Raw genomic sequence first — 72,089 nt, 5'->3', positions numbered from 1 at the left:
TAAATCTACACACTTGTTGAGATTGTTAATTAATTAGAAATTAATTTAACACTTTGCGAATTAATTTAATATTAAAAAAGAATTGGTGAGATACACTTGTTTGAACACTATAACCAAATAATGAAAAATTAAGTGAATTACCTTTGGAATCATTGATCAAACACTAAACTTATCAACTATGATTACCTTTAATTAAGCTTTTAAATTAATTGTTTATTTTATCATTCCACCACACTTATTGTAACGACCCGAAAATCGGACCGCTACCGGAGCTAGGATCCAGGTCGGCTTAAGGCCGCCGGGACCCGTAGCAAGCCTAATATACATCCTGTGAACCTGCTTAATCCCATACATGATCGACAACATACATAAAAATTTAAAACTTTTACTTTCATTCATACACCAAACTCAACATGTGCATGCACTGTACATAGTCATAATCATAACCATGACCTCTCTGTGGGATCTCATCAATGCCCCAATGGGCGATACAATATATGATGAGTTGGTTTACATAAACATCACAAACATCTAAGATCATGTATAAAAAGGGATACCTTACACATTGGGTCAAGCACAATCTCTAATCCTCAATATCATTACATGCATTACTATTCATAACTTTACATCATTTTACAATTTATCATGTCCACACTCTATCTATTACAAACACATGACTTCATTACTTTTGCGGACCTCCTGGTCTACCCTGTACCTACAAACCTGGGGAATTAGGGAGAGGGGTGAGCTACTAGAGCCCAGTGAGCAGAATAATAGAACATTCAAAACATATGATAACATGCAATGCATCACATCACAGCTAATCACATCAAGGATGAAGTCGTCACCATTAGTCCTCTACATAGTCCAACTGTGCCAGAACGTAGAATGGGTCCTGGTCTTTCTCTTACATGGCATAACATAACATTCCAATGTGCCAGAACGTAGAATGGGTCCTGGTCTTTCTCTTACATAGTGCCAGCGAACGTAGAATGGGTCCCACTGGTCTTACATTCCGTACCGTACATATCACATCGTCACATCATAGATCGAGGGCTATGGATCATCCAACATTCATCCACAACAACAACAATAGAGTATGCAATGCAACATATTCGTAAATTCTAATGCAACAACCTAGTATATCTCATGGCATTAATGATGCGTGAATCATGCTAAAATGTCCATTTATTTGCTTTCAAAACGTAATGAGTTATTCCACTCACCTCTGGATAGCTCTGACCAGACACTGGAGTAGCTGACTCACTGCTGGGGTCCTCGGTTCCTCGGGTCCGAACCTACACAGGTGGACTCAAATGAGGGACCAAACATACATGAACATAACTCTAAACTACTCCCTAAAAACCCCCTAAAACATCGAGAAACAATCATAGAAAAACATGCAAAGGAAGGCTGGACAGGGCACTTTCGGCGGCAGGTTCGGCGGCCGAAAGTCCCTCCAGAGCCGAAAGTCAGGCAGGTTTGGCGGCACCTTCGGCGGTCGAAACTCCCAGACAGAGATGAAACTCGTGCATGTTCGGCGGCACTTTCGGCGGCCGAAACTGCCCTCCAAAGACGAAAGTCCTCTTTCGGGGGCAGGCTTCGGCAGCCGAAAGGCTTGCCTCCCAGGCAAGTTCGGCGGCCGAAAGTCCTTCGGCTGCCGAACCTGGTTTCTGCCAAAGGGCAGAAACTTGGTTCCTCATGCACATTTGCCTCCCAAAACCAACCAAACATGCATTTTCCTAATCTACAACATACATACTCAAGCATACCAGTTCCTAGGGGCATCAAACTATCTTAAACCCCATCTACAACACATCAAGCATCCACATAGTCCAAAAACATAACATAAACCCATAAACCTAACCATGAGCTAAACATGCATTCTACCCCATAGATCTACTTAAAACTTACTTAAAATATGCCATAAGCTCAAGATCGGCTCTTACCTCTTGAAGATCGAGAGGTGGACGACCCTAGCTCTGAAAATGGGAGAGAGAGAGTTCCTTGAACCTCCAAGCTCCAAAACTTGCTCAAAAGCTCAAAATCTTCAAAACAAGGGTAAAACTAATAAAAATCGAGAAAGATTTGAAGGAAGGAACCCAAAACCGATGAGGGATGGCGGAGAGCTCACCTTGGCTGAAAATGGGGAGAAAAACTCGCCCGTTTTCGGCTAAGGGACCCCTTTATAGGTGGCTGGCCAGGCCACGTTCGGGAGCCGAAAGTGCCTTCGCATGCATGCCATGTTTAGCGGCCGAACTTGAGGTTCGGCGGCCGAACCTGGACTTCCCTCATTTATGCTTTCGGGGGCCTAAAGCACTCCCGAAGTGCATGCATGTTCGGCGGCCGAACTTGAGGTTCGGCGGCCGAACCTGAGTTTTCCTCCAAGGTTGTTTTCATGCAAAAACTCATTTTCTTTTACTTAAAATCATGAAATACATTAAAACATTTTATGAAAACATGTTTCTACCCTACCAGAGGCTTCCGACATCCGAGATTCCACCGGACGGTAGGAATTCCGATACCGGAGTCTAGCCGGGTATTACATTCTCCCCCCCTTAAGAACATTCGTCCCCGAATGTTCACCAACTAACACATAGCATGGCATAAACAAAACATACATACAAGCACAAGAACTCACAAGGAACTAACCTTAGAAAAGATAAGGGTATTGCTGGAGCATGGACTCCCGTGTCTCCCAAGTGCATTCTTCCAAATTGTGGTGGTTCCACAGGACTTTCACCATTGGGATTTCCTTATTTCTCAGCTTCGTGATCTGGGTGTATATGATCCGTACTGGCTGCTCAACATAAGTGAGATCCTCTTGGATCTCCACATCAGGCTCACTAAGAACCTTGCCTGGATCTGACACAAACTTCCTCAACATGAAAACATGGAAAACCGGATGGATTCTTTCCATAGAAGCAGGTAAATCCAGCTTGTACGACACATTCCCAATCTTTTGCAAGATTTCAAAGGGTCCGATGTATCGTGGAGCTAGTTTACCTTTCTTCCCAAAGCGAACCACTCCTTTCATAGGAGACACCTTGAGCAATACCAGATCCCCCTCCTGAAAGTCTACCTGTCTTCTGTGGATGTCTGCATAACTCTTCTGTCTGCTTGCAGCAGTCTTGATTCTTTCTCTGATTATGGGTACTACCCTGCTAGTAATCTCTACTAGCTCAGGCCCTGCCAAGGCCTTTTCTCCAACTTCTTCCCAGCAAACAGGTGATCTGCACTTCCTCCCATACAAAGCTTCATATGGAGCCATCCCGATGCTAGCATGATGGCTGTTATTGTAGGCAAACTCCACCAAAGGTAGATGCTGCCTCCAAGAACCGCCAAAGTCCAGCACACACATTCTGAGCATATCCTCTATTGTCTAGATGGTCCTTTCTGATTGTCCGTCCGTCTGTGGATGGAAAGCAGTGCTAAAATCCAACCTGGTACCCATGGCGTTCTGCAGACTCCGCCAAAATCTAGAGGTGAACTGGGGCCCTCTATCGGACACTATCGAAACAGGAACCCCATGCAGTCTGACGATCTCATCGACATACACCTGCGCCAACTTGTCCACAGAATAGCCACTCCTGACAGGGATGAAGTGAGCAGATTTGGTGAGTCTGTCCACAATCACCCATATGGAGTCCAATCTGTTGGACGCCGCCGGTAACCCCACTACGAAGTCCATAGCTATATTCTCCCATTTCCACTCTGGAATAGGTAGCGGGTTAAGCATTCCAGCCGGCTTCTGATGTTCCAGCTTCACCCTCTGACACACTTCGCAGGCTGACACAAACTGTGCCACTTCTTTCTTCATAGCTGGCCACCAATAAACCTTCTTCAGATCTTGATACATCTTGGTGGCTCCGGGGTGAACGCTATATCTTGCATTATGAGCCTCTCTCATAATGTCTCCTTTTAGCCCTATGTCATCTGGTACACATAGTCTGCTCCCATAGTGGAGGATCCCTTTGCTGTCAAATCTGAATTCACTATCTTTGCCTGACTGAACAGTCCTGGCAATCTTCACTAACTCTGGGTCCTCATGCTGTTTCTGAGCCACCTGCTCCAGAAACACGGGTGCCACTCTCATCTGGGCTACCAAAGCACCTGTACCAGACAACTCCAACTGTAGACCTTCCTCAATGAGCTTGTAAAACTCCTTCACCACTGGCTTCCTCTCTGCCGATATGTGGGATAAACTGCCGAGTGATTTCCGGCTTAAGGCGTCTGCCACAACATTCGCCTTACCCGGATGGTACTGAATCTTGCAATCATAGTCACTCAGCAGCTCCACCCATCTTCTCTGTCTCAAGTTCAAATCTCTTTGACTCAGGATGTACTGTAGGCTCTTATGATCTGTGAAGATCTCACATTTAACCCCATAGAGGTAGTGCCTCCACATCTTGAGTGCAAAGATTACTGCTGCCATCTCCAGGTCATGTGTGGGGTAATTCAACTCATGCTTCTTCAGCTGCCTAGAAGCATAAGCAATCACCCTTTCATTCTGCATTAACACACAACCCAAGCCCACTCGGGATGCATCACAGAAAACTGTGAAATCCTCATTGCTAGCTGGCAAAGCTAACACTGGTGCTGACGTTAACCTCTTCTTAAGCTCTTCAAAACTCTCTTCGCACTGGTCAGTCCACACAAACTTCTGATTCTTCCTGGTTAGTCTGGTCAGAGGAGCTGCAATTTTTGAGAAGTCCTGAACGAACCTCCTGTAGTAACCTGCCAAACCCAAGAAACTTCTAATCTCTGTCACTGAAGTGGGTCTAGGCCAGTTAGCCACAGCTTCTATCTTCTTGGGGTCCACCTCTATCCCATTTCCTGACACTACATGCCCCAAGAATGAAATGCTCCTCAGCCAGAACTCACACTTAGAGAACTTGGCATACAAGCCATGTTCCCTCAAGGTCTGCAGAACTAACCTCAGATGATGGGCATGCTCCTCTGCATTCCTGGAATACACTAAGATATCATCTATGAAGACAATAACAAAGTGATCCAGGTATTGGCTAAACACTCTGTTCATGAGATCCATGAATGTTGCAGGGGCGTTGGTTAACCCGAACGGCATTACAAGGAACTCAAAATGCCCATATATGGTCCTGAAAGCTGTCTTTGGCAAATCTTCTTCTCTTATCCTCAGCTGATGGTACCTAGATCTCAGATCTATTTTGGAGAAATAACCCGCTCCTACTAGTTGGTCGAATAGATCATCGATCCTTGGCAGAGGGTACCTATTCTTGGTAGTGACTTTGTTCAACTGCCTGTAGTCGATACAAAGTCTAAGGGATCCATCCTTCTTCCTTACAAACAAGACTGGAGCACCCCAAGGTGAGGTACTCTGTCGGATGAAGCCCTTTTCTACCAGCTCTTGCAACTGTTCTTTCAATTCCTTCAACTCGGCTGGGGCCATCCTGTAGGGAGGGATAGAGATCGGTCTAGTTCCAGGCATCAACTCTATCTCGAACTCTATCTCCCTAACAGGTGGTAAACCTGGAAGCTCGTCTGGAAAAACATCCTGAAATTCTCTGACAACTGGCACCGAGGCTGGCTCCCTGACCTGACTATCTAGCTCTCTCACATGAGCCAAAAACCCCTGACATCCCTTCCTAAGCAACCTACGAGCCTGAAGAGCTGATATCAGACCTCTAGGTGTACCCCTCTTGTCTCCTCTGAAGACGACCTCTGACCCGTTCTGATCTCTGAACCTGACTACCTTGTCTCTGCAGTCCAAGGTAGCACCATGGGTAGATAGCCAATCCATCCCTAGAATGACGTCAAAGTCTGTCAAATCTAGAACCACAAGGTCGGCGGAGAGGCATCTTCCCTCAACAAAAACTGGACTGTACTGGCAGACTGACTCTGCCACTGACGGGTCACACTTGGGTCCACTGACCCATAGGGGACACTCTAACCCAGAGACTATCAGACCCAACCTCTCAACGGCTCTCTGAGCAATAAAAGAATGAGATGCACCTGGGTCTATTAATGCATACACATCAGAACACCCAATGACGAGATTACCTGACACCACGGTGTTGGATGTGTTAGCCTCCTGCTGAGTCATGGTGAAGATCCTGGCTAGGGCTGATGGACCTTCACCTCGGGAACCAGAAGAAGAGGCTGCCCCTCTCCCTCTACCTCTGCCACTGCCCTGAGTCGTGGCTGGAGCTGCTGGCTGTGCCACACTACCAGAAGCTGTCTGCTGGGGCTGGCCCATAAAAGGTGCTCTAGGACACTCCCGAGCCATGTGTCCCTCCTGTCCACATCTGAAACATGCATTAGTCCCAGCCCGACACACTCCCTTGTGTGGCCTCCCACACCTTAGGCATTCTGTACCATCTGAGCCTGAGCTCGAGCCACCGCCTAATCCTAGACCGGATTTCAACTTACTCCAGAACTTGTTCTTCTTCGGCTTCTTGGTGGTGTTGTTCCACCTCTTGTTACCTGAGCTCTGAGAAGAGGGACCTGGCCCTCCTCTGCCTAGGGTCTTAACCCCTGAAGACTGGGTCACTGACTGCTTCACTGACCCCTCAACTATAGCACTAGCCTCCATCCTTCGGACCATATCCACCACAGTGTGGAAACTTTCCCTCTCAACTGACTAAATCAAAGAGGAGTACCTAGAATGCAGTTTCATAACATATCTCTTGGCTTTCTTCGAATATGTATCTAGAGCTTGCCCTGAAAAAGGCAATAGCTCCAAGAATTTATCCGTGTACTCCTCTACACTCATGTGTTCTGTCTGCCTCAGCTGCTCAAACTCAATCATCTTCAGTTCTCTAGAACTGTCTGGAAAAGCCCATCCAGCAAACTCATTCGCAAATTCCTCCCATGTCATGCCGTCTAGTCTCGGGTCCACATAACACTTGAACCATTCCCGTGCCTTTTTGCACTTTAAGGTGAACCCTACCATCTGAATGGCCCTGCTGTCATCTGCCCCTAGCTCATCAGTTATTGTCTTCACTACTCTCAGGTACTCAAAGGGATCATCCCCCGACTTGTATTTGGGAGCATCCAGCTTAAGGTAATCTGTCATCTTTACTTTGCTCCCACCGGCTGAGCTAGGCCTAGAAGGTTGAGTAACTGGGGCTGCTGGTTCTGTAGGTGGTGGAGGTGGGGGTGCAGCATTCCCCGAGGTGGGGTTTGCCGGGTTAGGATAGAAGGGTGAGGGTGGATAAGCTGGGTACTGTGTGTAAGGTGGATAGAAAGGTGGATAAGGCATGTAGGTAGGGTAGGGGTTAAAGCTGGAATAATCTGATGTGCCTCCCATCGAATACCCTGAACCCTGTGGGAAGGGTGGATAATGGGGTGGAAAACCATACCCCGAGGCCTGAGCGCCTCCCTGTGACTCCCCTGTCCCTTCTTCCGCCATGCTGACATCCAGATTCCCATCCCTCCTCTGGTCCTCTTCCATAACCTCCCTCACATCTGAAGAACTTCCTCCTCTATCAGTCCCCCTTCTGCTAGCATCAAAAGACCTTCTAGGGCCCCTTGACACTCTTTCTCTGTTTGATCTACATGACATTGCCCTAAGCAATGCAGGAGGACGGGCGCTCGTGCCCTCATCCTCAGGTGGTACTCCAGTCAATCTTGCAGATCGACGGGTTCCTCTCATCCTGTTTTCTAAAAACAGTACACATCACACAAACATTAGCATCATATGGTTCATGTGGAAACACATGAACCCGCATCACATATATATCATTCATATCATAGCATCAATGCACATGTATATAATCATGGCATTTCACATCATCATACAAGACAGGACTCAACATCCTATCCTAGTGGACATGATCTTTCCTATTGTGCTTGACCTTCCAAAACATCTATGAGCCCGACACTTTAGGTCCGATCCTATGAACCTAGGGCTCTGATACCATTCTGTAACGACCCGAAAATCGGACCGCTACCGGCACTAGGATCCAGGTCGGCTTAAGGCCGCCGGGACCCGTAGCAAGCCTAACATACATCCTGTGAACCTGCTTAATCCCATACATGATCGACAACATACATAAAAATTTAAAACTTTTACTTTCATTCATACACCAAACTCAACCTGTGCATGCACTGTACATAGTCATAATCATAACCATGACCCCTCTGTGGGATCTCATCAATGCCCCAATGGGCGATACAATATATGATGAGTTGGTTTACATAAACATCACAAACATCTAAGATCATGTATAAAAAGGGATACCTTACACATTGGGTCAAGCACAATCTCTAATCCTCAATATCATTACATGCATTACTATTCATAACTTTACATCATTTTACAATTTATCATGTCCACACTCTATCTATTACAAACACATGACTTCATTACTCTTGCGGACCTCCTGGTCTACCCTGTACCTGCAAACCTGGGGAATTAGGGAGAGGGGTGAGCTACTAGAGCCCAGTGAGCAGAGTAATAGAACATTCAAAACATATGATAACATGGAATGCATCACATCACAGCTAATCACATCAAGGATGAAGTCGTCACCAATAGTCCTCTACATAGTCCAACTGTGCCAGAACATAGAATGGGTCTTGGTCATTCTCTTACATGGCATAACATAACATTCCAATGTGCCAGAACGTAGAATGGGTCCTGGTCTTTCTCTTGCATAGTGCCAGCGAACATAGAATGGGTCCCACTGGTCTTACATTCCGTACCGTACATATCACATCGTCACATCATAGATCGAGGGCTATGGATCATCCAACATTCATCCACAACAACAACAGTAGAGTATGCAATGCAACATATTCGTGAATTCTAATGCAACAACCTAGTATATCTCATGGCATTAATGATGCGTGAATCATGCTAAAATGTCCATTTATTTGCTTTCAAAACGTAATGAGTTATTTCACTCACCTCTGGATAGCTCTGACCAGACACTGGAGCAGCTGACTCACTGCTGGGGTCCTCGGTTCCTCGGGTCCGAACCTACACAGGTGGACTCAAATGAGGGACCAAATATACATGAACATAACTCTAAACTACTCCCTAAAAACCCCCCTAAAACATCGAGAAACAATCATAGAAAAACATGCAAAGGAAGGCTGGACAGGGCACTTTCGGCGGCAGGTTCGGCGGCCGAAAGTCCCTCCAGAGCCGAAAGTCAGGCAGGTTTGGCGGCACCTTCGGCGGTCGAAACTCCCAGACAGAGACGAAACTCGTGCATGTTCGGCGGCACTTTCGGCGGCCGAAACTGCCCTCCAGAGACGAAAGTCCTCTTTCGGGGGCAGGCTTCGGCAGCCGAAAGGCTTGCCTCCCAGGCAAGTTCGGCGGCCGAAAGTCCTTCGGCTGTCGAACCTGGTTTCTGCCAAAGGGCAGAAACTTGGTTCCTCATGCACATTTGCCTCCCAAAACCAACCAAACATGCATTTTCCTAATCTACAACATACATACTCAAGCATACAAGTTCCTAGGGGCATCAAACTATCTTAAACCCCATCTACAACACATCAAGCATCCACATAGTCCAAAAACATAACATAAACCCATAAACCTAACCATGAGCTAAACATGCATTCTACCCCATAGATCTATTTAAAACTTACTTAAAACATGCCATAAGCTCAAGATCGGCTCTTACCTCTTCAAGATCGAAAGGTGGACAACCCTAGCTCTGAAAATGGGAGAGAGAGAGTTCCTTGAACCTCCAAGCTCCAAAACTTGCTCAAAAGCTCAAAATCTTCAAAACAAGGGTAAAACTAATGAAAATCGAGAAAGATTTGAAGGAAGGAACCCAAAACCGGTGAGGGATGGCGGAGAGCTCACCTTGGCTGAAAATGGGGAGAAAAACTCGCCCGTTTTCTGCTAAGGGACCCCTTTATAGGTGGCTGGCCAGGCCACGTTCAGGAGCCGAAAGTGCCTCCGCATGCATGCCATGTTCGGCGGCCGAACCTGGACTTCCCTCACTTATGCTTTCGGGGGCCTAAAGCACTCCCGAAATGCATGCATGTTCGGCGGCCGAACCTGAGTTTTCCTCCAAGGTTGTTTTCATGCAAAAACTCATTTCCTTTTACTTAAAATCATGAAATACATTAAAACATTTTATGAAAACATGTTTCTACCCTACCAGAGGCTTCCGACATCCGAGATTCCACCGAACGGTAGAAATTCCGATACCGGAGTCTAGCCGGGTATTACACTTATTTTATTTCTTTTTAAGTTTTCTTGAAATCAAATTTTCAATAGAAATTTTTTTCTTTTCTCTTTTGTTTTAAACAATATTTTTTTCTTCACTCGTCATTTAAATTAAATAAATTTAAAGTCTGTATAGGATCGATACTCATTTACTCTGCATATAAGAATTATTGAATTAGAAAAGGGAATCAATTTTAATTAATGGGTTCGACGCCTATCCACCAGAGCAACATAATTTTTAAAAAAATAATTAAAAAAAACATCCTTTGCAGAGGTTTTTTCTTTTTTTTTTTTCAAGGCAAAGGATAAAGTGAAGAGAAATTTATATTGCAATCGAAAAGGACTATCTAGTTGTAACTTGTTCATAACCCACTGCAAGGACAAAAATTCTCAAGCTTTTGTCCTTTGTTAAAAATTCTCAAGCTTTTGTCCTTGGTTTGATATCAAGAAATTTTGTAAGAATTCAATTATTTGTTTTCTAATATTTCTCTTATTTAGAATGAATTCATTTTAAAAAATATTGAAATCTTATGTCATTTTATAAAAATTTATTTAAATTATTTTTTTATAAAATCAATCATGTCAAAGGATTAAGGTTCAAATACTTTATACGAAAGAATGGAAAGTGAAACCCAACCGAATGCCAATGCCAATTTGAAGTAAAATGCCATTAGGTACATCAAGCTGAAGTGAATTAAATCCCTCCTAAGCAAGTATATACACACTGCCACTGCCCATGCAAGGTGGCTTTTGAGCATATGATCACAAATACATCACTATATCCGCAATCACTGCTGAAATTTTACTATCTATGTCTTACTCATGCCCATATATCCCCTGATTATGGCCAGCCGTTGCAAAAGGATGAATTGGCTTAGATTTTGACCTGAGTTCCATGTTGAAGGGCCAACATCAGGAGCTGCACCATTCACTAAGAAGAAGAATTAAGAGCACAAGTAATCCAATCAGGAGCTACACTATTCCATGACAAACCACACAATTAATATCAAATTTCGCTGTAGTACAACTTTGAACGTAAGGCATATAAAAAAGGAAAATATTTATTAGACTGCATCTAATATAAATCCATAGAGTAAATGCACAAAGTTCTACTGTTATAGTTTCGGCCTATGAATCTACATTTGGTGTATTATACCTATTTTAATAAGTTATTTTATCTGGTCGATCTTGTTATATATGTATTTATAGGAATCGAATAATTAATTAAGACTTATTATTTTTAAATTGAATTCTTATAAAATCATTTAAGAATTTAATTTTTAAAATTAAAAAAAAATAATAAGATAAAAATAATTCAACTTTTTCATTCCAAACAACTCAATTCTTACGAAATTCTTTATTTCAAAACGGAAGGTATATGTTGATCAGGGACTCGGATGTACACTAGGGCCGTGGACCTTTGGCCCCTGAACTTTTTAAGATTATTTAGGTATATTTAGATAATTTTTTCTTAATTTTAAATAAATAAATAAAATTATTATTAAGTCCCTAAATTATTAATTTGTCCTTATTTAAAAATAATACGATTAAAATACCTTTATATTTTATAAAATTAAATTCTTTAATCCTTTTTAAAAAAATCAATTAATTTATCTTAAATATTTATATTATTTACTCTATATAATTTTAAATATACATATTATTTAGTATATCTAAATTTAAATATATATACTATTTAGTCTTGCTAATGAGGTTAAAACATATTAAAGTGATTAACGATTATTTTAATAAATTATTAAATAATTTAACTTTATAGAGACATTCTATTTGAATGATTTTAATATAGAGACAAACTAATAATTTTTTAAAAATAACTTGACAATAATTATCTCATAAATAAAATCACATCCTAAATACTATTTTTACATCAACAATCCTATTTTTTTAATTTTTTTTCCTTTTTTTTCAAATCACTTATAAAATAAGTATTTATTTATTATTTAATTTATTTTTATACACTTACCTTTTATTATTATAAAGTGATAGTTATTTTTATTTATTTATATTTATGTGATTGAAATTATATATTAAACTTTTAATTTATGAAAATAAATTTAAATTAAAAAAATATTATAAATAATAGTTAGATTATTTAATGAGTTTAATAAATTATTTTTAAAAAAAATTAATATAAATAAAATTAAATAGTATTTATATGGATAATAGGTTAAGTTATACAGAAACTTTATAAAAATTTAAATTTATATTAATAAATTGATTTAACTCGCAATATTTTATTTATGTAGTAGTTCTTGAAATAATTTCGCTTCATAAATGTAGTATGCCCTCATGAACTTCTTTTTAATGCAAAGCCAACCACCGATTTACTATTATTATTATTAGAGAGATTTATAATTTAATCCTTGAATATTGTCATTATTAACAAGTCAGTCCCTGTATTTTTAGAAACCTATTAAAACGTCCTTATATTTTCTTTCCGTCAACGAAATAGTCCTTCCGTCCTCTTTTTCGTTAAAATTAGATAAAGGATGAGAGAAATTTTTTAAAATCTAATTTTACACTCAAATAAAATCTTTTATTTAGTACTTGGATATTGTTATTATTAATAAGTTAGTCCTTACATTTTCAAAAATCTATTAAAACATTTTTATCTTTTTTCATATCTATTAAAACGTTCTTATCATTTCTTTCTGTCAATGAAATAGTCTCTATCTTTTGTTATATCTATTAAAACGTCCTTATTGTTTCTTTCCGTCAACGAAATAGTTCCTACTCATCGTTTCTTTCCGTCAACGAAATCATCCCTCCCTATATTTTTAGAAATCTATTAAAACATTCTTATCGTTTCTTTTTGTCAACAAAATAGTCCCTATCTTTTCTCACGTCTATTAAAATGTCCTTATCGTTTCTTTTTGTCAATAAAATAGTCCCTATCTTTTCTTTCCTCCTCTTCCTCCTTCTCCTCCCCCTCCTTCTAAGAAGAAGAAGAAGAAGAAGAAGAAGAAGAAGAAGAAGAAGAAGAAGAAGAAGAAGAAGAAGAAGAAGAAGAAGAAGAAGAAGAAGAAGAAGAAGAAGAAGAAGAAGAAGAAGAAGAAGAAGAAGAAGAAGAAGAAGAAGAAGAAGAAGAAGAAGAAGAAGAAGAAGAAGAAGAAGAAGAAGAAGAAGAAGAAGAAGAAGAAGAAGAAGAAGAAGAAGAAGAAGAAGAAGAAGAAGAAGAAAGAAGAAGAAGAAGAAGAAGAAGAAGAAGAAGAAGAAGAAGAAGAAGAAGAAGAAGAAGAAGAAGAAGAAGAAGAAGAAGAAGAAGAAGAAGAAGAAGAAGAAGAAGAAGAAGAAGAAGAAGAAGAAGAAGAAGAAGAAGAAGAAGAAGAAGAAGAAGAAGAAGAAGAAGAAGAAGAAGAAGAAGAAGAAGAAGAAGAAGAAGAAGAAGAAGAAGAAGAAGAAGAAGAAGAAGAAGAAGAAGAAGAAGAAGAAGAAGAAGAAGAAGAAGAAGAAGAAGAAGAAGAAGAAGAAGAAGAAGAAGAAGAAGAAGAAGAAGAAGAAGAAGAAGAAGAAGAAGAAGAAGAAGAAGAAGAAGAAGAAGAAGAAGAAGAAGAAGAAGAAGAAGAAGAAGAAGAAGAAGAAGAAGAAGAAGAAGAAGAAGAAGAAGAAGAAGAAGAAGAAGAAGAAGAAGGAGAAGAAGAAGAAGAAGAAGAAGAAGAAGAAGAAGAAGAAGAAGAAGAAGAAGAAGAAGAAGAAGAAGAAGAAGAAGAAGAAGAAGAAGAAGAAGAAGAAGAAGAAGAAGAAGAAGAAGAAGAAGAAGAGAAGAAGAAGAAGAAGAAGAAGAAGAAGAAGAAGAAGAAGAAGAAGAAGAAGAAGAAGAAGAAGAAGAAGAAGAAGAAGAAGAAGAAGAAGAAGAAGAAGAAGAAGAAGAAGAAGAAGAAGAAGAAGAAGAAGAAGAAGAAGAAGAAGAAGAAGAAGAAGAAGAAGGGAAAATAATGGGGGGTAATTTAGTAATGAAGAAGAAGAAGAAGAAGGGAAAATAATGGGGGGTAATTTAGTAATGAAGAAGAAGAAGAAGAAGGGAAAATAATGGGGGGTAATTTAGTAATGAAGAAGAAGAAGAAGAAGAAGAAGAAGAAGGGAAAATAATGGGGGGTAATTTAGTAATGGGGGGTAATTGCTGTCAACCATAAATAACATTCTTAAATTCTTGCCATGCATATTTCAATCCTCAATCTTTGTCTTTTTTTTTTTCCTTTTATAGTATGATTAATTTGAATTTGTGTTAGGTGGATCCATTAAAGGCATAGTATTTTTTTCAAATTTTAAAGACATTTTATATTAAAATTTAAATTCGATACATTTAGTTAAAGCAGAAGCACATGCTATCTTATCTCAACTTTTAAATGTATTAAATTTTATGTTTTAGTTAGAAAATTATGTTTTTATAAATAGTTATTTAAATTTACTCTATTTTTATCAATATATGTTATTACTCAGGAATATACAGTGATAAATATAATATTTACAATGTAATATTTATATTTAAAGAGTAAAATACTCGTTAATGTAATATTTATCCTTAATAGTAGCAAAATATATATTTAATAAGTTTAAATTCTATATAATTATATTAAACTTATTAGAATTTAAATAATATTAAATTTAATAAAAATATAATTTTTATTTATTAAATTTAAATTGCTTTTATTTAATTTTTATTTATTAAATTTAATAAAAATATGGTATGTATATCATCTCTGCAATCTGCACCTATTATTATTTTTTAAAAAGAAAAAATTCACACACTTTTCATTTTGAACCATTTGATCAAGTTTTCTGTTTAAATTTTCAGGTCAAGTGTTTGTATATTCCCTGGGGAACGTACAAATAGTAAACTTGCACCAACTTGAGTTGGTGAAAGAGTTCACAACGTGTGTATCCTTGGACTTGGGGAAAACTTCGGTTCAACTTAATGATCTTGGTCCTTTGCTTGGTCAGGGGATCGTAGCATCAGATGGAGCTTTCTGGTCACATCAGAGGAAGATCATTGCTCCTGAATTATACATGGAAAAGATCAAGGTATTGATGATATTGCTATTTTGGTTGTGGTCAAGCATTTTGATATACAAGATCTTCATTTGAACCTTTTGCAGGGAATGGTGAACCTGATAACTGAGTCTGCCATTGCATTGGTAAATTCATGGAAGAGTATGATTGAGAGAGATGGTGGAATAATGGCATACATCAAAGTTGACGAAGGCCTCGGAAGTTTCTCTGCAGATGTTATCTCAAGAGCCTGTTTTGGAAGCAATTATTCCAAAGGAGAACAGATTTTCCTGAATCTAAGAGATCTCCTGAAGGCTTCGTCCAAGAAAGATCTAGCCGTTGGGATTCCTGGAATGAGGTCAGCTTGAATTCTTTATTGAAAGAAATACTGAATTCAATCGCAGAATCTATGGAAAGAATCTTTTATTTATTTTAACTGACAGAGGTAATGAACTTTCCTCAGATATCTCCCTACAAAAAGCAATAGAAAAGCATGGGCATTAGAGAAAGAAATCCGCAATTTGATATTGAAGGTAGTGAAGGAGAGACAAGAAGCTGCAGATGAGAAGGATTTATTGCAGATGATCCTTGAAGGAGCCAAAAATAGTAATTTGAGTAGAGAAGAAACAGACAGATTCATAGTTGATAATTGCAAGAACATATACATGGCTGGGTGGGAGACCACTGCAGTTTCAGCTTCATGGTGCCTCATGTTGTTGGGAGTAAATCAAGAATGGCAGGATCGTGTCCGTGCAGAGGTTCTTGAGATTTGTGGAGGCAGCATGCCAGATTATGATATGATTCGCAAGATGAAACTGGTATAACAATTTATCATAGAAGTTCTTAGTTTCTCACAATGAAAGGCTTGCCAGAATTCTGAAAATGCTAATTTAAAATCTTGGTCTTTGCCATGCAGCTTCACATGGTGATTCATGAAACGCTGCGACTTTATACACCAGTTCCATTAATAGCAAGGGAGGCCTTAAAGGACATGAAATTGGGAAACATTAATGTTCCCAAGGGAGTGAACATCTGGACTATGGTATCGCTATTGCATACAGATCCTGAGATATGGGGATCAGATTCTTATAAGTTCAACCCTGAGAGGTTTGCAAATGGAATAGCAGGCGCTTGCAAGTATCCATTCTCTTACATGCCATTTGGTGCCGGACCTCGGGTATGTCTTGGACAGCACTTTGCCACTGTTGAACTCAAGATATTATTAGCTCTCATTTTGTCCAACTTCTCTTTCACCATCTCTCCTAGATATGTCCATTCCCCTATTTTCAACTTAGTTGTAAAACCAGATCACATGGAGTCAATCTCTTGGTAAAGAAGTTGTAGATAAACCTGATGAAATGGGTTTGTTTTAAGATAAAGAGACAAGTAGCATCATGATGTTAAGGATGCACATGAGGTTTTTCATTTGTCTAATAAATGGGGAGATGGGGTCTCCATATTAGTAACTTATTGGTAGAATTTTCTGCAAAGCAAGTTACAAAGAAACAGGAGAGATTTCGTTCCTTCACTCTCCCTACCATATGAATCATGTTGTGGATGGATTTTGTGGTGTTCTTATTATTGTTGTTGTTGACCCAATATTATATGAAATTTATATTATTATTAAAAGCTTTGTTTTGTTGACATAGTCGTGGTTTCTGAAACTGAATTTGAGTTCTCTGTAGCCAACAATGTTCAACCTAATGGGAGTTGGTATTGGAATCACTTAGAGCAACAACTGCTATATGAAATTCTTGCACATATTAGTGCTTTAATGCCCTTCAACCTAGCCATGGAGAAGATTTAGTCTCATGGAAAGTGTCCAAATCTAGTGGCTTCACGTTAAAGTCGGTTTATGATGCCATACACAGTAATTCTAATGGCCAACCTAGTCCTATATTGAGTAAATTTTCGTGTTGGATTGGTCCACAAAGAGTGCATATGTTCCTCTGGTTGGTATTGCATGGATGCTTGCTAACTAACTCTAAAAGGTTTTGACGACATTTTGAAAAATCTCTAACGTAAGTCTCATGCATGTATTTGTACAGATGTGAAGGAGGCGTCATCCACTTTTTTCTTGGTTTGAATTCTTTGATCAGCGACTAGAGGTACAATCCAATGATTGTGTCTTTAATCATGGCAATTGGAGTTTTACTTGATAGATTTTAATCAAATTTATTATTAAGGATTTTTATTAAATATATTCACCTTTTAATAGTTTCATTTATCTTAATTAAATTAGTATCTTAATTTTAACTTTAATTGTTAATAAGTAAAAAAAAAATGAAGAAAGCAAAATTAATTTTAATTTCATTTTTCAATTTTTAATTTTTATTTTAGTACTTTTTAATTAAATTGGCTATTTCATATTGGACAGTCTACATGAAATAGTAAATCATTTATAAATTGACACATTTATATGGTGGATCACTATTAATTAATAGCGAACATTTTTCAGTTTAAATGAGAAATTCAAATCGAAAATTTTATTAATTTTTTATTTTTTTATTTTAAATAATAAAAAATTAATAAAATCAAATCGAATTGATTAATGTGCAGTAATATATTATTTTATTATAAAAAAATAATATTATATTTAAAATTAAAATATTTTAATTAAATTTTTAAAATTTTAAAAATAAAATGTAAAATATAGAAAACTCATTAAAAAGTTTAACCAACCAAATCGAATCGGATTAAGTCAGACTAATTTAATTTAAATTAATTTCTTTTTAAAATTAATTCAGTTTGATTTTTATAAATATTAAAATTTTAATTTTTAATTTATTTAATTCAATTTAATTTTAAATTAAATTAATCGAATATTAATAATTCTAATAAAAAAAGTAAATAATTAATAAATCATTATATTTTTTAAAAAAATATAACCGCATTTTTAATGCTTACCATATTAATAAAATAACAATTTTTTTAACAGATGTAAATATGTATTTGTTAAGTTTAGTTTAATAAGTTCTATTAATATGAAAAAAAATACAATTTTATGATAAATGGATCTTAATTTTTCTACTAGAGGAGTGTAAAAAACTTTAATGAAAGTAAATTGTGTATTAAATAAATATGATTAATAAGTACATTATCTAAACACATTAGAAATAAGAATTAAAAAATTCATATAACAACTAACACCACAAAAAAATAAAGAAACAATAAAAAATTATAAAAAAATATAAATAAAATAAATTATTAATTATTTAAAATATTAATAATAAAATTATCCATCATTTATAAATAAAAGATGGTAACAATATTTTTATTTTGTTATAGTACAATTTCCTTATTGGGTGTCAGTATTCTTGTAACTTGCCGTAATTTCCTTTGAATAAACAGACAAGCATAAATTTCCTTATACAGAGTATAACTTTCTTTTCTTTTCCATCACAATTTTCTAGGTACATAAATTCAGCACATGCATGCAATTGCACTTTTTTACTTAATATTACTGTACGTTATGTTAGAAATATTATAATTAATAATATTTATTTAATAGATTTATAATTTAATTTTTGATTATTATTATTATTAATAAATTAATTCTTATATTTTTAAAAACTTATTAAAACATCAATATCTTTTATCTCTATCAATAAATAATCCTTCCGACTATTTTTGCAGTTAAAAATATAATAAGAAATTAAATTACCTTCTCTCTTTTTCTTCTCTTCCTCATTTGTTTTTCCTTTTTTATCGATTCTTTCTCTTCTTTTTCGTTTTTTTATTCTTCTTTTTTTTCTTATTCTTCTTCTTTGATTTTACTTCGATTCTTCCTTTTATTCTTCTCTTTTAAAGAGGAGGAGTAACAGACGATTCTTTCATCTTCTTTTTCTCTTTCTTATTCTTTTTCTTCTTCTTTTTTCTTTTTCTTCTCCTTCATCGTCATCATCATTCTCGTCTTTTTTTTCTTCTTTTTTGAGGAGGAGAGACTATTTCGTTGACAGAAATAAACGATAAGAACGTTTTAATAGATATGAGAAAAGATAAGAACATTTTAATAAATTTTTAAAAATGTAGAGAAATATTATTTCGTTGATGGAAAAAATCGATGAGAAGGAACTATTTCGTTTATGGAAAGAAATGATAAAAACGTTTTAATAGATATGATAAAATATAAGAACGTTTAAATAAATTTATAAAAATGTAGAAATTAACTTGTTAATAATAGCAATATTCAATGAAATAAAATAATTTATTTGGGAGTAAAATTGAATTTTAAAAATTTTTTCTCTCATCCTTTATTTATTTTTAATGGAAATGATGACGAAAAAACTATTTTGTTGACAGAGAGAAAATATAAAAATATTTTTATAAATATTTTAAAATATAGAGACTGATTTATTAATAATAACAATATCTACGTATTAAATTATAAATTTCTCTATTTATTTATATTCATTCCTAAAAAATATTTAAAAAATATTTATATCCATGCGTATGGCGCAACAAGGTTCTATGAAGGGAACAGATCTGGTGACCCCAGAATTTAATAACCAATTCATCCGCTTCACGTTTAATTTTTTTATATTACCACAAAATTATTATTGAATTAAAATTTTTCATCCGCGTATCCCACGGTAATTATTAAATTTTATAATGTATCATATTTTTAAATTTTTTCTTTTTATATTTTTTAAAAATAAATTTGAAAATATAAAAAACATTTTATGTATTTTTTATATATTTTATTCAAAAATCATTGAATAAGAAAAAACTATTTTCTACTTCTATCATTCTCTCCAATTTGAAGGAATCTGGATGAAAATAAGCTCCTTCTGTTTCCCTCTTAAAAACGGCAACCGTTTCATCCAGACCGAGAAAGGAGCCCTCTCCTCCCTCACGAAATGGACACCCATTCTCTCCCTTGGACCCGATGCCTGCTCCCCGCCAGAATCGATCTCCTTCACCTTCAATCCCCGCAACCATTTTTCTCTCCGCCTCCACGACACAACCATCCTCACCCCGATATTCAGCCCACAATAGCCGACGGCTCCTCCTCTCCTCGCAGAAACCCCTTTCCGACGTCATCGCATCCTCGACATCGCTTTTCTTTTCTTCTCTTTCTCCTCTCCATCGCTCGTTTATTAAATCCCACGGCATCATCTCTGCTCTTTATCAATCTCGCGACACCATCTGACTCATCTTCTCCGTCATTTCACCAAACCGGCACCACCCATTTGTAGATCATCATTCCTATTTTCACCGATGCACTCACGAACATCAATCATATGAAAATAAATGTATCAAATTAATTAATATATTACAATGAGAAATGAGTATCTCATAGTCTCTTTATTGAACCTTGTCCAATTGCTATATTTAATATTTACATAATTTTTTAAATTTTTATTACACTAAATTATTATCAATAAAAATAATATTTAATATTTACAAAATATTTTCAATTTTGAGTTGATTAAATTATTACCCATAAAAATATTATTTAAAATTTATACTATTTTACTAATTTTGATTAGATTAAATTATTATCCATAAAAATAATATTTAAAATTTACACAATTTTTTTAATTTTAAGTAGATTAAATTATTATCCATAACAATGTTATTAATAATTAAGTGAAATAAATAATAATAAAATAAATAAAAATATAAAATAATTCTTAATCATAAATAATAATGTGAAAAAAATATATATAAAATGAGAAAATGAAAAAATAACTCACCTTGAAGAAGAGAAGAAGATGGATAATGGAAAGAAGATGAATGCTAGACAGTGGGTTGTGAAGAAATAAAATTTATGAATTAAAATGAAATTTGTGAATTAAAATTGAGAGAGGAAGAAATTGGGAGGTTGAGGGTGCTGTAGAAGTGAGAAAAAAAAATGAAGGGGAAAAGAATTTAGGTTTCGAGGATATTAATGTAAATTTACACTAATATCCCTAGAAAAATTTAAAAATTTCAGGAAGCTGGTGGCTCTCTTGGCTCTAGGAATGGCAATGGATAGCGCACCTGCAAAATTGAGAGTATTTAAACCCGAATACGATTATATGTAAAATTTCTGAACTCGTCCCAAATTCGTTTAGTATTTTAATTTTATTATCCATACTCGTTCCAAATCCGTTTAACAATACCCGCATAATATCCGAATTCGATTTTTTTACTTCAATTTAATGACAAAAAATTTGATTGTAAACCTGAAAAGAGTTCCAGTCAAAGGAGATGTCGCCGATGCTCCAGTCAAAGGAGCATTGAAGTGGGGAGAAAAGCGTCAATTGAAAAGAGTAGATGTATGTCATCGACTGGGGAGAGAGGAGAAGATGTCGCCAATGCAGACTGGAGAGAGGGAAGAGTTGTTTCTGTCGCCACACTGGAGAGAGAAGGAGATATCGTTGACTGGGGAGAGAGAAGATTTATCGTCGACTGCGGAGAGAAAGGAGACGTCGTCGGTGCCGACTGGACTGCTGGCACTCGTCAGTGAAGTGGGGGAGAGAGGCGTTGACTAGGAAGTGGGAGATGTCGCCGACTGGAGAGAGAGAATGAGATATCGCTGACTGGGAAGAGAGAAGATTTATCGTCGCTGGGGAGAGGAAGGAAACGTCGCAGGTGCCGACTGGACTGCCGGCAGTCGTCAGTGAAGTGGGGGAGAGAGGCCTCGATTGGAAATTATGGAAAGGGAAGCGGGAGAGAGAGACGCCGACAGAGAGAGGAAAGCAGACTCGAGTAAAATGATAAAAGGAATTAGGGATTAGAGTTAGTTTTATTAGTATAGCTAACCGGATTCGGATAACGGTATCCGATCACCTAACCCCGAATCCTACCTAAACCGAGACGAGTAAAATTTTTTAAATCCAAATCCGTCCAAATCCGTTTTGTAAAAATCCAAATCCATCTTAATAAGATTTGAGCGGATCGGATACCCGTGAAAATTCGCCCGCCTACTATCCTTTTTGGCTCTACGTTGAGTGGTCCTTTCGTCCTTGCTAATCTTGATATTGATATGTATAGACTAATATTATTGATCATTGATTATAAGAAAAAAATCTAAATAATTTAGTTGTATTAATTTTTTTTTAGATTTTTGACCCAAATTAAAGAGTTTTAACCATTAAACTAATTAAAATAAAATAATATCATTCATGACATTACATTTCAAAAATGATGAATACACTAACGACGAAAATAAATAAATAAATAAACCAAACATATATTCAAGTACCATTTCCACTTTCTTACGGGATTACTAGAATTAAGATTTCTTAGTGTTGTTAATTTTATAGAGGTTAGAAAATTTTAATCTCTTTGATTAAATGCTCACCTAATTTTTTTAAAAACTAATATTAATTTAGTTTTGAAATTATAATCAAAATCAACCATTTAAATTTATCTATTATCCTTACTCAATTATTTTGATTAGATAGTTTTATATTAATTAAAATTTTTATATACTAAACTCTTTTATATTTATTTATATCACATTTATATTAAAATTAAAATAATTTTTTTTTTAATTAGTCCCTTTTGTTTTTGTAAATTACTAAAACTTTGAATTTTCTTAAAATTTGAGAATTGTTATACAAGTTGAATATTATTTTATAATTTTTTTTTTCTTTCAAATTTGACGTCCATCGCCACATCGAAGCAAAAAATAGATATTTGATGTTCATGTTATGGACCACGATTCTCAATCACAGAAAAGATTTTCCCTACTTATCCATATAGGTCTAGAAAGGGATTATTTAATTGTAATTCACGTGATATAAAACTGATTAAATTCCGTCAGAAATTGAAATTATTTAATTGTAATTCATGTGATATAAAACTGATTAGATTTCGTCAGAAATTAGAACCTTTCGATATTTATTATATTTTTAAAATTCACACATATTGAAATTATTTTTTTAAAAAATTATTGTGGATTTATATCAAATATCGATAATAAAAATTAAATCTGATCCAAATTTATTATAAAATTCAAAATTAATTGTTTGTATCATCGTGTTAAATACAACTATAAAAGATTTCTTGAGCTTTTCAACTGAATGTCAATTCCAATTTTAAATATAATGTCATTAATTATCAAATAGGTAAGAAAATAGTATTTATAATAAAAAAATTCTCATATATAAAATAATAAAAATATGTAAAAAAATAATTAAAATATAAAATTAATTTTTAAATGATAAAATTTTTATCTAAGCCATTCGACACTTATTATATTTTTCAAAAATTATACGTCTTAAAATTATATTTTTAAAAAGTTATTATAGGTCTATATAATAAAAATAAAATTTAATTTAAATTTATCATAAAATTTAAAATTAATTATGCCGTATCATCGTGTAGTTAAATACTACTATAAAAGATTTCTTGAGCTTTTCAACTGGATGTCAATTCCAATTTCAATGTAATTAATTCCATCAAATAATTTTTATTTAAATTGAATTTATATAAATATAAAATAAAAAATAACGATAAAATTCACATAAAATTTTAAATATTTAAATTCTAAATATACCATAAATATAATAAATATTTTTCTCGTTACCTCAACCTCAACTGAAATAAATACGTCTGAACTAGCACATCTACAACCACTCCTCATACAAGGTGGCCTTTGAGCATGTGATGACAAATACATTACCACAGCTGAAATTTTACTATTATGTCCAAAACCAATGTCTATTAAAGTCATTTTAATATGAGATGGCCTTATATTTAGACCAAACTAAGCACTTTGGTAGTTTCTAATGATAAATGTTGGGTGTCTGTCCTCATTTTATTGCAAAACCAACCACCGATATTTTAGTATTATTATTCAATTCCTAAGATACAGATTCATTCAAGACCCCTTTATTCCAACTGCTAACCACTGGGGTTGCTGTCAACCATAAATTTGGATCCCACTCTTCAATTATTACCATGCTTATTTCAATTTCAATCATTTTGTTCCTTTTCTGTATATCATCCACAAAATTTTAATTCGTAACGAAAAAATATTAAAAACGTACAATAATTTTTTTTTAAATTTCAAAATATTCTATATTCAAAATTCAAATTTAATACAATTCAATATTTTTAATTAAGAGAGATGAGATCTATCTTATTTTATTCATATGCTAAAGATCTTAATTTTGATTTTTAAATAGAGAATTGTGCTTTTATAAATAATTATTTAATAATTCAATATAGTATGGAAGCTGGACGTAGGGTTTTTTTTAATTTAGAATTAAAAATAATGATTAAATATTTATAAATTTAAAATTTGACTACTAGGTGGCGGGCAAATCAGTTCCTAGCCCTTTTTATAAAGAGCCAAGCCATGATTTATTTTTTTTTTAATTTTTTTAATTATTAAAATATTATAATTATATTAATTAATTAATATATTATTTTTATATTATAGTAATTTAATAATGTTATTTATATTATAATAAATTTTTATAATATATTTTATTAATTTTAATATATTATTATAATAATATTATAATTAGATAATACTAATTATAAATTTATTTACCAATTATATATTTATGGATACGTAATTGTTATATTTTATATATTTTATTATTTTTAATATATACAAACATTATAAAAATTAATAAAAAGAAAAATTGTAAAAAAATATTTAAAATTATAATATTATCATATTATTAAATATATGTACAAAGCACTGAATTAAATAATTAATTAAAAAAATAAATAATTTAATTAATTAATTAATATAAATATTTAAAATTATAAAAATTAAATTTATGTAGTCATATATAATCACAGAATAATACTAAATGTATGGTACTGGATATAATTATATAATAATATTAATTTTATAATATTAAAATTATATAAATTCAGTAATATTTTTAATTTAAATATTAATAATAAAATATATTAAATATTAATATATAAAATTTTTTAATATTTAGAATTATAATATAAAATTATATTGCACTCACATAAATGGATATGAGTAAATCAAATTTGAAGATTTTAAATTTTATCTTTTTATATATTTCTAAAAAAATCTTATTAGTACGGATTATTCTAGGAAGAGATCTTGACGGAATTGAGAAAAGATGGAAAACATGCTCCAAGACTTGACACATACCATCTCATCAGAAGTCTCGAGAATAGAACAAGTCTTTGTAACCAACAAAGACGAAATCTCTGTTAGAGAAGCCATAATTTTAACGTATAAAGTAAAATAATAATTTAAATGTATTTTTCTCTACTTTCCAATAAATATTAAAAAATATATAATTAAAATAATAAATTTAAATTGCCTTTTATAATATTTAATTAAAATAAAAAATATAAAATGTTATTTTTATTTTTTCATAATTAAACTAATATTTTAAAAATATTAATGAGTTATATGAGAAAATAAAATATTTCATATTAATATTAATTTGTGAACAAAAGCACGAAATTTTTTTTTTCCTTTTTAAATTGGCAAGAAAATTTCGTATTTACACTTTGTGCTTTGTGCGTCCAATAAGTTTTTTAGTCTTTTAATTTTAATTGAGTATTTTTTTTTTTTCCTGTTGGTCAAGCATCGCATTCGGTGCCGGTCTGAGAGCTAACCCACCTCGATGCTGCTCTGGATGTATATGCATCCGGAGAAATTATAATATTAATTTAAAATTTTAAATATAAAATTTATTATATTTTTATTAATATATGTTAGATATATATTATGACAAATACAATATTTATATAAATGGAGTTAATACATTATTTATATATATATTTTTTAAAAAATGAAATTGAATGGATTGAATGAGATTTTTTAAATTTATTCAGATATATTTATTATCAGATTAAGTATGAAAATATAATATTTATATTTAAAAAGTTAAAATATTTATTAATGTAGTGTTTATTGATGGTAGAAGTAAAATATATATTTAATAAATTTAAATTTTTTATAATTATTATGTTAAATTTATTATAATTTAACTAAAATTATATTTCATAAAAATAATTCTAATTTATTAAATTTTTGTTTAGTTAGAAGATTAAAAAAATTAACTTCATAATTTCTTTTTAGATCCTAAATGGAGCATTATATTAAAAACGAGCTTATATTCAATATATTCTGATTTAAAAATTAAAATTCAGGCTGCCTCCGCATGGAGGAATTCCCCCTCCCATACTACCTTTATAAATAACTCCTTGGCTTTAATGATATTCTTGAACTATAGCCATGGAATTTCAATTGGACAAAAAGATAGCATTTCCATTTTTGGTTATCGTGTTTCTTGGAGTGGTAGTCAGACTTTACAATGGATTGGTTGCGAAACCAAACAGGCTTCGTTCCATGTTGAAGAAGCAAGGCATCAATGGACCTCCACCTACTTTTCTTCTTGGAAATATAAGAGAGATTATGAAGAGTCTCTCCTCCATTGAGAAGAACAATGATCCACCTCTCACCCATAACTGTGCTGCTCTTACTTTTCCATTTTTTGAGCAATGGTTCAAGGAATATGGTATATCTATCATCTGCAATCTGCACGTATTATTTAGAAAAAAAAAAAAAAATTCACACACTTTTCATTTTGAACCATTTGATTAATTTTCCTGTTTAAATTTTCAGGTCAAGTGTTTGTATATTCCCTGGGGAACTTACAAATAGTAAACTTGCACCAACCTGAGTTGGTGAAAGAGTTCACAACGTGTGTATCCTTGGACTTGGGGAAAACTTCGCTTCAACTTGATGATCTTGGTCCTTTGCTTGGTCAGGGGATTGTAGCATCAAATGGAGCTTTCTGGTCACATCAGAGGAAGATTATTGCTCCTGAATTGTACATGGAAAAGATCAAGGTATTTATTAATAGAATCAACCATCTTGTGGCCAAGTATTTGATATTAAAGCTTTTGCAGGGAATGGTGAACCTGATAACTGAGTCTGCCAATGCATTGTTAAATTCATGGAAGAGCATGATTGAGAGAGATGGTGGAATGGCAGATATCAAAGTTGATGAAGGCCTCGGAAGTTTCTCTGCAGATGTTATCTCAAGAGCTTGTTTTGGAAGCAATTATTACAAAGGAGAAAAGATTTTCCTGAAACTAAAAGATCTCCTGAAGGCTTCGTCCAAGAAAGATCTAGCCGTTGGGATTCCTGGAATGAGGTCAGCTTGAATTCTTTATTAAAAGAAAAACTGAATTCAATCGCAGCATCTATAGCAAGAATTTTTTATTTATTTTAATTTACAAAGATGAACTTTCCTCAGATATCTCCCCACAAAAAGTAATAGAGAAGCATGGGCATTAGAGAAAGAAATCCGCAATTTGATACTGAAGGTAGTGAAGGAGAGACAAGAAGCTGCAGATGAGAAGGATTTATTGCAGATGATCCTTGAAGGAGCCAAAAATAGCAATCTGAGTAGAGAAGAAACAGACAGATTCATAGTTGATAATTGCAAGAACGTATACATGGCTGGGTGGGAGACCACTACAGTTTCAGCTTCATGGTGCCTCATGTTGTTGGCAATAAATCAAGAATGGCAGGATCGTGTCCGTGCAGAAGTTCTGGAAATTTGTGGAGGCAGCATGCTAGATTCTGATATGATTCGCAAGATGAAACTGGTATAACAATTTATCATAAAAGTTCTTAGTTCTTGCAATGAAAGGCTTGTCAGGGCAAATTATTAAATACTCTAGGTGTACTATTTCTTCATGTTTGAGGCAGAACATCAAACCAATAGTATTAGGACAAATAACCAAAAAATTAAAATTTAATAAATTGAAATTAAATTTCCACCTCCATGTAAGTATCACTTTTTTAGTAAGGGTGTGAGTTTATTGGGTAGTTTTTATTTTTTTAGTTACATGTCTTAATATTATTGGTTTAGTACACTCAGTACAATGAGATAGTACATAATCTCTAGCTTGTCAAAACTCTCAACAGGACTGATTTGAAATCTTGGTGTTTGCCATGCAGCTTAACGCGGTGATTCATGAAACGCTGCGACTTTATCCACCAGTCCCAGTGATAGCAAGGGAGGCCTTAAAGGACATGAAATTAGGAAACATTAATGTTCCCAAAGGAGTGAACATTTGGACCACAGTATTGCTATTGCATACAGATCCTGAGATATGGGGATCAGATTCTTACAAGTTCAACCCTGAGAGGTTTGCAAATGGAATAGCAGGCGTTTGCAAGTATCCATTCTTTTACATGCCATTTGGTGTCGGACCTCGGGTATGTCTCGGACAGAACTTGGCCATTGTTGAACTCAAGATAGTGTTAGCTCTCATTTTGTCCAACTTCTCTTTCACCATCTCTCCTAGATATGTCCATTCCCCTATTTTTAACTTAGTCATAAAACCAGAACATGGAGTCAATCTCTGGGTAAAGAAATTATAGACAAACAGGTTGAGATGGGTTCGTTTTAAGATAAATTAAGATCATCATGGTAGGGAAGCACATGAGATTTTTCATTTGTCTAATAAATGGGGAGATGGGGTCTCCCTATTAATAACTTTTTGGTAGAATTTTATGAGTTACAAAGAAACAGGAGAGATGTCGTTCTTCCTCTCTCCATAGCATATAAGCATGTTATGGATAGATAGATTGTGTAATATTATTGTTATTGTTATTATTGAGCAAATATTACATTAAATTTATTATTTTCTTCCGTCACATAATTTTTATTGGTCGCTTCTAAATTACTATCTATTTTTTATTTTATTTTATTTTATTTTTAAAAAATTTTTCAAAACACTTATTAATATTTAATAAAATTTAATAGTTTTAAAATATATATAATTGAAAAGTTAATAAAAAAAATTATCTTTCTTGATATATATAAAAAAGTAAAATAAATAAAAATTATGAGACAGAAAGAGTGTATTGTTTGAGTTATATGCAACCAGCTACTTTCAAATGAATTCTTATAAAATAATGTAAAAATTCCATCTCTTTTAAAATGAAAATTTACAATTAAAAGAAATTGAATTCTTTCCTTCCAAACAAGAGAATTATTAAAAAAGAAATTAATTAATAAATTCCTACGAAATTCTTCATTTCAAACAAGTTAGAGAAATAAACTGTAGAATAAAATTTTTGTACATACTAGTGCGAAAACCAAGCAACTGAACAACATGCTTATGGCGCCATAGCAAAGCTAGACCACCTCCATGCCCTACTGGATCAACCACAAAATGACCATGAAAGCCAAGAGCCCTCTTAACGGCTTCTATCTTAGATTCCGTTACCATTGTTTCCATTAGAAAAATGCAATTGGGATGTTTGGCAGCAACCAAATCCTTCGTTCTTTTGAACCTGCCACTACCCTATTTTTTTGGCCCATTTGCGACAACTGGGAGATTAGAATTACTGGCACCAGGATCGCGAGATGTACAGCCAGGAGCAGTACTCTGATGTCGACGCTTGAAGGAAGAGATCAGAACATCAGTCCAAGAATGAAGAGAAGCACCTTGTACAGGTAACTGTAAAACACCATCGCTATCACCTTGCATTGCAAACCCATCCTGATCAACCCCATGCATACTTGAACCGACATTATCCCTTCGCATCTGTGTGCCATGAACATCCACCGAAAAATGGCGATCATGCGAATCAATTTTTTAGCAAATTTCTTTTACAACTTGATTTAAGATTTGACAGATTTATTTTTTCAAAAAAAAATAGTTTATTTCACAAAGAATTCCAAGTCAGAATTTTAATTACAAATAGAACTATTTACATGAAAATTTTAAAATTTTTATTATTTTATAATTTAATTTTTTTATTATTTTATACTTTACTTCACAGCTTTAAAAGCAAGTAAAAGTATCCAAAATCGTAAATTGTATTGCAATTATATTCGATTTTAAAACTTCAATCGGAAAGAGTGTGTATGCAAATTATTTTATTATACTCATAAGTTTCATAAATAAATACCGTTAATATAAAAAAATTTAAAATTTTTTAATTATTTTACAATTTAATCCAAAATTTTAAAGGTTGATATAATTCAATTCAAAATCCGTAAATATATCTTTTACTACTAAATTTTTAAAAGCTATTATTATACTTTATTCCCATATTTGTTTGGTGCAAGAAATCATAACAAGATTTCTTTTTATATTTTTAGTTATAGTTTTCTTAATTCTTTTGGATTTTAATCATATCTACTATTAATACAATATTTGTGCTGGTTCCTTTAAATGTTGACTTATTATACCAATAACTGAAGATTAATAATATAATTGTAAATAACAACAACATAATTTCTATTTTTTTGTTATATTGAAATGGTTTTTTATAATAAATATAGTAAAATTTTATTTTGATGGACACCTGACAAAATATTTAGAAACTAAGAAACCATTCAATACGAGACATGTTGTAATTTTTGTGGAACTATGATAAGCCATTGTATCGATCGACGAGAGTCATTGTCAAGAATAGGAAATACTTGGACTAATAGTTCTGTTGCTATACTAGTAGTTCTGTTGCTACTGTTATTTATTTGTTGCAATTACAATTGTTTTATTTATTATTTTTAGTATCTAAATTTCTGAGTCAATTAGCCGTTCGCAAAACTTGGCAATAAAATCTCATAAGTGCCGATTATGGGCCATTAGAATAGGATTAAGTTGTTGCTTTCCTTTTCCTATTAAATTCCATGTATTTGCAACAGTATTCATGAAATGAATAACATACAAACTTCCTATTCTTTATCAATTTTTTTTGGCTTTGATTGGGACCTAACATTCGTATCCCTTCTGCAATTTCGGGTTTAAGGCCTCCCATAAACGTTCCCACCGGCGCTTTTTGAGTCCACCCCTTAACCCTGTTGCCCAGCCTTTCGAACTCCCGTTGATAATCTCTAAGAGTCCGATTTGGCGAATTTTTGATAGGGATTTGTCAAAATCTTCGCAATCGGTGGATCCAAAGCGGGACCACAATTCTTCAAAAAAGATTTCCTATGTAATCATCGTTCTTGCTTCGGCGTGTGTTCTGCGAAGCCACTGCCACCATTCATTCGCTTCCCCTCGAAGGTGATAAGAAGCTAAGGACACCTTTTCCGAATTTGGGGTGCCTTGATATTCAAAAAATTGATCCACTCTTGTGAACCATTCAGTTGGGTCATCTCCGGAATACTTTGAAAAATCCAATTTTGCCAATTTCGCAGAATAAAATGGGTTTGCTCCTTCTCTGGATTCATCCTGGTGAGTGCGATTTTGGCTACTTTGGTCATTTGCACTGCTGGACGTGTCTTTGTTAGGAAGGAAAAGTTCAGAGAATTTAGTGATGGCTGCTTTAATTTACTGCACTTCCTCACTAAGTCCCCGTTCCATTCTCAATAGGTTGTCTTGGAGCTAGCCTAAGCCAACTTTCAGATTTTTTATTCTCTCTTTGTTGGTTCCTATAAAGAGGAAAAGAAAAAGAAAATCTTAATAATAGCTCTGATACCAATGTTAGGTACCAATCAAAGCCAAAGAAATTTGATAAAGAAATAGAAAGTTTGTATGTTTTTCATTTCATGAATACTACTGCAAATATATGGAATTTAATAGGAAAAGGAAAGTAACAACTTAATCCTATTCTAATGCCCATAATCGGCACTTATGAGATTTTATTGCCAAATTTTGATAACTGCTAATTGACTCAGCAATTTAGACACTAAAAATAATAAATAAAATAATTGTAATTACAACAAATAAATAACTGTAGCGGCAGAATTACTAGTATAGCAACAAAAATTATTAGTCTAAGCATTTCCTATTCTTGACAATGACTCTCGTCAATGGACGCAATGGCTTATCAAACTAGTAGTAAATAGAAAGAAGTTAAAAGTTGTTATGCTTTATACCGGCATAAATGGAATGAAAAAAAATAAATTTAGAGATTTTGAATTGAATACATCAACTTTAAATATTTGGATTAAGTTGTAAAATAATAAAAAATTTTAAAATTTTTATATAAAAAATCTTTATCTACATATTGTATTAGCATAGTAGAATAATACACGTGGCATTGTCAAATCAATAAAATACACTATCCCTAATTCAAGTTTTAAACTTATATATAATTGCAATAAATTTACAATTTTGAACAATCTTATAATTTTTAAAATTTTGGATTAAATAATAAAATAGTGAAAAATTTTAAATTTTTCATGTAAATAAACTTACAAACTAAGTTTCTCTGCATATTCCTTTTTGAATTTCCAAATACTGTTAAATTTTAAACATTATGGCTATCAATTTACAGAACTTGTCAACTTATCAAATTTGAAAGCCTCTTTTACAAATAATAAATTTCAAGATTGCATTTAATCCTACACTTATCATTCTCTAGAAAAACATTTTCCTAAAATAAAGAAAATAACAAATAAATGAAGTCAAAATTCACTTTAGGTTAGAATCAATTATTTACATATGTGCTAATGTAACTCACTTTTCTGGTTGTGCCATCTGGTAAGTTCAATTTTAGTATGTAGGAAATTTAGATTTGAGGTATATGAGTTGTTGGCCCTGTATCAATAATCCACATTTCTTCCAACTCCTTGTTAAAGCAACAATTAAGTGCTTCCATACATGCAAATCTTCAGAAATTAGAGTAACTATAGCATCCGGCACAGACTTCTCTTTCAAGTATTTTGCAACTTCCTGTTGAATTATTGCAACCATTTTTGCATCCTAGTTATCTCCATTAGCAGGTTCTGCTTGATCTTCTTCATCTAGAGGATTATCTTGCATCTAAATCGTAGAATTAGCCTGATTCTGAGATTTTCCTCTCTTCTACTTTAACTCATGGAATCAATCAGAATAGTCATTGAGCTTGAAGCATGTGTCCTCATATGTACATTATTGTTACGGTAAGTATAGACCCTCGCTTCCTTCTTTACATTATCATTCTTCCTCTGTTGATACTTTCCACCTCCAACTTACTTCCTACTGTTGTTGCTTTTGACTGCCAGTACCATGTTTTCAATTACAAATTCTATGTATCTCCCTTTGCTTCTCAACTCTCAAGACCATAGCCTTATTAAGGCCAGATAAGTGATCCATCAAAAGAATTTGATTCCTCATATTTTCATGGTTCTCACTTAATCCCATCAAAAATTGAACTAACTTTTCATTATTTTCCAGGTCAACAAGAGTCTTAGATGCACCACGTGTGCAAGCAGGAAGTGCCTTAAACAACTCAGTTCATCCCACCGTTTCTTAAGCTTCATGAAATACACAACAATTGCTTGATTTCCTTGCGAGAATGAACTCATTTCTCTCTTAATTTGATAAAGCATTGCACCATTAATTTCATCAAATCTTCGTTCAATTGCACTCTAAAGTTTCTTAGCAGTCGTACCATACAAAAAAGCTTCTACCCGTTCTTTAGTGATAGAATTGAGAATTCAAGAAATCACCATATTATCAGCGTGCAGCCATCTTTCATAGTTTGGTGAATCAATTTCAGGTTTCTTTATCTTTCTGTTTATGAATCTCAATTTATCTTTAGCACATAGAGCAATAACCATAGATCTATTCCATCTCAAGTAATTAGTTCAATTGAGGATGCACTTACCAAAATTATGCTCGAATTATCTAATTTTTGAAAGCGAAATGCTTCATTCTCAATCCTTTCCGTAGATCTATGTTCTCAGCCATTTCTGGATCTTTGAATAATCTCTTCAGTTGTTAGTTGAAAGAAAACTTCAAAGTAGCAAGAAATAGTGCTAGGCGAGAGTGAATAATTTGAACCACAAGAATCTGGTGATCAAACTTAGTAGATTGGTGCCTCCATTGGAGAACAAGGTAGAGCAGAATCTCTTTAGCTACACAAGAAAATGCTCTAATACCATGACGCCGCTAAAGAAATGAAAATGAGCAGAAAAAACGTGTTCTGCATTGAACTAGTGAAGGGTTTATATACAGAAGCAAGTCAATATTATGGCTTGTTACTTTGCTGCCAGATTAGATTACTTGTGCATCGTTTTATCAGATTAGATTACACACTGGCTTGCCACTCAATTAGACATTGGCATATTACATGCTCTTCAGAATTTAAATGTGAAATTCTGGATTACAATCAATTTAACCTTTGGTGCCAACATCAAAGCTAACCATCTAACTTGTATACAGTCATGCTGATAACGGAAACTTAGGCAATTAGTTGCTAATGCATTTAAAAAAATCTCACAAATTTTGGGAGGGATAAAAACAAAAAGATAGATAAAAACTAATAATTAATAATAAAAAGCCAAAAATAGAAGGGTAAGTGCTTTATACTTTGGATTCTTTAGATCCAGCAAGCAAGAAGGGTTCCCACCACCCATATTCATATTTTGGATATGGTGCCACCCATTTTTTGGGCTTCTCAAACTCTAGGGTGGTGGGGTTGGAGGCTAACGCTTCTTCTAGTGTGTCGGCTTCATAGCTATCAGACAAAACCCGATCCAACCTTAGTTTCATAAACCTGCAAAGCCATGCATTGATGAGCGATGGACATTATATTAGGCGCAGACCACACACACATACACATAGACTCAGACACACATATATCCATAATAATTGTGCATATGGATGGAAGCATGAGTCTTGAATTTCATAAGACTAGATAATTGATTTAGCAAACAGTCAACAACATTCTTTCTTCTTATGTTTACATAATTTCTTGGTGTTTGATTGGTGAAATTTTTTGAAGTCAAAACTAATGGGAGAGAAAACAATGAAAAAGCTCACACAATTAACTCCCGATGCCTCTACAAAAGAAAAGGGCCTCTGCTGGTTGAAAGGAAAGTTGAACTATAATTTATAGTACTATCAGGCGCTATTCCAAGGTTATGAGTGTCAAAGGGAGGCTATGCTAACTCAAGTATAGCGCACAAGCTCAGACACCTCTGCTTCCTTGCTGAGGGCTTGTCCCAAAAGCCTAGGAACTGAGTGTACCAATGACCGTAGTTTGCAAAATCTCTATCCCTGGAAATTTTTTGAACAGCAAAACTTGTATTGAAGCTTAGATGGTATCAATAAAGCACAGCATTGACTAATGCCCAAATTCAAGAAGTTCAAATCTGTAATTTGGAGTTCTAACATCAACTTTTAGCTACACATAAGTTAGCCAAAGCAAGTGTTTCGAAAACATTCACTAAGATGGGATACTATGAAGCAAGGCTAAGCAAATGGGCCCTTGGAACATCACATTTTATACCTGAACATAGACATCAAATGCAAAGAAGGTCGAAAAATGAAAGAAACAATAAACTACAATCAGAAGATGGGTTAGAAAGATTCTTACGTGATCCACGGACCATTAGTTGATACTAGAGCAACAGCAGGTCTCTTTAACCTTTTGGTAATATTAGGGAATTTGTCCAAGAACTTAGGCTCAATCACAAGCCAGAAATCCTGCTCTTTGTTACGCTCTCCATAAAGACGAAGGCGTTCAAACAAGAGCTCCTTGAAGTGCTCCTCTTCATCCAACATGAATTTTGCATTTGCAACAACAAAATAATACTTGTTGGCTTGTTCCTGTAATCGAAAACAAGTAAAATTAGGCAGCTTCAGGTCAAATTTCCAATCTAATAGACATGTACATCATCCTAGAAATTAAGGAATCACATATTCACTTGATTTCCTTGTTCCCCTTTTTCTATTGCAACATGAGTACATTTCCCAGATCAACAAATATTCAAAGGCAAACCCTCATGTTATCAAATTGCAAGGAAAACAAACACTCTACCCTTGAGCCCATTGTCAATAATGGAGAAGGAAAGTCACTTACCAACTGGGCTTAACCCTTGGATTACTCATTTGAAATGTGTCATAGTAGTAAAATCCCAAATTGGGTTTTTTTATCCTAACTAGGTGGAGCAATTCAAATTACTGATACTTCTCATGCACAAATGATCTTTTTAGTGAGGGAGTAATAGTCTATCTGCTGATGGGCAGAGACCATCAAACCATTGGAAAAGTAATAACCCTTAAGATTTCTACAGTTTAAGTGTGCACTGAAAATGATGAAGAAATTTAGGGTAATTGTTAAATTCTTGGCCAATATATGCACAGGATCAAGAAGATCAAAGAGAAAGGTAAAGAAAGAATCAAGAACCTTGTCAGGAGGATTCTGAGAGGATGAACTGAGGTCATTTGAGTCCACAGTGGCAACAGCAGCCTTGAAGGAGGAAATGGGTGTGGTAGGTATGAAGAGATGCGACGATGGTTGTGATCCCTTGAAGCCAAAGTGCATAGTTGGAAGATGAACCGAGGCATTGCCATAGGTAGAGTGCGCGGAAACCATAGGCGCCAGTGCAGCTGATGATGAACCCACTGCGAGAGTTAACATCTTGTCCTTCTTCTTCTTCTGGCTGGACACAACAGTGCTGGTCCTGCTTACCTGCGAGCTATACACAGCTGCCAAGACAAAGAATCAAAATCTGAAAAGTAGCAGTTGATAACCTTATCCAGCTTATCTCCAATCCGATTATTTACATGTTAATTTACAATACAGTCCTGTGATATGATAAAAACTATATTTTAGTCTAAAATAATTAAATTTTTATATTCCATTTATTAATAAAATAATTATTACATTAAATTTATTATTAAATAATTATAAATAACCATAAAATTATTATTTAGTGTTTGTGGGTAATTATTTAATTTTTTTATTTATTAAAATCACATTAAATAATATCTTTATTTATATCACTTGAATATTTTTAGATATTCAATTTAAGTCTAATAGAAAATTTTGAATGATATATAATTGGGTTTGTATTAAAAATTAATATTCATAATAGATTTAGATTTTTTTTATGAAGTATTAATATAAATAATTAATTTCATATAAAATATATATTTTATAATAATATTTATAAATTTTTTATGTGTTGCCATTAAAAATTGAAATTATATTTTTTAGAAATATTAATTTTTAAATGAAAAATATTAATAAAAATATATTTTATATAAAATATTAATTAAAATATATAAAATTAAAATTTTTAAATATTATTTATATAGCACTCACAAATTTAGTTCGGTAATAAAGTATATTTGATTAAATCTAAAAGATTTCAAGTTCTATTTCTAATTTTCGATCTTCTATTTAAAAAATAAAGAATATTATTTATATAATAATTCTGTAGGATAGATTTTAATCAAATTTAAAATAAATTTAAATATCCATGCTATTAAGGAATTTGAGTAGAGTAATTTTTGTTAATATTTTTACTAGCTATTTAGTCTTTAATTATAAAAATTATATAGTTATTATTTTAAAATTATAAAATTAAATAATTACATTTTATAATTAAAACAAGAACATTTTAATAATTTCATATATATTACCGTAAAAATAGACAAAATAATTAAATATTTAAACAGTTTACAAAGAAAAATTATTTACTTTATTTTAAAGTAAATAGATTAAATAATTAAATTTACTAAACACTAAATAATAAACTTTCCTAAATAATTTTGATGAGTTATTTTCTCATCAGATCTAATTTATTATTTAATCCATATTTTCTTAAAACCTAATCGAAACATTTATAAAAATAAATTATTTACGACATGCTTTGCATTCATATATTTTTTATTAATTTTTATATAAATTATTATTAGACCAATTGATCCAATTCGCCAAAGTATATTTATATTTTAATTCAATTGTTTTAATTTTAATTCAATTGTTATAACTTTTATATTTTAGTGTAATTTTAATTAATTTATAAATTTTTATAATTTGATAATTTATATTATAATTTAATAATTTAGATAGTATGGTAAGTATATTATTATTATTTATATAAATTAATGAATTGAAAAAAAAAATTAAATATTTACATTGTTTTGAGTTTTAATCTAAAGAGTAACTAGATCCTTAAGAGATCGAATTGCTTGAGGGTTGCCTTTGATCAATATTAGCATGAAAGCCAGAAAGAATAGGAGATATCTGAGGGACATATACTGAACCTGAAAGAAGAGCATCCTCCCCCAAACCTTGTCTCTTCTTGGATTCATCGATCGGAACAACCATTTCTTCAACCATATTATAATCCATAGAATTATTCTTAGCATCCACATTCAAAGTGCCAGGTTCATGTGAAATTATTCTTAACCATATTATAATCCATAGAATTATTCTTCAACCACGCGCTTCATCCGTTTAGGGGTAGTCTCATATCAATTTCCACTCTCACCCGCATAAAATTCTGCCAACCACCACTAGTTACAGTCGCATCATACTCCACAAATAGTTCTACAAATTTGCCCAATAGTTGTGTCGTTGAAGAGGTCAGATACCCAGGCGGCAAATTATGAATTTGTATCCAAAATAGAGCTGAATGCAAAGGAATCTCCATTGGAATCTCACTCGATTGAAGCAGGTGGCTTACTGATGACCGCCAGACTTCCTATATCTAGAGCAAGGCAGGCAAAAATCCCACCAAACCATCCTTAAGCAGACCGACCCAATATTGCAAGCCCTAGTCCAGATACATGGAGCAGGTCGGACCAATCGTAAGCACGAGCCCAACAGTAGGAAACCGAGCCCGATGATGTGATGTGAAGGAAAATAGCTAGCTCGATCACTTCGCAGCCATATCCGCATGCGCGCCGAGGGGAATTATATGGCCGCTAGTGTGGAGTGGAATCTGGCCCCTCCATACGTATATATTTGAGTGACACCCATAGCAACGTACGACGGAGTAGGAAACCCTTAGGAGCACATCCTGAACTACAAAACATTCATAGAGCTCCAGACTCTATCGAATGCTTTGATGTGTAAGGTGTTCCCCACAACTCTCATAGGACCAGCAAGGGCTTGATTCAACAGCCTGCTGCCAGGAAGCATTAAAAGTTTCGGGGATATTGCTAACAAATTTATCACCCGACTAAAAGAAAGACCAGCTACTTGGAAACGGTACAGCAAAGGAAGAGTGAATCTTTGAGGGAGTATGTGGCCCGTTTTAACACGGAGGTCTTGCAGATCCCAGAGTTGGATGAGAGTGTAACAGCCTGAAAATCCGAACCGCTACCGGCGCTAGGATCCAGATCGGCATAAGGCCGCCGGGAACCGTAGCAAGCCTGACATAACCTGAAATCCTGTTTAATCCCATACATGATCAACAATACTCATAAACCTGTAAACATTCTCATATAACAACCAAGCTCAACCTGTACATAAACATAAACATAACATAAACCTCCACTGGAGCCCTCATCAAATGCTCCAATGGGGTATCTCATCATACATAAGCTTGGTTGAAACATAAGCTCATATCTCATATCATAAAGACCATGTACATACAAGTGGGATTAACAATCTGTATTGGTCAAGCACAACTCTATCCTCAACATTCAAAATACATAACATAACTTAAAACTCTTTTACATTACATCATAATACATTCGTCATGTCCACAATCTAACTATTACATAACATTACTTCATACTTTGGCTAACCTCCTAAGCTACCCTGTACCTGCACATCTGGGGTTAGGGGAGAGGGGTGAGCTAAAAAGCCCAGTGAGCAGAATAAATAAAAACAATTTAAAACATATGATAACATGAAATGCATCACATCACAGCTAATCACATCAAGGATGAATTTGTCACCTATAGTCCCCTACATGGACCAACTGTGCCAGGGGCGTAGAATGGGCCTCACTGGTCTTTCTCTTACATAACATAGCATAACATGGTCCAACTGTGCCAGGGGCGTAGAATGGGCCTCACTGGTCTTTCTCTTACCGTATCATCATCATTACCATCATCATCAACATCATCATCATCATCATAACATAGGGGGACTAAAGGATCATCCAACATTCATCCACATCATCAAACATATTATGCAAATGCAACATATTCGTGAATCTAATGCAAACACCCTATTATATCATGACATTTATGATGCATGAATCATGCTAAAACTGATTTCTTTATTTAAAATATAAAGGTTATTCCACTCACCTCTGGTTGAAGCTCTACAGACTCTGAAGCAGCTATCTCACTGCTGGGGTCCTCGGTTCCTCGGGTCCGAACCTACACAGGTGGACTCTAATGAGGGACCAAACATACATAAACATAACTCTAATAAACTCCCCAAAAACCCCCTAAAACATCATGAAATAATCACATAAAAATATGCATGAAATGGCTGAACAGGGCACTTTCGGCGGCACCTTCGGCGGCCGAAAGACCTGGACAGATCCGAAAGTCAGGCACTTTCGGCGGCACCTTCGGCGGCCGAAAGTCCCAGACAGAGACGAAAGTCCTTTTTCGGGGGCAACTTCGGCAGCCGAATGCTGCCTCCACAAAGGGGGTTCGGCGGCCGAAACTCCCTTCGGCTGCCGAACCTGGTTTCTGCCAAACGGGCAGAAACTTGGTTCACATGAACCTTTTGCCTCCCAAAACCTCAAATCATACATAAACTTGTTCTAAAACATGCATACTTACCATACATCATACCTAGGGGTCTCAAACTAACATATACCCCATCTACAACACTTCAAACACACAAAAATCAACATACATTGTTCATCAAACATTCAAAACCCCAAAAACTCATCAACAAGCCTAAACATGCATCTCTACCCATAAAACAACTTAATGCTTACTTAAAACATACAATGAGCTTAAGATCGGCTCTTACCTCTTGAAGATCGAGGGAGAGACGACTTAAACTCGGAGATCCAAGCAAATGGGCTCCTGAGTTTCCAAAGCTCCAAAACTTGGTTTAAATGCTCAAAACTTGCAACGTGAGTTTAAAACTCAAGAAAAATGGAAGAGATTTGGAGGAAGAACACAAGAGTTGCAAAGGGAAGGTCGGAAGCTCACTGTGGCCGAAAATGGGAGAAAACTCTCCCATTTCGGCTAAGTGCCCCTTTTATAGGTGGCTGGCCAGGCCACGTTCGGGGGCCGAATGTTCCTCCGCATCCATGCAATGTTCGGCGGCCGAACTTGACTTTCGGCGGCCGAACCTGGACTTCCCTAACTCATGCTTTCGGGGGCCTAACGTGCCTCCAAAACGCATGCATGTTCGGCGGCCGAACTTGATTTTCGGCGGCCGAACCTGGGTTTTCCTCCTATGACTTTTCATGCAAAAACTCATTTAATTTCATACTTAAAATCATAAAACACATTAAAACATTTTTATAAAACATGATTCTACCCTTCTAGAGGTCTCCGGCATCCGAGATTCCACCGGACGGTAGGAATTCCGATACCGGAGTCTAGCCGGGTATTACAGAGAGCCGCGCCGTGAAGGCCATGCAAAAGGGGACCACATCCCCTAGAGCCGTAATCGAACCGAGCCAAACCGAATTTTGATAATCTCATACTCGATTAGAAAATAAATTTAAAAGCTCGAGTTTGAGTTCGAGCTCAACTCGAACTTCATTTATAAGCTTGACCTCGATTCATAAAATAAATATTAAACTCGAGTTCGATTCGTAATAAACTCGTTTATCACATTAACGAGTCAACTCAAATTCCATTCAAAAAGTTCGAATTTGAACTTGATTATATTATAAACAAGCTAAATATAATTCAAATTTATTTAAATTATAAATAAATTTAAATTATAATATTATTAAGAGACTTCTAAATTAAATTTTTTTTATTTAATTGAAATCTCTCGAACCCAAAACTAACGAAAAAAAATATAGAAGGATTGTTCTTCTATAGAGAAGTCACGATTCTTTATATTTCTTCAATTTTCGATGTAAGATTAGTATTAGCAAACAAACTTATTCACGATTCTGCTCACGCACGAGTCAGCTTAGGAGCCTAAACAAGCCAAATACTGCTAAGTTCAAATTCGACTCGTTTATTAAATGAGTTTAAAAAATGAGTTAGAGCTCGACTCGTATCGAGTTTTTTTCGAGCCGAGTCTCGAATAGCTCACGAACAGTTTGGTTCGTTTACACTCCTACATCCATTTTTTAAATCGTTGTGCGTAAAACCTCTAACCACTTTAGTAGAATTAATGAAGAGAGACGAAAAATACATAAGGCAGAATTACGCAACTAGCAGATTTATTGTTATCTGCAATGCAGATTCTATTACCTAACTAATAGATCTTAGGCTTATGACACTACAAAAATCTGTCGGAATAGTAACGGATATTAGTAATGGATTTAAATCCGTTACAAATTTGTAACGGATTAGTAACGGATTTTATTTTCCGTTACTAATTTTTATTATTTAGTAACGGATTAACAATCCGTTACAAAATCTGTTACTTAATAAAATTATTTATAAACTTAATAACGGATTTTGAGATCCGTTATAAATCCGTTACTAAATTAGTTAAAAATTAGTAACGGATCTCAATCCGTTAATAAATTTGTTACTAAATTAGTTATTAAATAAATAAATAAATTAAATAAATAAAATAGTAACGGATTTAATAACGGAATGCAATCTATTATATAATTAGTAACGGATTTAGTAACGAATTTAATCCGTTACTATTTGTTTAATAAAAAATTAATTTTTTATTTTTTAAAATTCCAAATTTTCTTTTTAAGTTAGTAACGGATATAATCCGTCACTAAATCCGTTACTGATTTGAAAATTAGTAACGGATTCTATAATCCGTTACTAAATTTTAGAAAATAAAATACCGCGCTTTTATTTTAAATTCTCACATTTTTATTTCTAATTTAGTAACTGAAAAAATATGTTCTTGAGTCCGTTACTAATCTAAAATTAGTAACGGATTAAGAAATCCGTCACTAAAATTTGGAGAATAATACCGCCTTTTTATTTTAGTTTGCCCGCATTTTTTTTTAAAATTTAGTAACAGATTTAATCAGTTACTAAATCCGTTACTAATCTAAAAATTAGTAACGGATTAAGAAATCCGTTACTAAAATTTGGAGAATAATACCGCCTTTTTATTTTAGTTCGCCCGCGTTTTTTTTTTAAAATTTAGTAACGAATTTAATCCGTTACTAATTCGCGTATTTATACACTCACCCATTTTATCTCCCTTCACTTCATTCATTTTCTTTCTCCCCATTTTATTTCCCTTCATTTCATTCATTTTCTTTCTCTTCTTCTCTCCTCATTTCTTCATTTCTCCCTTATCTTATTTTTTTTCTTAATTATTAACTCCATTTTTTTCATTTTCTTTCATTTCCTTCAATTTTCTTTCATTTCCTTCAATTTTCTCTTCAATTTCCTTTCATTATTAATCTTCCTTTTATCACTTGATTTTTGTTTTATTTTCTCTCATATTTTTTCTTTCATTTTCTTCTATTTTCTTTCATTTTCTCTTCCACTTTCTATCATTTTCCCTTCCTTTTTCTTTCATTATTCATTCATTTACTTTCTTTTCTCTCATATATATAATCTAACCTTTTTTTTTTACATTCTTTTATATATCTTCATTTTCTCTTTATTTTTCTTCATTTTTTTCTTCATCTTTCTCTCATTTTCTTTCTTTTTTCTATTTTTTCTTCCTTTTTTCTCATTTCCTTTAATTTTCCCTTTTTTCTTATTTGCTCTTCATTTTTATCATTATTTTCTTTTATTTTCTTTCTTTTATTTTTTTCTCTTTTATATCTCATTTTTTTCTATTCTCTCACATTTTTTTTTTTAAAATTTCTCATGTAATTTTATAATAATTTTCTCATAAAATTAATAAAATTTAAAATATTAAAGTTAATATTTAATATAAAATACAATGAAAAAATTAATAGTTTACCATAATTAAATTATTATCTAATGTAAAATATAATGAAATAAATTAATTCCATTTAAAAAAATGAAATAAATTAATAATTTAATATAATTTTTTAAATATTTTTTAAAATTAACAATAGATTTAATAACACAATATAAATTTAATATATTTTTTTATTTTATCAAATTAGTAACGGATTAATAACAGATTTCTATCTGTTACTAAATTTAGTAACAGATGCAATTTATTTATATATTTTTAATTTTTATTAAATTAGTAACAGATTTGAAATTCGTTACTAAATTTCATTACAAATCCGTTACTAAATCAGTAACGGATTGCTAATTGGTTACTATTGCATTAGCAACGAGGTTCATAGTAACGGATGTAAATCCGTTACTAAACTGGTTAGTAACGGATTTTTCATTGATTAGTAACGGAAAAATCCGTTACTAATCCGGAAAAATCTTGTAGTGTGAGTGTATGAATCTTAGGCTTATGAGTGTACGAGGTAGGTCTGCTGGTAGTTAGTTTCAACCCATTTCGTGGTTTTTATAAAATAATTTTTTTTATTTTAAATAAATTATTATATATCAATATTTAAATGTTAAATAAAAGTAGGGCTGGTCGTTGGTTTCAACCATTGTGTTATGTTCCGTGGTTTTTGTATGATAATTTTTTGTCTTAAACAAATTATTATATATCAAAATTTAAATGTTAAATAAAATTAGGGTGATAATTCAGTCGATTAGTTTAGTTTAAAATTAAATCGAATTGAATGAATTAAAAATTAAAAATTAAAATTAAAATTTTAGTATTTATAGAAAGTAAATCAAATCGATTTTGATTAGAAACTAATTAAATCAAATCGGTCTGATTTAATTTAATTCGATTTAATTTTACATCTTATTTTTAATATTTTAAAATTTAATTAAAATAATTTAATTTTAATTATAATTTAATATCTTTATATTATAAAAAATAATATATTATTATTTTGGTTCGATTCGATTTTTTTAATTTTTTATTAATCAAAATCGAATCGAACTGAAATAACTGAAATTTTTAAAATTAAAAATTGAATCAAACGAAATAAATAAAAAATTAAACTAAAATTTTAAATTAATTTATTTTAATAAATTTTTTCAATTTGAATAGAATGGTATCCGATCCTAAATAAAAGTATAAAACTAATGAAAATAAAATGAAATTGAAAATGTGAGGTCGACACGCCACAAGTTGAGCCCTAATTTGGGCATTAAGTAAAGGATCCATAGGCTTTGGCCCATGGCGACCAGTAGAGGAAAAAGAGCGGGAAATGGTTGTGGTGCAATGGGGTTCTTGACACTTCTTGTATCTTTCTCTTGCCTCTGAGACAGAGGCGACACAGAGTTGAAAGGACTCGTCTTTAGCGGAGAAGAAATGATATCCACTCTCAAGGTCTGAATCGAATCATATGATTTTGTTGAACAAAATGATTGATTTATGGATGGGTTTACTTGTTTGATCGCAGAAATTTTTTGGGTATTCTGAGTTTCGGCCATACCAGAAGGAGGTGATCGAGAAAATCCTTGAGAGAAGGGACTGTCTGGTTGTCATGGCCACTGGCAGTGGAAAGTCATTGTGGTAAAGCCCACTTTGCCTTTTTCCTTTTCTTGTTTGGTTGCCCAGAAAATTATTTTGCATTTTTTCTCACCCTCTCTCTTTCTCTCTGTTACCGTTTTATGTTTGTTACTGTTAACAGCTACCAGGTTCCTCCTTTGCTTGTGGAAAAGACTGCCATAGTCATAAGCCCTCTAATATCTTTGATGCAAGATCAGGTATTTTCTCTCCTATCTATGTGTGTGATTTACTTCCATTTGTTTACTTATTTTAATTTTTGAGATGGGACCTTTTGCCAATGCTTTACCAGGTGATGGCTTTGAAAGAAAGGGGAATCAAAGCTGAATATCTTGGAACTGGACAAAGCGATCATTCCGTCCATATTTTAGCTCAAAGTGGTCATTTTCATTTGTTGTTCATGACTCCAGAAAAGGCATGCTCGCTTGCTGTCAGGTATCATATTGTAGCCATTGCTTAATAAATGGTGTAATGCTGTTGATATAGAGATGCAGCTCGCTATCATGCATGCGATTTCATGTTTGATACATTTATTAGCATCTTATACATTACCATTTTTTGAATTCTTTTCAGCTAATATTTTTGCTTTCTTGCTTTCATTCCCTTATCATAAAAATCCCTTTGTGGATTGCAACACATGGGTTTATGAATTTAAAATCCCACAGTTTTTTTGTGGAATAAACATTATTTTCTTGGGTATTTATAAGCACTTTCTCTGCCTTTCTCATCATTATTTGTTTGCATATTTTTCCCTTGAAATGTTTAGATTTTTATCATCATTATGCGGAAAAGTTTAATGAATGCTGATGACTGTACATGTCTGAACTGCGAGATATTTATGGCTGGAAAGGAGGGGGCCCTACTTAGGTTCTGCTACTTAGGTTCTGCTACTTGAAAAGGATTGCACAATGTTTCCCCTCCCCCTCCCCCCACCCCCACTTTTCTTTTTTTATCCATCATCTTGAGATGAAATGCTGTTCTCATTTTCATTTATTTCTGTAGCTTCTGGTCAAAATTGCTGGAGGTGGGTATTTGTCTGCTTGCCGTTGATGAGGCACATTGCATATCAGAATGGGGCCATGATTTCAGGTAACTAAATGCTTTATTTTTATATTGTTTTTGAAACTGGTTTATTGCAGTCATATTTTCCAACTATCCAGATTCTTACCTTTGAAGAAAAAATTGAACACGGCCAATTTATTGTTTATGCATGCACGGTCCATTTATGCATGGGTTCGGGCAATTGACAAAGGAAAGAGCAAAATGGGCGTGGGGGCCCGGGGTGGTTGGGACTGTAATCCTAATTTGCAATGTCTAGGTAATCATTGTAAAGTCAGTTTGCCAAATTCAAAGGATGCTGATCTCAACGCATATTGTTATTCTTCATATTATTTTTCCTTAGCAAATGATCTAGCTTGAGGTGCCAGCCCAATGCAAGCAGCCAAGCATTTGCCAAAAATCTTCTAAGTTTATGTGCTTTAAGAGCTGCTACGATCACTCTGAGCTGCTGGAGGGCATTGTTAAAATAGAGTACCATTGGCCTGGATCAAGCCTCCAAGACTTGCTCTATGTAGACTACCAAATGACTATTCAATCTTTTATAGGGAACAACACCACCGGCCTAAGATACCCATGGTTCTAAAAAAACAGCTGTTATGTAACTTAACGGTTGTTATGTAATGGGTTTTTGAGGGTTCGTTATCCCATTATACAATGGCCCTCCAAGTTGCAAGCGTAAGAGTCTTTACGTAACGGTAATAACCATTACCAATAATTGAAATTCTTTTATATTCTTCCTCTCATTTTTATCAGTTTCTACACTCTTCTGTCAGCGCGTTACCATTACGTTATAGCTGTCATTGGCCTCTTTCAGTTACTCACGACTGCGGTTGCAGCCGCTCCGCGATTTAAAACCATGAAGATACCTTACTTTTCAGTTTAACATGCTGTTGTTTTGAGCTTAGCTACCATTTTCATAATGAAGTTTAAAAATGAATGTTTAAAAATCTTCATTAGGAACAAGATTCAAAGTGGCTTATGAGGATGATCTTATGTTTTGGATTTATGGGAATGAGATTCATAATGATATATATTTTATTTTGAATACATGTAACAATTACTTTTGTACTTCTTTTATGAATTCTTGATTTTGGGGGAAAAACCATATTTTCTTTTGGTTTCTCAGGGTGGAATACAAGCAATTAGACAAGTTACGCAATATTCTCGCTAATGTTCCATTTGTTGGCTTAACTGCAACTGCTACTCAAAAGTAACGACCTTTATTTTTGTAAACTGAGATTGTCATTTATTATTTACCTTTGTGCCTTTGGTTTATGAGAAAGGAAAAATTGGAGTATTATTATACACTGCTGCTACTTGACCTTTTTTTCCAAATTTATTGCATTTATGATATGTATGAATTTGCCTAATTCTTAACCACAATTTTCAAATAGAACACTTTAGGCTCCACAATTGTCCAAGCCCTAAATTTACTTTGAGTTCTCAATTTAGGGTCCATCCATATGGCATGCATCTTAGCTAATTGGCTTGCACATGAGACATTTTAGGTTTATTTATTTGTTTATTTCATTCATTTATGATTGATTTTACTGGTAAGTTGCTTATTTCTATTCATGGCAGTTGTTCTGTAATTTTTAACTAATGAATGGTACAAGCTATTTATTTTATTTTATTTTTTTGTAACAAAATAACTAAACGTAGATCACATATTACTCATATCAAAGTGTAATACATGAGAATGGATGAAAGGAGCAAATGAACCCCATTCAACCTCTTCAAACAAAGAAACAATGGCTCTAGCAAGAACACTAGCACACCAATCCACTGAATGTTTAACATAAATGCAACAAGAACCAAATAGCTTACAAAGAAGAGCTTTATAATCAAGAAAAATATTGCCAAAATAAGAAAAAGCATTTGCAAACCCATTAATGGCATATGGTACAGAAGATTAGAATCCGTTTTCTATATTCACCCTATGATAATTTTTTTCTCTTACGCCCTACAATGCCTCGTAGAAGGAGATTATTTTTGCCTTATCAACATTTAAGACACTAGCAAATGATTAGATATGTACAATCACACTAATTAATTTTTAAAATGTGACATGGCCTTCTTATCTTAAATTCAAGGTTACCTCTCTCCTTTTTAATCACGTTGACAACATGAAATAGTGGCAAACAAAAAGTTTTGAGGTTTAGGGCTATTTTATTAGAAATTATATATGAGACTAATTTAAAAAAAATGAATTTATACAAATTATGAGATTGGCTCAATTAGTACAACTATATGCAATTATGTTTATTGCTTGAAATTGAACTATTTATGCTTTGTGATGGCCATATTTTTCCCCTTTTTTTTTACGACTATTCACTTGGCCTTAACATTAGAATTACATGATGGCATCTTTTCTTTGGCTACATTGCTTATTTTGACTAGTTTCACTGGTTGATTTCTTTGTAGTATTTTGTGTTCTTGTTATGAAATTTTGGATATGTTTTCATTCAATTTGTTACTTCTTCTAAAAGAAATCTTTTCATTTCTCGCGTTGGACCTTGGGACATCCTTTCCTTCTTTATATATTTATTTATACATATTGTGATAAATATGTACTTCCATCATGAAGAAGGGTGCCAATGTCTTCTGCCTAGGCCTTACTAGTTTGTGCAATGTAATATGCTTTGCTCCTTTTGACAACTATGTCTCAAATGATCATCTTTGATTTCAATTATGGTTTTTTATGAACATGATTTGAAGACATAGGGAGTGTGTTTCTTCATTTTCAATTCCTTTTAGATATTAGGACATGAATGCTCCACCAAACCTTCCACATCTCAATGATATTAAGGAATAGGAAATGCATAAATATTAGCTTATTTTGAATCACTTTTTACGTTTGACCAATTTGAGCATAGTACTGCGAAGAAAGGTGCGCTGGCGGTTCATTAATGTGATAAATATCCACTCCCTCCCTCCCTCTCTCTTCAATATACCGCAAAATCTATCATGCATGGAGCCTACTTTTTTTGCATATAACTGGATGCATTCCCTTAATAGATTTAGAAGCATAACATGATACATCTAATAAAGAACAAGAATTGTCCTTATTATCACCCATTCTATTGTTGTTTGACCTCATTATTATCAATATACCTCTTTTTATCATCTTTATATTAATAAAAAATTTATGGAAAATGAATTATATATCATTTTATTTTAGTCGTAAATATTACAAGGTAGAATCATTACCTATGTTAATAGTGTTATTGCACTACTTTATTTTGTGTTTTCCTTTTAAGTATTTATGCCAAATGCTTGTAATTTTCAATGCTTGAATTGTTGTATTCATGTCACAAGTCATACACCAATCATTAATAAAGTGGGAAGTCCCATGGCATAGGTGTGACTGTTCATCTTTATATTGTATTGTAAATGAGAAAAAAATGGTAGAGAAAGGAAGGAACAAGAAAAATAACTATCACATTTATCTCTGTGATTGATAACCTTGCCTATTATACAAGAATTCGAGAATAGAAAAATTAACTTTACATGAATAATAACTATAAAGTAGGCTATGAAGTGGAAAATACTACAGAATCCACCTAAAATAGGAATAAACCTAACATAACACATAAATATAAACAGTCCCCTTCGGGATGGTGCATAGATGTTTTGCATGTCCCCTTCAGTAGTTGTTGAACGATATATTTTGGAACAATCGGTTAATGTTTTCTGTACATTATGCATACGTTCAGGGTTAGAACTGATGTCATCAATTCCCTGAGAATGAATGATCCTTATGTGGCCATTGGCTCATTTGACCGAGAAAATCTCTTCTATGGTGTCAAGCATTTCAATCGTGGTACTCTTTTTGTGAACGAGCTCGTGCAAGAAATCTCAAAATTTGCTGGGAATGGTGGGTCAACTATTATTTACTGCACAACAATAAAAGATGTTGAACAGGTTCTTTTTTCTTCTCATTTTCTAATTGCTATTTGTTTCCTTAGTTTGAAGTTAGTTTCTTTGCTTAGAAAAGGACATGCATACTTTTAAAAAATTCAAAAGTTAACTGTTTTCAACATCAAAAGCCCATTATTCTTATTGACATTATTTTTAATGATTCTATGACCATTACCACCCCCCTATGTGATGTGACCAGCATTCAAGGTCTTGTTAGAAACTGCGACAAAATATTGATTGACTAACTTTAACACATCCTCATGTCATCACAAAATATTTCCCAGATTTTCGAGTCGCTTCAGGAGGCAGGAATTAAGGCTGGAATGTACCATGGCAAAATGAGCAGTAAAGCTCGTGAGGAATCCCACAGGTTATCACCTCTAAGCCATGCATTCTTTTGGGTGCTTTTTGCCTAAAAAGGGTTTACAAAAAATTAATTCTTAAACCGTGGTAAAACTAATTTTAAAAAAAAAATTAAAAAGAAAGTACCGCCCTCGTAACTGAAAGAAAATAAAAAATATAAAAAAAAAATAAAAATTAATACCTTACCGCACTTCACAAGTGCGGTAAGGTATTATATATATATATATATATATATATATTAAAGTTAATTTACATTATAATCCTCAAAATTTAATAAAACTTACACTTTTTAAATAATAAATAATTTAGGCTTTAAATTTTTATTTTGTTAATAAAATATTTATTCTCTTAAATTTACTGTTACTCATAAAAAAGTAAATAAACTCTACACCCTTTTAATAGATATCAAGATATTTTATAGCAGATTTATATTAAATATTAACACTTAAATTTTTAAACACTAAATTTTTTTAGTTTCTAATTTATATTAAGATATTTATAAAAAAATTTTATTACATATTTTTTTTCATTATATGATCTGAACCCTTAACCTCTAAATTTACTAATTTTCAATTTATATCAAGATATTTTATTACAACTGGTAGATATATGAAATTAAAAAAAAAAAAAATACAAACACTTAAATTAAATTATTTATATTAACATGATAGAAAAATATTTAATGTAATACTGCTATAAAATGTGAAATAGCTTAGTTCCTAAAATTTTATTCTGTTAATAGAATAATTATTTCATTAAAATTCATTCTTCGAATAATTTAATCGTTTGAATTTCATTTTTTATAATAATTTAGTTCCTAAATTTAAAAAAATTATATGACTTTTATAAAATTAATTTATTACTTTAACAGAGTCAAACAAAATATTCAATATAAGATTGTAATAAAATATTTTGATATAAATTAAAAATTAGTAAATTTAGAGATTAAGTGTTTGGGTCTATATAGTGGGAGAAATATTTAATGCAAAATTATTATAAATATCTTAATATAAATTAGAAATTAGAGAATTTAGAGTTTAAAAATATAGGAGTCTATATAATAGAGAAAATATTTAATATAAGACTTACAAAATATCTTGATATATATTGAAAGAGTTTAGAGTTTATTTACTTTTTTATGAGTAAGAAAATAAATATTTTACTAACAAAATAAAAATTTAAAAACTAAATTGCTTATTATTTAAAAATTATGAATTAAGTTAACTTTTATTAAATTTAATGGATCATAATGCGAATTACTTTATTAAAATAATTTTGTTTTTTTTTTGGTTTTCTTTTAGTACCACACTTTACAAGCTACATTTTTTATTATTTATTTTAAATTCTACCGCACTTTTTAAGTGTTGTAAGCTTTACTGTACATTTTAAGTGCAGTAATTTCTACATTCACCCTAGTTGAGGAAATAATTTTTACAAGACCAAGGTTTAGGAATTAAATTATTTTTAAACCCTTATTAGGCAAAAAGCCCTTCTTTTGGAGTAATGGTCCTCCTTGTGATTAAAATTTTTTGTGTTTTTTATTAATATACTCTTTTCCTCCTTTCTTCCATTGACATCATATGAAGAATTGGTCTTTATATTCTTATGAGTTCTCTCTTTTGTTTCTGAAGGTCATTTGTAAGAGATGAACTGAATGTCATGGTTGCTACTATTGCTTTTGGGATGGGCATTGATAAGCCAAACATAAGGCAAGTGGTACATTATGGTTGTCCCAAGAGTCTACAGTCCTATTACCAGGAAAGTGGACGATGTGGAAGAGATGGTATAGCTTCTGTATGTTGGCTTTATTATACAGGAAGTGACTTTACGAAAGCTGACTTCTATTGTGGAGAACTGAAAACGGTAAGCAGTTTTGCTTCTCTTTAGAAACTAGTGGAATGATTGTTTTGGGTTATTAAAATGGTTTTGGTTATCGAAACTATTTCACTAATTTGTTCTCCAACCAAACATTTGAAAAGTTCTGTGCTGTTGATGTTCTTTTGTAAAAGCTGTTATTGTAATTCCTTTTTTTTCCCTTTCTTTTCTTTCTAGAATTAATTTTTACACTGCAATTTGCCAGGAAAATCAGCGAAGAGCTGTTGTGGAATCTTTGATGATTGCTCAGAAGTATTGTGTACTGGCAACTTGCAGAAGAAAGTTCTTGCTTGATTACTTTGGAGAACATGTTTCAGCTGACAATTGTGGTTTAACTCTTACTTGAACACATTATTGTGATTTAATTTGTTATTTCTTTTAGACTTCTACCTCTTGTTTTGGTTATCAATTTAGTTGATCTGCGTTCTTTTTGCAGGAAATTGTGATAACTGCAGGGTGTCAAAGAGGGAACGTGACCTGTCAAGGGAAGCGTTTCTTTTGATGGCTTGTATTCAGTCATGCAGGGGTAAATGGGGACTCAATATGCCTATAGACGTTCTTCGTGGCTCAAAAGTAATTATATTATTGAGAATAGTTAGTACTTTTTATGATTATTTGTCATAAGAAAATAGATTAGCTTGATATTAAATGCATGCTCTTCCTTTCCTTTTCTATTTTTTTAATGGTTTAAAAGTAGCCCATATATTTCCTTTGTTCCCTACATTCAATTTCAAGCCTGGTCAAGGAAAAATAAGAAAGAAAGCATTTTTACTAAGGCCAATGTTAGACTGATTATGTTGCTTTTTCATGATGGTGGATAGGGAAGGGAAAGATTAAAGTTGCTGCCTCGGTGATATGAAAAGAACTCATAAAATTGTTGTAGAGAAAATTGTTAACTTGCTCATAAATGTTTGGAATTCAAAATTTTGTTTGAATCTATTAAGTTTAGTTTAAGCAATCATTCTTTTTTAATCTATCTTTTTAATTCTTACATGGATGTTTGTGGATGTGGTCTTTCAATGCGTATTGTAGGCAAAAAGAATTCTTGATATGCATTTTGACAAGCTTCCACTTCATGGACTTGGGAAAAGCTACTTGTCAAATTGGTGGAAATCATTGGCTTATCAATTGATCTCCCATGGTATCTTAAGTGATTTATTTGAAAATTCAGTTATAATCATTCTGAGTTAAATACTTGTCATCATCAATGGTTGCCTGGTAGTATGAACTCTTTGTTATACGAGTTGAGCCAATAATTACGGTTTGGTGTACCAACTATTGTCTTCTTGTATTTTATGAAGCCTTGTTGTGGCACAGGATCTCGAGAAATGTTTTCTTTTATGTGCTGGTTTCTGCTTTTCTCGTGTTTTTTAAGCCATGTCTTGAATTTAGTTTTCCTCATTTAAGTTTTCTTAAGTTTGAGAATATCTAAATGTTTTTTTTTGGGGGTTAGGAAGGAGTGTTTTGTGTAGATTTCTGACAGACGGAGAGGTGATTTAACTTGTTATGCCCTTAATTATGCTATTTACAGATTATATACCATAACTTAAATTGACATAGTTTAAAAAATTGATAAAGTACTAGCAGGACTACAAATTATCTGAGTGTTTTGTGACAACAGTTTATGATACAGAAAGCATGGAAGCTAATATGATTGGATCAGTTTATCATAGTCTATTCACTTTATAAGACTCAACTGCAAATCCAATAGTGTTGGTATTTTGGATACTGCATTGAAGATGATAGATGGAGATATATAAGTCAACAAAGAAAGGATATAATTAATATGAAAAAGGATGTTGAAGATTAACGGTTTAATGCAATTATTAGATGTGAATTTCATGATTTCAATCCATTAGTTAGCTCCTTAATTTGATTTTTCTTTAGTAATATTTGCTTCTACATTGTGTTATGAAACCAGGTTCTTGCTTACAGAAAAGAACAGAAATTAGGGAGGAGATAGAGAAAGAAAGGAGAGAAGGAATAGAAGAGAGAAAAGAAGGAATTCTGCATTTGTTATTAACTTTTGGCATATCCTGATACGAGTACAACTCTCCTTTTTATACTAATTCCTACTTGTTAGTTGTAACAGAATAACCACTCTGCCACTACAGTCAGCTCATCCCCTATTCATAACATTCCCCACCTCTTGAAACCATTATTGTCCTCAAGAATGAGTAAAGGAACTGACCATGCTTCTGAAATCTGACCCACTGCCCCTATTAATGAATAGAAAACTTGGAAAGAGAGGCAGTATATCACTCTTCTTGCTACTTTTTTTTTTCATTTAATGCAGAAATCCTCCCTCGGCAAAATGGCATTTTCTTCTGCTTCCTCCACATTTCAAATGCATTCTCTTTGAGTGTTGTATGCCTAGATGACCAGAACTCCAATATACTATTCCCAAAATTTCAAAGACTCTTTTGTACGCCCATCTTCTTCCCAAACTTTTGCATCTCCTTGATTTGAAATATTCCCAACAAAAATAGCATTCTTGTTTTCAAATGCTACAACAATTTCAACATCAAAAAGACTAACTTCAAGACCATTTTCAGTAACAAAACAAAACCCAATTTCTTTCCTTGGAGAAGACCCCTTCTTCAAAGTGTTACAGTCAGCAAGACCCACCCCCTTCCCATGTTTTCTTCTGAAATGTTCCCAAGCTCCAACTCTTGAGATTTTGAATCTACAAAAGAAACTTCAGAAAAATCCTCATTCTCAAAACCCTGGTTATTCTTATTATTTTTACCATTGACATCAGTAGGTTCTTTGCCCTCTAAAGTAACTGATTCAAGTTTAGGCAATATTTTATAAATTCCATCAGAATTAGAAGGGTTTCCCAAACTACCTTGATGCATCGAGTTAGGGCTAAATAATTCCTTAGGAGTGTGTAACAGCCCTTTGCTCTCACGTCCTCTGTCTTCCATTCCTTTATTTTCTTCTTTAGGCATTTCTTTTTCACTGCTACAGATTCCCTTATCCTCATCCCCCTTCATAATATTTATAAAGGCATGCAATTCCTTCCGTAATGCATTTTGTTGTTTGGTGTACTGCCTCAATTTCTCCTCTAGTCCATTCATACGTTCTCTGAGTCGCTTGGCATTCTTCTGCTCGTTTTCTTTGAAACTCTTTATTTGTTCCTCCAATTTTGCTGCCCTTTTCATCACTGTTCTAGCCATAATTCCACTAATTCAAATTTCAAGAAAATAATGGAAGGATTTCAAGAAATGAAGTATAAAGTTGAACAAGAAAAGAGGGCTTCTAGAATTGAAGAGACAAACCCTGATTCCTAGGTTCTTGGAAAGGGAAAATCAGAAACAGGAAAATATAAGGATAAAGAATCAGAATTTCAGGAAAGAGAGAAAGAAGGAAAGAGTATTTTGCAGAACAGAAATACAGAATCGTTATTTTAGGGATTTTTCTTTTTTTTTGAAACTTTCAATTTGTCAAAAAGGGGGAAAAACCAAATTTGAGGGTTCTTGGAGAAGGAAGAAAAAATAGAAAAAGAAATCTGGATTTCAAGAAAGAAAGAAAGAAGGAGATCAGATTCTGTGAGGAAGAAAGAAAGAAGACCAAAGATACAGAAAAGAAGAGAAACAGAAAGGGAAGAAATTTCCTAGAAGGAAGGAAAGAGTTAGAGGGAGAGAAGGAAGAAGAAAAAGAGAGAGTAGGAGAAAGAAAGCTTAGAAAGGCGAGGAATAGAAAGAGAGGAATAGAAGGAAGAAGAAGAGAAGAAAACCTGGAATTTAGGCCTCCAAATTGTTGGCTCTGATACCATCTGCTATGAAATGAGGCTCTTGCTTACAGAAAAGAACAGAAATCAGGGAGGAGATAGAGAAAGAAAGGAGAGAAGGAATAGAATAATAGATAATAGAAGGAATTCTGCATTTGTTATAAACTTTTGGTATATTTTGATACGAGTACAACTCTCCTATTTGTACGAATTCCTACTTGTTAGTTGTAACAGAATAACCACTCTGCCATTACAGTCAGCTCATCCCTATTCAGTCTACTCATCCCCTATTCATAACACATTGATAATAATTGTGCCCTCCATTAATAATCTTTTGTTGATGAAATTATGATAATCTTTTTGTTCAATGTTGAGTCAATGCAGGTTATCTGGTGGAGACTATTGATGATATATACAAATTTGTAAGGTAACTGTTTTTTCATTTTCTTGAATCTAGTGTGCAATTTACCAATGAGAAGATTTCCATATTGCCTTTTTGTTTCTCTTTTCCCTCATTTATATTATGTTATTGAAGAACCATAATCTAGAAGCCTAAGCTATTAGGAAGGGCCAAGATAGGTTTTGATCTCTTCCCAAGCAGCTATTGAAAGTTCATCAGACTTGCAAGTGTTGGCTAGCGCTAGAACACTATCATTTGTACTGAACTGTTATTGCTAGGAAGTAGAAGCTCACGCTGAAATATAATTATGAAAGCATCTCATGATTTGAAGGATGAGCCTGTGAGAAACTGATGCTGGGTTACCATATTAAAATCACTCAGCCTGAAAGTTTAAGCTAATACTAAAGACCCAAGAGGATGTTTTCATCTATATTTTGCATCATAAGCAATTAGTTGGGATTTGGGAAATGTCATTTGTAAGTTCTCCATGATGACTGATCCAATCATGTTCCTTTATGCGTAGTGTTGGTAAGAAAGGAGAACAATTTCTTAGCACTGCCAGGCCTGATTATCAACCACCACTAGTTTTGCCATTGACTAGTGAAATGGTTGATGGTGACGAACATCAAAGTGCAACAGGCAGAGTTGGAGAATTCAAGAATTTTTTGACTTTGGAATCTGAAGGTTTTTCAGAGGTTGGTAACGAAAGTGTTATTTTTATACATCTTTCTTCTATTCCACCTGAAATCATTTAGCAGAGTTCAGTGAACCACTGCTAAATAATTCAACTTGAAACAATCTAACTGATGCATGAGAAAGCAGGTTGCATTTTGTTTCACAAGTCCTTTTTGGTTCTCCAACCGGGGATTCTCTCTTTCACTACTTTATATCTTTCCCTTTGTGCATTTTTCTATTGTTTAAGGCTGAGGTACAACTCTATCACATGCTTTTGGAAGAGAGGATTAAGCTTGCAAGAATCATCGGGACTGCTCCGTATGTCTATACTTCCTACAAGCAGTTCACTTAACATAGAATATACCATGTACACCTGTTGAATCTTCTTTTTGCAGATATGCTGTATGTGGTGATCAAACAATAAAAAGAATTGCCTTGACAAGGCCATCAACGAAAGCTAGGTTAGCAAATATTGATGGTGTTAACCAGGTATGCTTTACCATTGGGATATTATGATACCTAGTACAGTTAATTTATCTGCTAAATGTAGCATTGCCCGCTTGCTTAGAATTTGTATCATTATACCAATGCTTTTACCAGAAATATGATTTCTACTTTTACTAATTTTGTTGACCTCTTCTTACTTATATTTGGAGAATTATTCTTTCAACTCTTACTACTGCTGAATATGTTAATCATTTGGATTAGTGCTTGTATAAGAATGCTAATTGTCATTTTCATTTTAGGTATTGCTACTTCTACTTTCTGAAAACAGAGATAGAACTGAATTCATTACTATGCATCTCTTTCTGTATTTGCAATCTACCTTCATTTGTGAATGTAATTCAGATTTGAATAATTTATGTTTGATTATATAGATTATATGCTGAACAGTTGGATGCCAAAGTGTTGGGTGATTGTTGGAAAATAGGGAGTTGGGGAATCTTTCTAAAAGGGCAAAGGAGTTATTTCAGGGCCATGTTGTAGTAGGATGCAACTAGTTGGTGCATATCAATTGTGTGATCATACAACTCACCATGAAGCATCTGCCTGTATTATATGTTGGTTATTAGTTATTTCTAGCATAAAATGTTATCATAAAATGACTACAATAAATTGCAGCGTGTTTATAATGTTTCTATGCGGAACATTTTTTTTTTTTTTATTCCCCTTTTAATTAAGAATTTTAGAGAATCAAACCTCTTAAGTTCAAAAGAAATTAGGGGGGAGGGGGGGAGCAAGAAAGAAACTTTGGTTTTTCTCTCATGATTTAGCATGTATTTTACAAGGGTAGATATAAAATTTGATAATTTTGCAGCATCTTCTTGTGAGGCATGGAGATCATCTACTTCAAACAGTTAGACATCTTTCACAAAAATTAAACCTTTCCTTGGATGGCGAAGCATGCGTACAGAGTCTACAGACTGCTAATGCCCGAAAGATGCATCCAATTACAATACCGAACCAGCAGAGAAAATTGTCATCAGCTAAATTGGAAGCATGGAAAATGTGGCGTGAAGATGGTCTATCAATTCAAAGAATTGCTGTATGTCTTCATAAATTCTAGAACATGATATCTGCATTTTAACCATTTTTTGATCATTACAATTTCTATCTGTAGAATTTCCCTGGTAGATCAGCTTCTATAAAAGAACAAACTGTCTCTGAATATCTTCTGGATGCTTCCCAAGAAGGTTTTGAGATTGACTGGATCAGATTTTGTCGTGAGATTGGGCTGACTAGGGAAATTGTCGTAGATATTCAAGGTGCCATCAGTAAGGTTGGCTCTAGAGACAAGTTGAAACCCATTAAAAATGAATTACCTGAACATGTAAGCTGATGTGTCAATTCTTCTTTCTATGTGTCATTATTCATGCTGATCGCTCGGCTGGATCACAAGTATAACTGAAAAGATCTTGCTAATGATGTCAGATAAGTTATACACACATCAAGACTTGTCTGCAAATGGAAAGCTGTGGGACGTCTCTAGAAGCAGTACCACCTAGCCACCTGAGTGTGTCAAACGTTGGTGAGCTTAAGAGACAAGTGTCTGATAATAGTAAAGAGACGGCCTTTCTTACCGTCGCAAGGATGCAAGAAAAGGAGGTACATCCTGTGCCTGATGATCTGTATTCCCCAGGTAAACGTCAAAAAATTAATGGAAATGAAGAAAGTTCCACTGATTTAGAGGCAACAGAGGATTCCATGTTAAACTGGCTCAAGACGTATGAAGAAGGGGTGAGTAAAAGCAGAGCCCAACCCTCTGCATTAATATATAAACAGCTTTGCTCAGTTCAATCTATTCTCTTTTTTCATTTATGTAGCATTGCATTTGTGTTGCAGGTTTCGCTGTCTGATATCTTGGAACACTTCAAAGGGTCCAATAGGGAATCTGTGATTGATCTGCTGAGTACCCTTGAAAGTGACTTCATGATATTTAAAAAGAATGATCTGTACAGGCTTTTGTGATGAGAAATTTCATTAAATTTGCTAGGCATGATTTTTTTTATTTTTAGTCCATACAGAGTTTGAACAACTGAATTTGGCGTGTAATCAAAGGGTTAGCAACTGCCAATGACATTTTCTCTTACCTGAACCGTTTTCACCAAGGTAACGTTTAGAACAAGAGTTTGTTGATTTTTAGTATAATTATTATTAAAGGTGTACAAATCAGTACCGTCATTAGTTAAATTTGTTCTGTTATTTATTAAAATGTTTTATCTTTATATTTTTTCCAAGTATTTTACTTTGAAAGATATGGATTAGTTAATATAAATTTATTAAAAAAATTACAAATTCTACTGCATAATCCATTAAATAAAAATACAAAGAAAAAAAATGATCATTCATACCACTATGCGAAAAATTTTAAATAAAATATAAATTCTTTCGTAAAATGTAATTTGTTTCTGAAACAAAATAATCATACCTTATTTTGAGAAGCGATTACAAAAGCCGCAAAACTAAGCAAAATCTCGACATCAGACTATTCATCACGATCATGAAGCAACGGTTACATGGCTTTGAGCTTAATGCTTGAAAGTCGGAAGGGTATTGTTACCACAAAGTACAGCATAAAATCCAGGTCCATAATCCTGGTATGTGTCCTAGTTTCTTGGGACTTAGGATGGAAGAATTCATGTAATGAAAAATTGAAAGGTGAAATCTGTAAGCCAGCAAGAAAAGAATTTCCTCATGGCCTACACCAAAATAGGTGGGATTAGATGGCCAATAAATAAAAATTCCAACCAAGATCGAGGAAGATGACAGCAGAGAAAAAAAATAATTAGTCCTTATGGATGGCATCCTCCAATTCGACTTCCAACCCAGCACGATTTTTAAGAGAGGCAGTGGCATCTAGAGGTGTCCTGCATTTCTTTTGCAATTCCCTGAACCTCTCAACATCAAACTTATGCTTCTTGAACAATTTCCTCTGCCTTGAGAGAAACAGCCTCTTCATCAAGTCTTGGTAAGTTGGATCTCTTGAAGTGAACAAGAAGTAAGCATAGCCTATAATTAAACCAGTGGTAGTGGCAAAAAATCCAATAGGTTCCATTACATCCCATGAAAATTCCCAGAATGTTAGTCGAAAAAATAGCCCAACCTGCAACAAACCTAGACCAAGCCCACACCAGAGAATGCGCCGGACTTGCTTATGTGCAAGTATGTCAATATCTTCCTTCCTCTCCTGCAGTGTCTTTAGCTCAGTCCTCACAGGATCATCTTCATGAGTCAGGGCAAGAGGCATCGCTCTTTTAACCAGCTCTACCACCTGAAAACATAAATATAACAAGAGGCCATAATCAATCCATAATGAAGATGGTTGATAATGAGCGAAATCTATAAAAAGAAAAGGAAAGCTAGAGGCAAGTATAGAAGTTTTGGGTCTTATTCAAATCCTAAAAACACATCTTTTCCAAACTGATAATCACAGATACTATCTGGCCCTTGTAGTTAAAAGTTACAAGTGAAGCCCGAAGCTAACGATTATGCCTTCAGGCTGATACAAGTTGAGTATAGAGAAACCAATAGGCATCAAATTTGGTTATTGTTTTTTTTTCTGCACATAACACACAGCACTCAGTAGCCCTTTGATCTGCTTGGCAGGATATAAAAGCCAAAAAGCTCAAACATTATACATGTAAGGCTACTAATTCAAGCATGATAACATACTGAGGCATGAAGTATACATTGAACTAAGCAGAGATTTATTAAGCCAATTGCAGCCAATAAAACACGAGTCAAATGGTCTGTCAAGGGGAATGAATTATTCAGACACTTTGTTGTAGATAATTCATCACGTTGTCAGGGGATATTTCGAATTTGTCCCTAATACAATACCCTGATATGATTAGGTGCTACAGCAATGATTCAAATTAAGTCTCATTGCAAAAAGTTCTTATTAGCAGCTTAAATTAATGCTTAGTTATCCATGAAATAATAGAAGATCCTAAAATAATGACAACTGGTCAAAAAGCATAAATAAGTCTGACAAGGCCAACAAGACAAATTATACTCAGAAATGACCCTTGTATTCAACACCCAATTCACCATGAGATGGTGGTTTGGTCAAATGGACGGCTATAAGGTGTCCCACCAGAAAACTAGCTTGTCCCAGAAAGCAGAGTAGATATTGTTTCCTAACAGCAAACTTAAATGCATAGAACGTGTTAGAGGATAACAACTCTTATAAGACCTTTTCTTTCCCAAACAGGGGAAAGCAGAAGTGCAGAACACAGTGAATTCTCACTTTCTCAGTCAGCCTTTTAAGGGGATTTCTTAGCTAAACTGTATGCTATATAGACAATCAATTTGCTAAATGAAATCCAATGACAGAAAATAATCCAATCAAGATTTTCCTTTTTCTTTTTTGGCTTGAGAATTTAACCGACCATATTTGATCCAATCAAGGAAATTTTCCCAACCCTGGTTTAAGAAGTTCTACATCCTTACATGGCCATCAAATGCATTCACCCTGAATTAGTTTAAAATTGAAAGCTGAGTAAGAGTTTTCATAAATGCAGGTACTCAAGATGTAAAGGTGAAGTTGCTGACATCTTGATAACATCAAAGAGTTAGCAACATTGGTCTATAAACATAATTTCGTTGAACAAAAATCCAAAAGTATTATCCAGTCAAAGATTAAAGAGAAAATCCAGGGACTACTCTCAATAGACAGACAGTGAAACTCTTAAACAAGAGCTTGTCGTATATATGGCAGTAGAATCCAACTCTCCCAAACAGTCATTAAAGGAGCCAGAAAAAATAATTCTCTGCAGACAAGTGAACTGACTTCAATTGACAGATCAACCTCTTCTGCATAAACTAATTTCTTCTGTGAATTCATATGCTTTTTCCTAAACCCTTTTAGACATTCTAATCAAATATAATTAATATATATTTCACAGACTAAGTTGCGTAAGGAAAATATATTATTCTTGATGACATGTGGCTGCTCATTATCAACTAAAGCTTTCACCTGTCAAGGCTATTTAGAGCATCAATAAAGCAAATTTATATATAAATTGTGCATTCTCAAACCAATTACACGATAAATATACTCCGTAATGAGTGAAAATTAACCAACATGTGATGACCCATTTTTTGTTTATCCTTTAGATGCCGAGGAGCTCTGATTCTATTGATACAATTGTTCACACAATGAACAAATGAAAATCTAACTCACATAAACATCCTAAATCAATAGAATCCTAAAGTTCCTAATTTTTACAATGAAAATTTAAATCAACATAATTCCTAAATTGAATCTTCCTTGACTTCCTTCGCTGCATTAATATGTTTTCATACATTTGAGGGGGGTCTCTGCATCTAAATATGGAAGACAATAAAACACAATAAATCCATTATACATGGTTGGGCATGGTAACATGACCAGAATCCATTAATATAATTAGATTTAAAAAGAAATAAGAACCAGTGATGCATGACAAGTTTGGTCACACTTGTTCTATATGTGAAATTCATCTGGTTAAACCAGCTTTGTTGAGAGCTTCAATAAACTAAATGCCTGAACATTCATTGTGATTCCAGCATAAAATACAGCAAACGTCAAATTCAACAACACAAGAAGTCTTATCCAATAACTAGACAATAAAAAAGAAAAAATGAAAGAATAAACCAGGTTTCTCAATCCAGCAATATCAACTTGTCAGCAAGGACTAAACGATGTTATGATATTTGGCTATTCTGGAATAAAAGGAAAGGCAAAATTAATTAAAAGTTGAAGCAAGATTCTCCAATCTGTCTCCTCTTTCCCATTCCAGTGGAAAAAGAAAGAATATATCTTCTTTCTGATGTCAGTTCCGTGAGCCATTATGTGGGTCTATCCAAAACCAAGAAAAATATAAGCCAGTGCGGCCTATTCTCAAACCAACTGTTGTTCCTATGCTTAGTCCACAAAGTTTGGATTTAGGAAGCAAGTGGGTGAATGAACATTGGTGGTACCAAAGAAAACTAAAAGAAAAGCATATTCTTCAATAAAATAGGAGAAATCGTTAGAAAGATATTGACAAGAAGAGAACTTGGCAGAAGCATTTGTGAGAAGATCAGGCAAAATGAATTGAAATTAATGAAGAAAACATGTATGAAACAGATGATGCTCAAGTAGGAACCTTTTTCAGTTCACCGAAATACCAAGTTCCTTGCCATATATAGTATCAGGTAATATTATGAGGGTATATTTCAGATTAAGCAAAAACGCAAATTTAATGAAGATCCATGTAAAGGGGGGGGGGGGGGGGGGGGGGAGAGAATCTACTTTACTGATCTCGTAATTATTCTAATCAATAATCTAGTTTTAACTCTATTGAAAGTCCCATGACAAACATGAATAAAGCAATAGAGAAAAAGGCCCGTGAGTATCCAAAGATACCCAACAACATCAAATGAAAATGAAAGGAAAACATGAAAGGAATATCAAAAGGGGATGTGTCCCAAAACTTTGCCCACAGCTTGCACTCTGAAGTCGAAGCAAAATAAGCATACCTTGAAAGAAAGAAGAGAAGGGTACCTTATCAGGATGAAGATAGACCTTGTCCCGGAAGAGAAGGACAACGCCGGCATCATCAAGGACTCGAGCAAACTCAACGGCCTCATCTTGAGATCTGGCAATGCCCATGCTCTGGCAAGCCTGCAAGAGCTCAGAATAAGGGATAACCTCCTTACCCTCCATCCCTAACTTCAGCTTTAATGCCTCCACATTCACCAGCCTCATCAATCGCTTCACCTCCGCGCAAGTCACATTATCAGGGCCATTATTACCACCGCCACCGCCGCCACCACCACCACCTCCTCCTTCCTTGCTGTTATCGCTGCGATCACCAGCATCAGTATTAAAGAACTTCGACGGCGATGATGTTGCTGGCAGTAACACGGTCTTTCTCCATAGCGCTATTTCCGTTGACCCTCCGCCGCATCCAACAGGTTTTTGGATTGGCGTCCATCCCATTCTCAACCATAGCGACGGCTGCGGGGAGTTCCTCCCACCCACAACTGCCGCTGATATGGTGTGCTTCAAAATTCCACTTGACCAGAATCTCCTCCACATTGTAATTGATTTGGGTAGCAAACATTAAAAACGAATTAGAACCCTTATAAATCAAAGATGAGAAATCACATTAGAAAATGTGTAATTGCCATTAGAAAAGGGATTAATCTCTGAAATTCTGGCTCTGGCTCTGGTTCTCGCTCTCCCCATTGAAGGATGGATTACATCTAGAATTTGAACAAGTGTCCCAATAACTATCTTAAAGACAGGCGTTTTCTTTGGACCCCCACAAAATTATCCCGTCCAAGTCTTACTACGCGGTCCGAGTTTGAAACTCCCATCACTCTTTTTTTTTTTTAATTATTTTCATGATGAACCGTCCAAATACAGCCATACAGATACAGCCCAACTCCCAAGGCCTAATGACGCAGAATTTTTTCATTTTTTTAAAAGATAGGTGATTTCATTATAAGTCTAAAGGTTTTGTGGCCTAAACTCAATAAGAAAAATAAAGTCTATAGCCCAATAAAGAAAATCTTAGATCCAATAGAAGCAAAGTGATGTTGCTGCCACCACTACCATCTCATCACCACTGCCATCAAAGGGTATTGTCTTCCTCTGTTACCACTACTGAAGAAAGAAACTAAATGAAAAATAAGACAAATTAGAGAAAAGATAGGTAAATTTCAGTACAAATCTATAAATTTTTCAGAGAAAGCCACAGAGTTTAAAAGAAGATCTTACTCTTCATCTTTCATCACAATTAAAATACATATGAAACATGTAAAGAAGAGGATCCGTTCAAGATCAATAGGTTTAATAAAACCAGCGAGATAGACACATTCAAACTCCAGAATCACCATTTGAGAGGATAGTGACTAGCTGGGGCGGAGGGACGGTACGGTAACGGGGCACGTGCCGTACCGGCGACTGAAAAATGCTTTGAAGAGGGATGAAGGTGCCGCAGCGGCGCAGCGGTGCAGTCGCGCTAAGTCAGTAGTGTCCTACCAAAGGGAAGCTATTGGCTCCGCCATTGGTGACTAGCGCTCCTACCACTGATTTGTGTAGAGCCATCAAGGCAAAAACATTGATTTTTTCAAAAAGTTAAAGAAAAAATATCAATCAAATAGAAATAATTTTCACATTTATCGAAAATCAAGGAAAATGTCAATCAAATAAAAATAATTTTCACATTTCTTGAAAATTTTAAATTCTCTGCCTCTGGTCAAACAAGATCTTAAATCATTTATACTCTTTTTTTTTTTTTTTAATTTACTGTCTTTTTATCACGATTCTTATAGAAGAAAGAAGAAATAAAGAGATAAAAAAAAATTGATGAATTGTAATAATCGTAAATGCAATGATAAAAGTAATTATAATATATGTGATTAAATAGCAATTCAATATAAAATACTAACCACAAAATGGATAAAATGATTTAAATTTATAATAAAAGTAAATTTGAGGGTTTAAATAGTTAATTTTTAAAATTTTAGGGACTAAATAATTATTAGTGATAAAATTAAGAGATAAATGATAAATTTCTTCAAAGTATTTTCACTTTTAGAGCTTTGAGATTAAGGGAAGACCATATTCAAATTTAACTACAAATTTTGTGAATATCAAGTTTAAGTAAATATATAAAATGCAAAATTTCATATAAAATTTAATAAATAATAAATATAAAAATAAAATTTTAATAAAGTCTTTTATTAAATAAAATTATATGCTTTATATTAAAAATGAACTTCAAAGTAAAAAAGAAATTATGTTTGTTGTAGTAATTAGACCTCTTATTTTTTTATTTTAATCAAGTTTGGATCATGTGTAATGAAGAACTTTCATCACTACGGCTCAAAAGTTAACTACAATTTATTTATTGATTTAAATGGAAAAATTAAAATAGTGTGTTGAAATTATATATAATACATAAAATTTTGTATTGAGATCATCAATATGACATTTTTTAATGTAAAATTTACACAAATCAAATAATTAGCAAGAAATTTCTAGTGACAATTGCCCAAGTTCATAATTTTTACAAGTTATACAAATATTAATAACTGATTTATTCAGTTAATATAATTTTAAAATTTAAATTTTTTATAGTATTAGAGAATTAATATTTAAATTTAAAAATCAAATCCGTTGAATTAATATAAACTATTTTTTTTTTATAAAAAAAAGTGTAAAGCCAAGAAACATGAAAGACCAATTAGATAGGGACAATTCAGGGTATAGAGAGCTCGATCATATTTCAAATCATGAGATCAACAACATATTCAGGTGGATTAGGTATATATTCTATCAATAAAGAATTATTATACACGACATTTGCAGGTTTATTTGCCACCTTATTTCCTTCGATATAATAATAGTGCAATAGAATGTTCTAAGGTCGATTAAGCAACTAACGACACTAGATAAAAAGACCTAAATAACAAAATTTTTTTTAGAATATTCATTCAAAATTAAATTCGATGTACACTCCTATATCCATAAATCCAACCTAATTCCAAGCCACAAAGAAATGCATTAAGCTAAGTCTGCATTGAATTATAAATTTCCAGTCATACCATAAAACCTTCCAACTAAAATCCTCTGTTATCACTCAATACCTCACCTCCACTGTCATATTTTGGATTACCTTTAGTAGCTCCATCTGTATTTAATTTCACATATCCCGGCTTACAAACCTTGACCAATACGATGTCCTATCAGCATCACAAGAAGGGGATGTAGTCCAAATAGCTTCATTAATGCAAATATAGGCTCTCAACTGTTGCAACTTACGATGAACCTGTAACTCAATACCCTTGAAAATAGCCTTATTGCACCATTGCCACAAAAACCACAATATAATACTCAAGATCTAAAGAGAACACATTGCAAAACCATCCCTAGGTACCAATTTTGAAGCATTGAGAAATATTTCTTCAAAATCTATATCATAAAATTTATTCAAAGTATCAGATTCTAACACTTTTTCTCAAACTTCACAAGCTTTACAACATTCTTTAAACAAATGAACTACATCCTCAATTGGTCAAGTACACAAAAAATAACGTGAATCAACAGTAAAACCATAGAGTAAGCTCTCCCCATTAGTCATAAGCTTACCTAGAAATAATAACCAAGGAAAAGATTGGATTTTTTGGGCAATACGTAATTGCCAAAAAAGTTTCCATATTTTATTAGGTGCAGCTCCTATTGGAGGGTTTTGCCTTAGAAATGTAGTTTTGACAAAACAAACAATCCTATAGATGTATTCTTCCAAGCTATTTGACCAAACGAGTTCATAGTCGAGTCCACAGTAACAACTTCTAGTTGTTTGCAAATCTAAACATGTAGACAAGGAGCAAAATTATGCTAAATCCAACCTGATTCAGTTCACATATGAGCCACTATGAAATCAATCAAAGTATTCGGGACTGTTGCAATAGTATGAAGGGCTAACGGGCAATTACCAATCCATGTGTCATTCCAAAAGCTCGTAAGATGTCCATTCCCAATCGATATAAAACATTCTTTTCGCAGCAAATATGCACTATCCACCAACCCTCTCCATAGAGTAGAAGCATATGATTTTGACAAAAGCATCTAGACTAGCAGTTCCTGCAAATTACTTACCCCTTACTATCTTTGGCTAGAAGGCATCCTCTTCCTTGAGAAGACGCTAACCAAGTTTCACCAGAAATGCCATATTCATCTCTCTATATGTACGAATGCCCAACCCAACATAATCCTCCGGTAGAGTTACTTGATGCCAGTTAACTAGGTGAACTCTCTTATTAGCCCATTGGTCTCCCCATATGAAATCCTAAATTTTCTTGTTAAATTCCTCACACACTGATTTGGGAAGATACATTGCTTGTATTAAATGATTAGGCAAAGCAGAGAGAATCGATTTTGCCATAATCACTCGACCAAAGAAAGACAACATATTGGATTTCCATCCTGCCAAATGAGAGTCAACCTTCTATAATAAAGGGTAGAAGAAAGCTTTAGTCATGCATCCTTCAATCATTAGAACTCCCAAGTACATACCAATTTCCTCTGTTCGATTCATGCCCGCCATAGAACAAATATCCTATTGTAAGGCAAAATCCATATTAGCTGAGAAAAAAATGGATGACTTATTAACATTAATATTTTCACTTGATGCAGTACTGAAAGTATTCAACTGCTATTTAATTACATGGTCCACAGAAGCTTTCGCAAAAAGTAATAAATCATTCGCAAAGAAAAGGTGTGAGACTGCTAGACCTTTGCGAGAAATCTTAGTGGGACACCAACCACCCAATTCTACAATCCACTTTATGCAATGACTCAACCTTTCCATCATGATGACAAATAAAGCAAGGGATAAAGGTCATCCTGACGAACCCCTCTTGTTGATATGAAACTGTCAGACACTAATCCATTCCATAACACTTTCATAGAATAAGCTTGAAGGCATGTACTGATCCGATCTAACTATGACTCAAGAAATTTAGCTTGTTGCAGAAAATGTAGCAAAAAATCCCATCGTAAACAATCGTAAGCTTTCTCCAAATCTATCTTCAAAATCATTCACCCTTGACCAGTATGCTTGTAATGCATACAATGGACTACCTCTTGAAGAACATCTTCATTATCATGTAATTGATGCCCAGGTACAAAACTGCTTTGGTTCCCAGAGATTAGGAAAGGAAGAATTTTTTGCATCCTATACGCTAATATCTTTGTAATGACCTTGAAACTCACATTGTGAAGGCTGATTGAGTGAAATTGGGTAATGGACTCTGGATGATCAATTTTTAGGATCAAAGTCACGAGAATATCTGCCAAATTTTCCTTCAAAACCCCATTATGAAAGAAATTAAGCATTTTTTAAATAATATGAGGGCCCATCGAAAGCCAAGATTTTTGGTAAAAATACGCTTGAAAACCATCCGGCGTGAGTGCTTTATAGAGATCTGTATCAAATACTACCTCTTTTACTTCCTCAGCAGTAAACGGTCGAAAGACATATCCCCTGACATTATCGAGAAGAAAAGGATAAGTGATTATATGTCTAATTACTATATTATTTTCATGCCCAGCTGTATACAATTGCTTATAGAAATTAAAGGCCATATCCAAGGAAATTGTTTGATCAAATCACCATTCACCATATTCATTTCGTAAACCGAAAACTTTCTTCTTAGCACCATTAATGATAGGAGAGGTATGATAGAAAGAGGTATTATGATTCCCCTCCCTTATCTATCATTCCCATGATTTCTGAAACCAGAGAATTTCTTCTTGATTTAATACCTCCTCTAAGTTACACAAAGCTTTGTCTCCAAGTACAACAATCCATTATGAGGAGAAAGCACTAACGTGGCTTGAACTCCCCTTAATCTTGCCAAGATATGTAACTTACGATGATAAAGGCATCCATAAATCTCCCATTTCCATACCCCAAGTCGAGAAGCCAGGTTATTGAGAGTTGTAGATAATGGAACAATATTAGTCCAATTTTTCACAATAAAAGATTGATACATAGGATGTCACAACCAGGATGTCTAAAATCTAAATCTAAGGATCTCACCAATCGAAGAAGTCATAGAGAGTTGTAGTAATTGAGGATAGTGGTCAGAGCAAAGCCTCTCTAGATGAAAAATTATAGTAGAAGAGAATAAATGGCGCTAAGCAATATTACAGATTGAACAATCAAGTCTTGCTGGTTTGAAAGACCCTAAGATACAATCACGATGCCATATAAATTTAGGACTAGACACCGACAAATCTAGTAAACCCAAATTAGAGATCCACTGCTGGAAACGAGTACATCTAGCCATGATATGAGTTCCCAAACTAGAAATTTTCTGATGGGTTAGTATAGTCATTGAAATCCCTAAATAACAACCAAGGGCCAGAAATGCAAGAAGTCAATTCATCTAAAGCAGTGTATAAACCCAACCTCAACTGTTCCCTTGGACTTCCATAATAGTAGTAAAGAACCATAGGATGTGCAGCTGGTCAATTACTATAACATGCAAGAATTGAGAATGCATCTTGAGGACCAAGACAAAAGTATCAAAAGAATTTCAGAAAAGCTAAATGCTCTCACTCATACCAGCTGACGCAATACGAACCTAATCGCTACAATGCATATTGGCAGAAATTAGATCCACACAAAGCCCATTTACCTTAGGTTCCATAATAACCAGAAGAAAAGGCTTGTACTGTGAACAAAGATTATGAAGAAATTGTTAGAAAACTTAGAGATCATTTCAAACCAAAATATGTAGCAGAACAAAAACTTTTAATCTCTAGATTACCTCCCAGGACCCAAGTGATCCGTTTAATTTGAAAAGAAGGATTTGATTTCTAACCTTTTAAAAGTTTTCGAAATATTCTGTGGACTTCAGGTGCTGCTTCTCATAAACACCCTCTATTGGTATCCACACGAATGCTCGTTGTTTGGAGTGCTAGCTCTTGGAACGACTAGGCCTTCTTTGCTTCCTTATTTTCCTCTTCAGTATACGTGAGTTCTCAACTCTCTTACTTAAAAAAACGTATTTCTGTTATATGGTCTAACAAAAAACAGATGCCGATATGTTTATCCAATTCAAATTAGAATGAAAATAGAAACGGTTAATATTCCGATCCATATCTGATATAGATTGGTTTATTAATATTATTATATTAAACATTATTATCTAATAATAATATTATTATTATTATCAAATATTAATATTATTATTAATATCATATTAATAGATATTAAGTCTATTAATAATGCCCAACCTAATAATGCATTATATGTGTGTGACCCGATAGGCCCACATTAATTAGTAGTAGGCCCAATCTTTATTAAAGTCTACATATCATAAGTGACCTCTAGTAAAACATTATAACTACCCAATTAATGTGAGGATCAATTGTTGAATTAAAGCCTTATAATAGAACATGGATTAATCTTTTTGTCATACGATATCTAGATTGAACATAAGTCATGTTTAATGTCATACTCATATTGTTCAAACTTATGATTACTCAATCTCCAAGTAGACTGATAAAATCAAATGTCATTGATCACATTATCAATTCATTTGAGTATAGTCATGCATTTCTCAATCTGACTTATCGAGGGGCCCA

General features: G+C 33.6%; 5 protein-coding genes across 6 annotated transcripts; 3 read left to right on the top strand and 2 right to left on the bottom strand.

The window, feature by feature from the left end:
• Positions 1 to 14,959: 14,959 nt before the first annotated feature.
• LOC110606239 (cytochrome P450 714C2-like) lies at positions 14,960 to 16,537 on the top strand (the record flags this gene model as incomplete). Its single annotated transcript, XM_021744992.2, is given in 5 exon segments — positions 14,960 to 15,211; positions 15,286 to 15,536; positions 15,642 to 15,996; positions 16,095 to 16,487; positions 16,490 to 16,537. Coding segments are annotated over 5 exon segments (1,284 nt in total), but the record flags the coding sequence as incomplete, so codon positions are not given.
• A 9,767-nt stretch (positions 16,538 to 26,304) lies between these two features.
• On the top strand, positions 26,305 to 28,796 carry LOC110606041 (cytochrome P450 714C2). Of its 2 annotated transcripts, XM_021744771.2 has the most exons (5): positions 26,307 to 26,640; positions 26,748 to 26,974; positions 27,035 to 27,282; positions 27,385 to 27,739; positions 28,095 to 28,796. In XM_021744771.2, exons 1-5 carry the CDS (start codon positions 26,358 to 26,360, stop codon positions 28,518 to 28,520), a joined length of 1,539 nt encoding a protein of 512 aa, XP_021600463.1. In that variant the 5' UTR covers positions 26,307 to 26,357; the 3' UTR covers positions 28,521 to 28,796. The 2 variants fall into 2 exon arrangements, with proteins under 2 accessions (XP_021600462.1, XP_021600463.1); XM_021744770.2 differs by having other exon boundaries at positions 26,305 to 26,640; positions 26,748 to 27,282.
• A 5,331-nt stretch (positions 28,797 to 34,127) lies between these two features.
• LOC110605783 lies at positions 34,128 to 36,581 on the bottom strand. Its single transcript, XM_021744420.2, has 3 exons — positions 36,219 to 36,581; positions 35,406 to 35,638; positions 34,128 to 34,583 (listed from the first exon to the last, which is right to left on the bottom strand). Exons 1-3 carry the CDS (start codon positions 36,450 to 36,452, stop codon positions 34,391 to 34,393), a joined length of 660 nt encoding a protein of 219 aa, XP_021600112.1. The 5' UTR covers positions 36,453 to 36,581; the 3' UTR covers positions 34,128 to 34,390.
• An 8,519-nt stretch (positions 36,582 to 45,100) lies between these two features.
• LOC110605940 (ATP-dependent DNA helicase RecQ) lies at positions 45,101 to 60,050 on the top strand. The gene is made up of 20 exons (XM_021744631.2): positions 45,101 to 45,248; positions 45,322 to 45,434; positions 45,553 to 45,628; positions 45,721 to 45,863; positions 46,431 to 46,517; positions 47,614 to 47,697; positions 50,204 to 50,411; positions 50,693 to 50,778; positions 52,403 to 52,634; positions 52,852 to 52,975; positions 53,083 to 53,219; positions 53,679 to 53,787; positions 56,764 to 56,806; positions 57,303 to 57,474; positions 57,702 to 57,772; positions 57,850 to 57,943; positions 58,773 to 59,000; positions 59,076 to 59,285; positions 59,387 to 59,692; positions 59,798 to 60,050. The coding sequence occupies exons 1-20, from the start codon at positions 45,231 to 45,233 to the stop codon at positions 59,921 to 59,923; spliced, it is 2,667 nt and encodes an 888-aa protein (XP_021600323.1). The 5' UTR covers positions 45,101 to 45,230; the 3' UTR covers positions 59,924 to 60,050.
• A 253-nt stretch (positions 60,051 to 60,303) lies between these two features.
• LOC110606957 (calcium uniporter protein 6, mitochondrial) lies at positions 60,304 to 65,286 on the bottom strand. The gene is made up of 2 exons (XM_021745973.2): positions 64,485 to 65,286; positions 60,304 to 61,226 (listed from the first exon to the last, which is right to left on the bottom strand). The coding sequence occupies exons 1-2, from the start codon at positions 65,019 to 65,021 to the stop codon at positions 60,741 to 60,743; spliced, it is 1,023 nt and encodes a 340-aa protein (XP_021601665.1). The 5' UTR covers positions 65,022 to 65,286; the 3' UTR covers positions 60,304 to 60,740.
• Positions 65,287 to 72,089: the final 6,803 nt, after the last annotated feature.

The sequence above is a fragment of the Manihot esculenta genome, chromosome 18 (genome assembly GCF_001659605.2).
Source record: "Manihot esculenta cultivar AM560-2 chromosome 18, M.esculenta_v8, whole genome shotgun sequence".
Lineage (NCBI taxonomy): Eukaryota > Viridiplantae > Streptophyta > Magnoliopsida > Malpighiales > Euphorbiaceae > Manihot > Manihot esculenta.
The sequence above is the reverse complement of the archived record's forward strand: the minus strand, read 5'-3'. Positions and strand labels throughout refer to the sequence as shown.

What these genes read in the sequence shown, in the direction of transcription:
- LOC110605940 (XM_021744631.2), top strand. An exon ending in TGTTTCAGCTGACAATTGTG is followed by an intron (nt 52,976 to 53,082) that starts GTTTAACTCTTA and finishes TTCTTTTTGCAG; the next exon opens with GAAATTGTGATAACTGCAGG. An exon ending in GATATATACAAATTTGTAAG is followed by an intron (nt 56,807 to 57,302) that starts GTAACTGTTTTT and finishes CTTTATGCGTAG; the next exon opens with TGTTGGTAAGAAAGGAGAAC.
- LOC110606041 (XM_021744770.2), top strand. Translation starts at nt 26,358, where the DNA reads ATGGAATTTCAATTGGACAAAAAGATAGCATTTCCATTTTTGGTTATC. An exon ending in GCAATGGTTCAAGGAATATG is followed by an intron (nt 26,641 to 26,747) that starts GTATATCTATCA and finishes TTAAATTTTCAG; the next exon opens with GTCAAGTGTTTGTATATTCC. An exon ending in GTTGGGATTCCTGGAATGAG is followed by an intron (nt 27,283 to 27,384) that starts GTCAGCTTGAAT and finishes AACTTTCCTCAG; the next exon opens with ATATCTCCCCACAAAAAGTA.
- LOC110606957 (XM_021745973.2), bottom strand. Translation starts at nt 65,021, where the DNA reads ATGTGGAGGAGATTCTGGTCAAGTGGAATTTTGAAGCACACCATATCA. An exon ending in TCTATCTTCATCCTGATAAG is followed by an intron (nt 61,227 to 64,484) that starts GTACCCTTCTCT and finishes TTATGTTTTCAG; the next exon opens with GTGGTAGAGCTGGTTAAAAG.
- LOC110605783 (XM_021744420.2), bottom strand. Translation starts at nt 36,452, where the DNA reads ATGTTAACTCTCGCAGTGGGTTCATCATCAGCTGCACTGGCGCCTATG. An exon ending in CTCAGAATCCTCCTGACAAG is followed by an intron (nt 35,639 to 36,218) that starts GTTCTTGATTCT and finishes TTTCGATTACAG; the next exon opens with GAACAAGCCAACAAGTATTA. An exon ending in ACTAATGGTCCGTGGATCAC is followed by an intron (nt 34,584 to 35,405) that starts GTAAGAATCTTT and finishes ATGGCTTTGCAG; the next exon opens with GTTTATGAAACTAAGGTTGG.